The sequence below is a fragment of the Vulpes lagopus genome, chromosome 14, assembly GCF_018345385.1.
Source record: "Vulpes lagopus strain Blue_001 chromosome 14, ASM1834538v1, whole genome shotgun sequence".
Taxonomy (NCBI): Eukaryota; Metazoa; Chordata; class Mammalia; order Carnivora; family Canidae; genus Vulpes; species Vulpes lagopus.
In genome coordinates this window covers 13,268,694-13,337,231 of record NC_054837.1, presented here as the reverse complement: position 1 = coordinate 13,337,231, position 68,538 = coordinate 13,268,694, and the positions used below count along the sequence as shown (strand labels likewise).

The following is a 68,538-nucleotide window of genomic DNA, read 5'->3' as shown; positions in this document are numbered from 1 at the left end:
GTTACAAAACAAACGACCATATTTCCTGGATTCTAAGACATTACTGATTTTAAGCTGCACCACTGATTTGGCAAGATCTTCTCAGAAATAATTTTAAAAACCCCACCACTACTTTAAATGTACATATCAACTGAAAGATGTTTGACTTTTAAAACCTTAAATTGGGAAAATTTTGAGGAAATATGGTCATTTGAGTGGCTTCTCCAGTAGTGGAGGAGTTTAAGCCACCTGGAGATGGTGAAAAGAAGATACTAGAGGTCTGGTTGTATCCAGCACTCAGCACATTAGGTGCTCTCTAACAGCAGGTAGATTTGTTTTTATGCACAGGATGTGCTCCTGGAAAGTTGAGGGCTATCCTTTTTTTTTTTTAAACCAGAAGGTTCACATATCCTTCAGTCTAGTCAGGCAGGATTTCAAAAGGCATCTGATCAGACTGCTGTCTGGTATAGGAATCCCTGTGCCCTCTCTAGACCTCAGTTTGCAATGACCTGCATTGGAATTGATCCTCGAAGGATGCCCAGAAAGGAGCCATAAGATGAAGATAGAGTCAGGAGCATCCCTGAAAATAGCATGATGGTGTAGACACTATCTGAGGTAGTTTTCTCCTGACAGTGGAGGAAGAGCATGAGCCAGCTTCTAGCGACAGGGAAGTTGACCAAATGGCCAGTTTAAAGGACCAAATAGCACATTGGGGATGCTTCAGTTTGAGAGCTTCACCTACCCTGCAGAAAACCCCTCTTTCTTTAAGGTGGCCTGAGGGAGTCTCTGCAATCAAAAGATCTTAATGAGAACAGTCTCTAGTGGCCCAGCTCATGCTAGAATTCCACCAGGGATGGCGCCTCATTATTACCAGGTGAAGCTACCCTATTGTTGAAGTTTCTACTATTAAAACTTTCCTGATACTGTTTATCTATAACCTCGACACCCCCTTTTAAGGCTGCATAAATCTCAGCCACACCAGTCTCATACCAGGCACACACATGCTCATCCTTGTCAATCACCCATCCGTATCTGAAATGTCCTTTTTTCTCCCTTCTCCAAGTCACAGCAACCCTTTCAGAGCCCAATATAACAGTAAAAAAACACAACTTCAAATACCAGCAGCAATTGTAGTTACCATCTATATATCATTTACTATTTACAAATTTCTTCCTATTCTCATGTAATAACCCTAACATAATACCATTCTCTCCATTTTCCAGAAGTAGAATCCAAGACTTAGTAAAGTTAAGTGCCTCACTCAAGGCCATATAGCTGGAAGTGACAGAGCTGGGACTCAAACCCAGGCCTGCCTGACTCCACAGTCCATGCTCTTGACCCTTGTACTATACTCCTCTGCTTCTACAGGTTAAGTCCTCAGCCTCCACATAGCTTCCATGCTTGCCCTGATCTCATTAACTGTCCTCCAACCTGAAGACCTCTATCTTAATTTAGAATACCATTTCTCAAAGTTTTAAAACTGAGACTCACAGTAAGAAATACGCTTTATACTGAGATTTTATACATACACACACATAGAACTGAAATACATTTTATGAAATAATTTACTCTTTTATGCACTCTGAAATTTTCATATTCATTTTATATTATTCTATTTCTTTTTGTTTTCTTCTAACGCTGGTCCCAATCCCCTAAAATTGATTTCAGCAGTAACTCATTAATGAATCAAGACATGAAATGAGCAGCACCTCATTACAACCTGTTCATATTGTTTAGCACTCTCCCTCTCTATCTGGACTGGGTCTTGAACTTCCGTAACTCTCACCAAGCATCTCACAGGTATTCAACAGGTACCTGCCTGCTTTTTCCATGACATCATTACTTTCAAATGAATTGCATTCAGGGCTACAAACCACTGCTTCCTACACCAACTTTATCTGTGCCACTAATAGCTCAGTGAAGTAGATCCCTCACTAATTAATAAATTAATTACTAGTTGGCCCATGAGAAACTTGACCCAATGAGACAGGTTATGTGATTTGGGCAAAGTCACAAAGCTAATAAGTTAAGTTCTACCACTTAACTTCTACACTCTGCCACAGTGACTCGTGTGCTGCTTTGGACTCCCCTGGGAAGACTGTGAGGAAATCCGCCATTCTCCAGAAGCCACTGCAGGGCTCTTTCTCTGGTCCCCAAGCCCCTGGAGACAGTCTATCCCCATCTCCAGTGTTCTGACTGCCCCAGTAAGCAGCCTGCCCATACCCAGTAATGCTCAGTGAAGCCAGTATGCTGGATGGGCACAGCTCCCAAGCACAACCTCAGTTGAGGGATGGCAAGCCTGGGCAATGTGCTATTTGTCAGTTGCCCCCTCATGAGGGAGAGAGGCACAGAGGAGATAAAAGTAGGCAGCCAGGGGGTGACTGATCCCAGATTCTGTTGAGCTCTCAGGCTGAGCTAGGCTTAGCTGTGCTCTGCCAGGCCACAGGCCAAAGTAACAGTGACACTCTGTTGACACCATGCTCTGTGAGCTCCCAGTTCCCTAGCCTTCTCCCCAAACCTAGAAGTTGGAAGTTTCTAAGAGCTGAGAGGAACAAGACTTGTTCCCAGCAAGACTGGAGCTCTCTCCCCACTTGTCCTTCCAGCTGTCTGCCTTCTGCTCAAGCACATCTCAGCCGTCCTGGCTAGCAGCCAGCCAGGTATGGTGTCCATGCCCATGTCCCCTTCATCCAACGGTGAAAGGTAAATCTTGGTCCCAGGGAACCAGTTTAATCCCTTCCTCCAAGCCTCACTCTCCAAACCAGCCCAAACAGAAATCCTCTTCATTTGAAGAGAAAAACACAGCCCAAACAGAAAACCCAAGTTACAGACTCTAGGATTGATCTTCCTCATCTCAACCACTGGAGGTCAGCTGGGGTATGGGAAGAGTGAACAGAGTGGGGATCTTGAAGCCAGTCAACCTAGGTTTCCATTCCAGCTCCTCCACCTGGGAGACCATGGGCAAAGTATTTGCCCTCCTTGTCTCGATTTCTTCATCTTTAAGTGGAACCATAATAAACGCCTCACATTTTATAGGACTGCAACTGGGAATAAATGTGTATAAGGGCCCAGCCTGGCAAGTGACTGGCAAATGGTAGCTATTGGGGAACCAGTATTTGCAGCTTACCTAGTATTTTCATATCCCTTTTCTCATCTGACTGGCCCATACACATACACATGGAGCAGGGCAGGATCATGCCCATTTTTCCCATGAAGCAATTGATGCCCAGAGAGATTAAGTAATTTACTTAATGACACAGAGACTGTAATTCTTGGCTTCTGATTCCCGCTCTATCATTTTTTTATAGCTATCTGAAATTGGACAGGCTTGCTCCACTCTGAGCAGTTCCCTACCTGTAATATGGGGGCAATGCCACCTCTTTAGAAGGCAATGGTAAAGATAACATGAGGCAGTAAGAGCTGACACATTTCCAGCAGTGGCCATGGAATAGTTCTGCCAAGTACTATATATGCACACAATTCCCCAAGGAAGTAGCTTTTTATTATCACCACTTAATAGACAAGAAAACTAAAGCTCAGCATGGCTGAGTAATCTGCCCAAGGTTACACAGCCTGGAAGTGGGGGCTGCCACTTAAGCACTAAATTATCCAATAAATATAAAGTGTCTGACCACTTGGCCTCAATATAATCTAAAAGCCTCCGTGCCTATCACATCCTTTTCCCTCTTCTTTACCATCCAGTAGAGAACCACTACCCTCTGTGCTGAGAAGGGCAGGAATGAGCGACAAGAAAGTGTGGAAAATTGGGAAGTGGATTTGCAGAAAGAGCACAGCCAATGACAGATCCAGGGACAAGGGTGGGGGAGCTCTCCTCTCCCAGGGCTGGAAAAAGTGAGGATAAACAAAAGGCTGACCTACTTTGCACGCTGGGTAACAACCTCTGGAGTTCATTAACCTAAGAAGTGGTAATGACTGGAAGTATAAATAGTTTTTATGCCAGCTCCATAATAACTGATGATAGGTAACTGGAATGCAAGACAGGGTGGGTTGGGGGAGGGGTGCAAATGGCTGACAGTCAAGGCTGGGAGGCCTGTAAGATCACCCAGTGAGTCCACCTCCTCCCCAGACAGTCAGGGAAGCCTATAGCCCAGGGGGTAAGTGATCTGCCCGAGGCCATGCTGTGAGTCAGTGTGGAAAAGGAAAATGGTCTGGGTCTGCAGCAGCCTGGCACTCCCTCCAGCATCCTGGCAGCTACTGACTTAAGGGTAGGGCAATGTCCAGGGTGTCTGTCTGGGTGAGTCTGGCTTGCTTCACTCTTCCCAATTCCCAGTGCAAGCTAGTTCTGGGCCTGCCTCCCTTTCCCATAAGGAATTCCCTGGCTTTGCTCCTTCTAGCCCTGGGTCAGTGCACAACGGTAAACAGGTTCTCTCCACCCTTCACTGGCCTTCGTGCCCTGGGCCTCTGCCCAGCTCTCCACTCTGGTCAACTCCACCCCTCTTGATGTCAGACAGAAGAAATGGTTCCTTTAGGCATCAGCCTTGCTGGCTCCAAAAAGTAAGGAATCTCCACTTCCCAATCCAGCTAGGGAAAGGCACAGACCACAGCAGAAATCGGCAGGGCAGCTCTCCCTGACAACTGCAGAAAGGTATGGAGACTATCTCAATAGAGGACTTCCCTTTCCCAAGCTGCCACACTTAGCAGGCAATGAGTCCTAAGATCACAATCTCACTGTGGGTGCCGAGGGGCCCATCTTGACTCACATACGGCCCCCTCACCCATCCTTACCAAATTGCTGGATCTTACCAAAGTAGTTTTGACTCACTGTTTGACTCACTGATTCCTTCAAGGCTTCCTACTCCCTCCTTGTCCAACAGAAACCTAAGGCCCTGGCTCTCAGGCCCTCCTATTTCTTCTAAACATCCTTCTTCTTTCCCTAGCCCTAACTCTACACAGCCCTCCCTCTAAACTGCCCTCCTTCACTCATACCCCCACTCCAATTCAGTCCCACTCATCTTCCAAGGCCTCATTCAGAACTCCCTCTCATGTCTACAAAGCCTTTCCTAACTACGCCAGGGACAGAACACAATCAACCCCTCATTATATTCTATACACATTTCTCTAGAGCCTGTGTTCCAAGCCCTGAATCTACAAAGAGATGAATAAAATGCAGTCCTTGCCCTTGAAGAGGTCAATGTGGCAGAGGAGACAGATGGGTGAGTAGATAGCTGGCACACATGGAAGTGCTGTCACAGAAGCATATAGAAGGTGCTAAGAAACTACAAGAAGCCCCCAAGAGTGGTGGTAGGGGTTGGTGGGGGGAGTGTTCAGGGAAAGCTTTAAAGGGGAGCTGACTTGTGAGATGGTCTTTGAAGGGTGATGGGAAGTGGCCAGGGTGAGAAAGGGGAAAAGGGACACCAGGCAGAAAACCCAGTATGAGCAAGCACAAGCTAAAAGAAAAGGGCACGGCTTGTCTGGGGAATGTGAGCAGTCTAGTGGAGCAGGTATGGCTTCTCCACCCGACTGTCCGCTCTGCTGAGACAGCATTCCACGAGAAGGTGCGTTCCTGGAGGGCTCTGCCCGTCTTGTTCTCCACAGGGTGTCTTGGGCCTTGAACAGAGCTTGGTACCTAACTGATGCCCAATAAATGTGTGTTGACAGAATCATTAGTTTTGTGATCTCAGGAACTCTATGTTTCAGTTTTCTCCACAGTCAGTTGGGAATACTATCCTCTACCTTGAGATCAAGTAGGTAAAACACAGAAAGTGCTTGGTAAAGAACATTCCCTCTGGGATCCCTGGGTGGCGCAACGGTTTGGCGCCTGCCTTTGGCCCAGGGCGCGATCCTGGAGACCCGGGATCGAATCCCACATCAGGCTCCCGGTGCATGGAGCCTGCTTCTTCCTCAGCCTGTGTCTCTGCCTCTCTCTCTCTCTCTGTGACTATCATAAATAAATTTAAAAAAAAAAAAAATTAAAAAAAAAAAGAATGTTAAAAAAAAAAAAAAGAACATTCCCTCTCTGGCCTGATACCAGCTCTGGTCTTCCTTGAAGCCAAACACAGGGCTGAGCACAGATGTGCTTGATGACAGCCTTTTACAACATTATAATTCTAATATTAAATTAAGGTAACTGAATGTCTGTTAGAGCACTTACCAGGCACTTACTGTGCAACAGACATGGTGCTTAGCACTTAACTTTCATTATTTCATTTAATCCTGACAACAAGTCCAGGAAATAGGTCCTCTAATTATCAACCCTCTTACTGTCCCTGCCAACCTTCCACAGATGATGAAACCAGTTCTCAGCAAGTCAGTAACTATTTAAGGTCCAGGGTAAGGAGAAGACAGTGAATCCAGGTCCTGCTCTTCTCCTACTCTTCACTCAACTCTAAGCACAGAGTGCTGACCACTAGGGGCTGGGTGCACACAAGCCTTGATCCCAGGGAACTTTGTGAACTCAGAGCCATAAACTGTGATGCTTGGCAAGTCACTTTACCTCTCTGAGATTTGGTATCTGCCTCTGTAAAATGGAGATTATGATGATAACTATGTCTCACAGAATTAAATGGGGTGGTGTCAGTAACGCCTAGTCCACCATGCAGGTTTCTCTGTACCATGGCATTACCAAGTGACTATGTTAGAAGGATGAAGGGGGTCACTCAGAGGCAGGAATGGAAACCCAGGATGAAAGTCCACAAGGAGCACAGAAGGAGAGTGGTAATTATGAAGCAAATTCTGATTTCTTCCCCAAGTGACTGCCACTACCCAGGAGGGCTGAGGCCCCAGGTAGCACTATGGTTGCATGCTTTGAGTTGAATATTTCAGGAAACCTACCTCTATTCTCACTTCTGCTTTATCTTCACAGACCAAAGAGAAGGAAAATAGGCCCTCTAAGTCAGGGTCACCTGAGGACTCTGTTCCAAATGACTCAAAGAGGAACTGATGGGGGGATTCCCAGCCTGCCCTGGCAGGTCAGAAAGCTCCAGACCACAAGCTGAATGGGACTGGCTCCTGCCTTACCTCCAAGGCCCAAGGATGGTAAGCAGAGCACATGAAGGAATCTGGATCTTCTCCATTATGCCAAAGGCCTGAAGTGAACCTCAAAGGATAATTCACACTTGAATTGTAAGAGTCAACCTGTATCCATACTTTGCGGCACACGCTGTACTGGGTGTTTTACCAATATCACTGCTTTTAATCCTCAAAACACCCCCCCTCTCTCCTAGTGCCACCGCCTGGCCCATTTATCTCAGAGAGGTCACATAACTAGAAAGTGACAGAGCCAGGACTTGAAGCCAGGTCGGCTGATGTCTCAAACCCAGGCTCCCCAGGCCCAAATTTAGGTTCTCCCTTTTTGTGAAACCCAGACAGAAAGGGAAGGGAAAGAAATAGCATCCTCCAAGAGTGGCTGGCTGGGAAGGATTGCTCCTGGACACAGAGCCCAGGGTCCAGAGTGTACTCAGGAAGAACAAGAGTTCTCCACATTATGCTCCTGGGCCCCCTCCCTAGCCAGATACTCCTGCCTTGTCTTAGGGTACATGTGAGGGGCTGTGTGCAATCTGGGACAGATGTACCATTCATCACAACACCTCAAACAGCTTGACAAGACTACTAGGAGAAGCACAATTGGGGCTGGACTTAAGTCCTAAAGCTGGGGCCAAAGAAGCCACATAGTGGCCACAAGCTTTGGTAAGAATAAAATTGGGATAGAGGAGTCCAGGGACGCCTGGGTGGCTTAGTAGTTGAGCATCTGCCTTCGGCTCAGGGTGTGACCCCGGAATCCCCGGATCGAGTCCCAGATCGAGCTCTTTGCATGGAGCCTGCTTCTCCCTCTGCCTGTGTCTCTGTCTCTGTCTGTCATGAATAAATAAAATCTTTTTAAAAAAATGAAAAGAGGAGTTCTGGGGGTTCCAGGCCCAATTCCATCACTTGCCTAGCTTTGGTTTCCTTGGCTGTAAACAGGGAAAATAAAACTACAGATTCCCATTGCTCCTGTAGGGACTACTGCAAGGCAATGAAAATGAAAGCACTATGCAGACTAAAGAGCTAGACAAATCAAAGCATCCTTTGATTTTATTTCACTCCCAAAGACATGAGGGCCACTGGTCCTACACACAAAGAGAGGTCCTCCCACAAGAGGAACAGAGCACGCTGGAAGAATTGGCCTCTGTGGGCTGTGCCATGACGACCCCTTGCACTTGCGTGGTACCTCATAAAAAACTTCTCAAAGCACTTTTCATATACTCCAAGGTCAGTCTCAGAATGCTAGAAGCAGAAGGACTCTTCGACATCCTCCCATTAAAACTGCCTTGGTTTATATGTGAGGGAAACTGAAGCTTAGAAAGATTAAGCATTTTCTCAAGGTCACACAGCTAGTTAGGGATTCACTAAGGAGATCGGGACTCAGGTCTCCTGACCCCTGTTCCGGAGTCATGTTTATGCTATGCTCTTAATCCAGTTATCTCATTTGATCCTCACAATCCTTTTGTACACAAGCCACACCTTTAATTACTTATTGAATATCTGACTTCCCTGCTAGGCTATAAACCCTGGGAGGGCAGGACCAGGTCTGCATCTCTTGAGCCAAGCACACAGCCACACACACATAGTTAAGTGCTGGGTGTGAAATAGGAAGCATTAGCCTCATGGTCAGGAGAGGGGACGTACCTAAGTCACACCACAAGGGTTGGTGATGGAGCCAACACCAGCACATTGACTCCTACACCTCATTCAGAGCTCTTTCCCACTATTACCTACCCTAAATCCACATTTCCAGCCAGAATCTTTCATCTCTGAGAAATGGCTGGTGATACCCACAAGTGCTAAGGGATTCACCCTCTTGTATGTACTAGACTTACTTTCACTTGTCCCAGCTGAGGACTTACCTCCAGGAACAGAATAAAGACCCGGGGTGAGGTCAAGCCAGCCCAGGCTGTCATTTGCCTCCCCTTGGTCAGATTACCTATGCCCAATGCCCAACACCTACCCTTTCCAGCTGCATACCACCCTAAGGCTGGTTTTCCATGCCCTCAGGCCTTACTCCTTTCTTCTTGGAAAGGAGTCTGGCTCTCTTTGTAACCTTCCTTGCCATCCAATATGTTTACCGGGCAGAGAGCACAAAGCTCAGTACCACTCACCCCAACCCCTCCTAACCAGGCCAGCTAACCGGCTCTCCTACTGGAGAGAGAGAGACAAAGAACCCCTTGATGTGTCCTGGGCATGCCAACCATGCCAGGCACCTTGGGGAGCTCAGGGCTGTGACAAAGCACAGTCAGCGGCAGCCCACTGTCCACTTCAGAGAAAAGTCACAGCTGGCCTTCCCCCCTGTGGTCAGAGGACCCCAGTATGGGTTCTGTAAGAAGCCAGGGCCACTTCAGCTTGTCCCAAGTCTTCCCAATTCCCGATCAGTCCACACAGCCAGTGAGGCACCAAGCCTTACTGATTTATTGGCTTCTTCATCCTCATAGCTCCAAACCTCTTCAAGGCCTCTCCATAGCCCTTTTGGGCTGTCCTGAACTCTCTCAACTGGTCTCACTGCCTGCCGTCCAGCTCTTCTCTATGCTGTCTTCCACACCAGCACCAAAATGACATTGAGGAAACACAGGAGGCCTCCGTCTGACATTCAAGGCTAGGCAGAGTCTGCCCAGCCTACTTTCCCAGCCTCCCCTTGCTTCGCATCCTCCTCCTGCCTTCTGCTCTTGTCACGTCTGCTCTTGGCACATCACATTTCTTAGACAGCTAGCTTTTGGGGGGACTTTGCACATAGGTCCCTCCCATCCAATGAAATGTCCTTCCTTGCTCCTTCTGAGGCCTGGATCAAACAAATGTCACTTCTTCCTGGGCTCCTATAGATGGAGCTGGTTGCCTATTCCTATATATTCCAGAGCAACCACACACCTCAATTATAGCCTTTATTGCTCAACATTGTAATGATCTGCTTGTGGTTCTATTTTCCAACACGTCAATGAACCTCTTGAGGGCAACAAGATACAAATACCTTATTCAGTTCTGTATCCTTTGTCTCAATCACAGGGTCTGGCAAAGTGGTGCTCCATAAATGTTTGGTAAATGAACTCACTAACAAGATGGATAAGCTGGCAAAAGTAAGCCTTTGCTTTATCTCCCAGCCTCATGAATCTGCTGCCTACTTCCCTACTTGATGAGCAGTGAAGAACGAAGCTGTGACAGCCTCTGAGGAGCTGCACAGGGCATGCAATAGCGGAGGGTGGGGTGGGATGAAGAAGGAAAGAGAAAAGTGAGATAAATAAAGCCAAAATTGGCAGCTGCCCTGAAATCCTGGATAGGAGGCTTCTAAGCAGGTGAAGTATCAGGTACACTGGATTGCCACTGGGGCAGATGGGACAGTTTCATCCCTGTCAGGGAGGGTCATTGGGCCCAGGAGAACAGCAGATTTGCCAGGGACAGATGAAGCAGCTAAAGGAGGCCTCCTCTTGCTGAGGTGTACTGCTTGCAGGATAAAGTGATCTTCTAGGGCACTGTCAGCAGGTGGATGACGGCTGGGTTCTGCTCTGGTAGGCAGTGTATCCTGCCCTGGAGGCTCAATTGGCTTGTAGTCAGGAAGAAAATGGTCAGTGAATGACATGTAGGGTAGCAGTGGGCGGAGAATCAGATCTGGGATTCCTCCTTGATTTGGCTCCATTGTTAATTAACTGCAAGATTTCTAAAAGCCTTGGATTCCTCACCTGTACAGGTAGCATAATCCCTGCCTTAGCTACAAAGAAACAAAGGCACAGACTGATATCAAAATCAAAAGACCATTAGGTAGTATTTAGGGGTCAAGAGCAATGCAGTGTGGACTCTGGCTAGACTAGGTCTCATCTGGCCATTCTTCCAGGGCCTCCCCAAGGATCTTTCTACTGGGTCTTTCTCTGACTTGGCTGGCTACAGACTTTTGCTGTACTGAGACCTACCTTGCCCTCTACATCAGGGGAGATGGCCAAGTTCCTTTTAACTCCTGCTCTGGGTGTGGGGACCTTCGGGACTAGTGAGTATCTGTCATCTGCTTGCTGCCACCTGAGCAAGGTTTAGTCATTGGACTTAGCATTGAGAAACAGGTTCTAGTCCTAGTTCTGCCACTAACCAGCTGGCAAATCTTGGGCACTTTCCTCTCAGCTATTTGGTGTGCTCATTACAGAATGGGGATAACTACCCTGTTCAGGGGAGAGTGAGGGTACAACACTGGTTACACTTCACTTCTGCTCAGAGGGGAATGAACCTCACCTGACACTCATCATCATATCTAGAGATGCAAGTAGAAAATGAAAAGACATGGGACACTTGGGTGGTTCAGTGGTTAAGCGTCTGCCTTTGGCTCAGGGTGTGATCCTGGAATCCCGGGACTGAGTCCCACATGGGGCTCCCTGCGTAAAGCCTGCTTCTCCCTCTGCCTGTGTCTCTGCCTCTCTCTCTCTCTGTGTGTCTCTCATGAATAAATAAATAAAATCTTAAAAAAAAAGAAAATGAAATACAGGACCACTAGCCACTCTAATCTTAAAAAAGAGCAAGAACAGAGGTGCCCAGGGGTGCCTGGGTGGCTCAGTCAGTTAAGCATCTGCCTTTGGCTCACATCATGATTTCAGGGTCCCAGGATCAAACCCAACATCGGGCTCTCTGCTTCTTCCTCTCCCTCTTCCACTCCCCTCCCCTCTGCTTGTGCTCTCTTATTCTCTCTCTCTGTCAAATAAATAAATAAAATCTTAAAATTAAAAAACAAGAACAAAGGTGTCTGGCTGGCTCAGTCAGAAGAGCATGCAACTCTTGATCTCAGGGTAACGAGTTCAAGCCCCATGTTGGATGTAGAGATTACTTAAAAAAATAAAAATAAAAAGAAGCAAGAACATTCATTGAGCACCTACTGTGTGCCACTCTCTTTCCTTTTTATTTAAAAAAAATTTTTTTAAGATTTTATTTATTCATGAGAGATACACAGAGAGAGAGAGACAGGCAGAGAAACAGGCAGAGGGAGAAGCAGGCTCCATTCAGGGAGCCCGATGCCAGACTCGATCCCAGGACTCCAGGATCACGCCCTGAGCTGAAGGCAGACCCTCAACCGCTGAGCCACTCAGGCATACCCACTCTCTTTTCAAACATTAGCTCCTATAAACCTCACAAAAAAACCCTGTAAAATCGGTATTATCACAACCATTTCACAGTGAGAAACTAAGGCCTACTAAAGTGAAGCAACATGTCCAAAACCACACAGACAACCAGACTCCAGAGTTTGTGTGAAGAGGGAACATGGAGCATCTTCTTTCCCCCCACCTCAGTGTAAACAGACTGGGTGACTGGACCACAGCCAAGCCTCACTGGTCCTCTAGAGTCCTGTTTCAGACCCAGATGCTGGGAGGACAAAACATTAAGCAGGCCCCACTGCCTTATCTCTTTCCCACAGCTTAGGATTTCCTAGCAGGTGGACACACAGGCACCTTCCCAGGGCAGCAGCTGGTGCACTGGCCTCCTGCTTTACCAAGTCAAATCTTGTCTGAGGCCTAGAACACCCACAGGGCCACCAAACCAGATTTTCCTTTGAAGCTGGAGAAAGAGAAGGAGGAGAGAAAAATGGAGGGCCTATGGTCTAGAGTCACAGACCAGGAGGGCTCCACATGTGCAACTGCCTCCTTCCAAATGGACCACCCAGAGACCACTCCATTGCCAGTTCCATGCTCCCCTGGGAACCATAATAGCTCAAGAAAAGAGGATGCTCTGAGTTTACAAGCTGGAGAAGGTAGTGGGAAGTCAGGGAGACAGGCTCTGGCCTGCCAGGAGGGCCCTGGCCTTACCCCAACAAAAACTGGCACAGACCAAACTATAGGGATGCCAATTAAGCCAGTTCTACGATTTCCAAAGCCACAGGGCAGCCATAGTTGAGTAGGAATAGTGGAGGGCCCAGGGGACAGGAGAACTGAATCAGCAGAAGACAAAAACTACTGTTCCAGATGTTTCTCTCTGGACCCAGCTCAGATCCCTCTCTCCCCTAGCAGGAAGTCAACACCCACGAGATCCCAGAAAGCATAGCTCCTCATCTCATCTGGCTCACAGCACTGAGTGGACTGAAGCTGTGGGAAAAGAGGGAGGTCAGGGACCCACCTCTTTCAGGCCATCTCCCTTGGGCCAGGAGACCTGGTATCCAACTGGTATCCTACTTTTTCTTCCTGACCACCTCCTCTATGCTACAGAAGGGACTTCCCTGTATAGATCTGTTCTTCCTATCCCACAGTGATAGGAATGGTAACATCACTCTTCCCACCCTACCCCGCTGAGAACACTCCTTTTTCCTCCTCTGGTCCTTCCTAGGCTTCAACAACTAGCTCAGCCCACAGCCAAGCCAAAAGAACTAATGCTGCCAGCACCTCTGTCTGTGCCCATGCCAACATAGGGCTCTTCACTGGCTGGTTGCTTTTTTGTCTCCTCACCTACCAGCTACTGTTCATGAGCAAACAGGGACTATCACAGGCTCACCAATGTCACCCTGTAGAGCAGGCTCAAAAGACAGACAAGGTGAAGAAGTAGAAAGGGCCTAGGGCTGGGAATCAGGAGTTCTGAGTTCAATTTCTGGCTTTGATCCTAATCGATGGAAGAGGTGAGGATAACTACTTCGCTCAGGCCTCAGTTCACCTCTCTGTATGACTGCCATCTCTAGGGTCACTTTCAGCTTTCTGACTTGAAATGTCTATCAGTAAATGTCATTTAGCAAATAAATACTAACTCAGCATTTACTTCTCTAAGTTGAAAAAGGTGAATAAGCCTAGTCTCACCCTTAAAGCTGATCAGTCTAATAAACTAGTAATGACAGCATATTCTTACTCTTGCTAGCCTGTCCTTTTTAGCCTCCTGCACTGACTGCTGAGCTAAGTCAGGAAAGATGAGGGCAAGCAGGTTCCTGCTAAGAACCTTCTGTTCTACCTACCCAGCACCTGATTTTCTGCTGGGGCCATAGACTATATTAAGGGATGATGAAGGCAATGGAAATTGTCCTGATCTAGGAGTCAGAAACCCTGGGTTCAAGTTTTGGTTCTGCTAACTAATATGCCGTGTGACCTTAAGCAAGTGATTCTCCTCTCTGAGCCTCAGTTTCCTCATCTGTAAAAGTAAGGGCGGAGCTAGGTAAATCTCTTTAAGATCCCTTTCAGTTCCAACAGTCTATGATTTTTATGATCTACTCATGCCAGACTCCTAACAGTCACCTGAGCAAGATATCTTCTGATCTGCTTTCTTCCCCATTCCCTAAGCCCCTGGCAACTGCCAAAACTGACCATCCTGAGACAACCTTTGGTCCAGGGTGGCTGAAATGGACCTTTAATCTGGAGCCAGAGTCCCTGCCCTCTCCCCTGCAGTCATCAGTGCTAATGTTTCACTTCTCTGGGATAGCACATGGACTCCTAGCCCTTAACCACGAGATTAGCTTTAGGGCAGTCACCCTGAAACTTCCCATAACTTCCCCTCTTATGGCCTTGGGCAGGGACTTACTTTTGGCTACTTTGGAACCACAATATAAACTAAGCAGGGAACAGCCAAGTTTTCAGACACCAGAGATTTTAGGTTGATCACGAGGGTCAAGAAAGTGAGGTAGGGAGAGAGGAGGGAACCTGGGATCCCACCTCAGCCACAGTTCTATAAACACCAGTGATGGAGAGGGCATCTGCAAAGCCTCGGTTTGTGGTTGGAGTGTGGGGAAGACAGATGTCTGGCTGCCTAGTGGGGGAATACAGCCAAAGGGAGGTGCTCCCACGGGGCGTCTCTCTGTTCACAAATACCAGAGGTACGCCCTCATTTTTCTTGTCAATTCTCAGACCCTTAGAAGGAAAAGAAAGGAAACTAACATTTTCTAGGCCACTACTTGGGTCAGGCACTGTGCTAGGCACTTTAATATATCTGAATTGATTTAATCCCCATAGTAATCTCGGGAGTACATGTTACAGCTGCCCTTTATGGTAAGCAAACAAGCTTATAGATTCAGGATCTTGCCCAAGGTCACATAGCCAGCAAGTATGATTTTTTTTTCCCTAAATCTGGCCTTTTCCCACTATATTGCATTGCTCTGTACCTTAATATCTAGTTAACTGCCTATAAGAATGTAATAGGAATTCTTATATCCTAGAATTCACTAGCAAATCTGAGCTCTTCCTTCTAAGAAGCCACAAATGCAACTAGGAACTCCTTTCCCACTTCTCAAGACCCCATCACTCTCAGGGCCCTGATCCCTAGTGACTGCTCCTCAATTCAAAAAATATGGGCAGCCCAGGTGGCTCAGCAGTTTAGCGTGGCCTTCAGCCCAAGGTGTGATCCTGGAGACTAGGGATCGAGTCCCACATCAGGCTCCCTGCATGGAGCCTGCTTCTCCCTCTGCTTGTGTCTCTGCCTGTGTGTGTGTGTGTGTGTGTCTCTCATGAATAAATAAATAAAATCTTAAAAAAAAAATACCCTAAGACCCCTTTGGGCTCTCACAAGCTAATCCTGGGGAACTCTAACAAAGCATCAAATCAAGGTGAGGCATCAGAATAAGGGGTGCTCTGAGTCCTGCAGTGGACAAGGTTTAGCCTGCTGTGAATAAGTGGGGAGAGGCTGGAGGAGACAGATCCAGTGGGTAGGAGAGAACTCTCCTTGGGGGAGGGAGCTACATTTCTCCAAAGTAGAAGGAGGCCTGGTAAATATGAGGCATTGGGACTGAGGAAAATCCCAGGAGTGACCTTTATGGGGCTGCTTGTGTCAGGTGGGGTTCTTAATAGATGGTCAAGTCATTTTAATAAGTCATAAGAGAGGCTGAAGGAGGCTTGGACAGTCAGAGAAGGGGAGAAAGGGCCATCTGGAGTAGGGTCCTGACTGAGTCCTGTGGGCCCCCACAGGTAATTGTGGGAGGCTCTCTGTTGAAGGGAAGGCATATCACGAGGGAGGCTTGTCAGTTCTGTGCAGAACACTAGTCTCATGTGACAGGACAGCTGGGATAGGAGTAGGGTCTGGAGTCTATCCTTCTTAAGGGGACCGGCCAGCCCACTGATATGATCTCTGTGAGGACCAGGCTCAGAGGGCTCTGTGGGGCAGTGTGGCTGCCCAGCAACCCAGCTTGGAGAGAAGATACTGTCTGCTTCACTGCCTCAAATTTCTCTGCCTGACAGACAGCTGGGTTCTAGATGCTCTGGGGGTGGGGGATCAGGGTGCGCTACCAGCAGGGACCCTGCTGGCTCCAAGACTGCCCCCTTGAGTCGCTGTTTTAGGAGGAGCTTGGAGTTTCCACAGCATACAGAGAGACCGCGAACAGTCTGTCCAGGAGGTGAGGCACTGTCACTCTGTGGGTACTGAGAAGGGGGAGTGTCTGCCTACCTGTTGCCAGTGACAGAGAAATCTGCCTCTGAAGGGGGAGAGCACTCTGTGACCTTTTCATGAAGAGAAGGGACTATCTGCCCCAAGGTGGGACTCTGGGAGGGAGCCCATCAATGTCAGTCCAGCCCACCCAGAAGTCCGTGTGTTTGGGGTAAGGGTCAGTCTGTCCTGGAGTGCAATAAGGGCAGGACAGTCTGTTCCTTTGAAGCTCATCTGCCTAAGGTATCCCCCTGGTCTGAGGGTAGCAAGGTGGAGAGAAGGTGTCTGTGAGTCTTGGGGGATGGGGGTAGAGAGGATATCTGTCGAGGGAGGGGCAGCCATCTGTAAGCCTGCCAAGGGTGGCACAATCAGGCCTAAGGCCCCGGCGGCAGCAGCGAGGTTGGGCCAGGTGTCTGTCTTTCTGTCCCGCAGTTGGGAGGAGGGCACTGAGGGCGCTTCCTGGGGGCGGGTCAATGTGTCTGGAGGGCGGGGGCAAGGGAGAGGTAGGGCTGGCCTATCAGTCCTTAGGTCGGAAGCGGGCCCGTGAGTGGGGCGGGTCAGTCTGCCCGAGGAGGGGGTGGGGGTGGGGCAGAGAGGGGAGGGGTTGGTGGTCCCCAGTTGGCAGAAGAACCTGTCGGTCCGTCCAGAGGGCGGCTCCGTCCGCGTCCAGGCCCCCCCGCGCGAGCTCCGCGCCCGCCCTCGGCCCTCGGTCCCGAGCCCCGGCGCTACTCACGCGCCCTCGGCGCCCTGCGAGCCCACGATGAAGCCGAACTTGTCGATGCGGCGTTCGGCGAAGCCGTTGGCCTCCGAGTCCGAGCCGAGAGAGCTGAGCTCGTCGGCGGCTGCGGTGTCGGAGCCCGGAGTCAGGCTCTCGCGGGTCCCCGACAGACTCCCTTCGGCCGCCGGCGCGCGCGGCCCGTTCTCTCCGCGGCTCTTCGCCATCCCGGCCGCACCCGCCGCCTCAGCCCCAGCGGCCACCTCAGCCACCTCAGCCGCCTCAGCCTCCGGGCCGCCGCCGCCGCCCCGCCCACGCGCCGCGCCCATTGGCCGCCGCAAGGCCAGGGGCGGGGCCCTAGCCCTCCCAGGAGCTTCCCCCCACGCCCAATGGGCTCCGCGGACCCCAGGGCCCGCCCACCTCCCCTAGACTGGCGCCAACCGACCCGACGTGAGGGGCGGGGCATCCGTCACCAGGGGCCCTCCCCTCCGGGCTGTCAATCAAGAGAGCTCACCTGAAAGAGCTCCCAAGGCCTTTCCGGGTTGCCCCGCCCGCTTGTCACCTGTAACGCTGCTCAGTCAGAGGCCCAAGGAGTGCGCTGGGGATTCCGCATCTGCCTCCGGAACCCCTGGCTCCTCGTGAGACCCAAGGGATTTGAGTAGGAATGGTTTCCCCCATTCATTTGTGGGAAGCTCTGAGGAGGGATTCGGGATTCGGGCACTCGCCCAGGAACACTCAACGGATTAAAGACCCAGGCTGAGCTAGAAGTTCGCTGCCCGTGATCACTGCTTCTAGGGCTTTAAATTAGCTCTTGGGAAACCTAGTTAATAAGAATAATGACCAACGTTTATTGAGCTGCTCATTGCCCCAAGTTCTATCTACTTTCTCTTGTACTCTTTTTCCCAACAGCTTGAGGCATAATTAACCTACCATAAAAATCACCCATTTTAAGTGTATAATTCAATGTTTTTAAGCATATTTGTGGAGTTGTGCAACTATCACAACCTAATTTTAGAACATTTTCGTCACCCCTAAAACATTCCTATCCATCAGCAGTCACTCTCCAACCACACATCTACCTTCTGTTTCTATAGATTTGCCCTTTCTGGACATTTTTTATAAACGGAATCATACAATAAGTGGCCTTTGTGTCTGGCTTCTTTTACTAAGCATTTTTCGAGGTTCATTCATGTTGTAGCATGTATCAGTGCTTCCCTTCTATGCCTGTATAATATTTCATCAAATGCAAATTCCACATTTCATTTATCCACTTGTCAGTGATGGTCATTTGGTTGTTTCCCTTTTTTGAAAATATTTAGATACAAGCTTTTGTATGGACGAATGTTTTCATCTCTTGAGTAAATACGTAAGAGTGGGAATTGCTAAGTTATATGGTAACTGTTTAATCTTCTGAGAAACTGGCAAGCTGTTTTCCAAATTGGTCACACCTTCTCTTATCATCTTTGTGCAATGAGGTAGATACAATTTTGTCCCATTTTTACATTTTAAGAAACTGAGGTATAGGGAAGTGAAATCAGCTGCCTAAGGTCCCAGCAATAGCTGTGGCAGAGGCAGGATTTGAATTTAGCTCTTACCAAAAACAGCTTATGTCAGGAGACATGGACCAATTGTATCTATATTGACTTAGCTCCCATAAGCCTACTTCTCACTTCAGGGATTGTCAACTCTTGGAGCCATAAAGATAGCTCCTCACATAAGCCCAGTACTTTATAGTTTATAAGTTGCAACCACATTGTAATCTGATACTTCCTGTAGACCTGTGAGGGAGACAGACCCCAAAACAGGAAAGGACTAGAAGAGCCAGGCCTGAGCTGCAAGGCCTGAGACAGCCTGCTAAGGGGCCCAAGGCATGGCTCCAAGAGGGGGGCCTAAGACTTGAGTGATTTCGCCAGCTGTTTCCTTGATGCCACATTGCTCAGTCATTCTTGAAGACTTCACTGTGCTGTCTTCACATTCCATAGGTTTATGGTTTTCCATAAACAGAGCAATAGCAGACATGGGAGTGGGCACAGGCTATTTTGGTCTTAAATTCTCAGTCTAGGACATTCTTCCTCTCCAATAGCTCTAGACAGTGGTGGGCTCTTAGTCTTAGATCGTAGGAGGGGCAGAGTGGGCCTTGCATGGGGATGTGGGCCTATCCCAGGGAAGGGAAAGAAAAGCCAGACACAAGGGAAACAGATGTGAGGCCTCAAGCCTAGCAAAATATTCACAACCCTTTGACTTCATAATTCTGGCGTAGGGTCATATCTCAAATATGCTCAGCCCTGTAAGGGCACATGTATAGTGAGGTTTACCTCAGAGATATTTGAGGTGGAGATGAGGGATAGGTAAGAAGTACCTGGATGTCCATCTTTGGGAGAGTAAATGTTTCTCAGGGCCTTGAGTCCCCAGCTTTTAGTTTTCTTACACAAGACCACCCAGGATTCAAATCTCTGCTGTCACTGTACACCTTAAACAAATCACTTCTAAGCTCATTTCCTTATCTGCAAAATGGAAATACTGGAAAATATACCTCTCCTCAGGGAAGTTGTTCTGAGACTTCAGAGTGACAATATGTGCTAAGCATCTGGCACATGGAAGTACTCAATAGATAGAGCCAGGAGTGATGGTGTTTGTACTTTGCAAAGCACTCTGCAAGTCCATTATTGTCTTGACTATTTCCCACTACTGTCTCTGGCTGCAGCAGGGGAGTTTATCTAATTTAACCTATGGAAAAGGGGCTGTGCCCCTTAATAACTGGGTGTTCCTGTGCAAAACTGCTTAACTTCTCAGAACCTTAACTTCCTCTTCTGAAAAATAAGAATGTCAATAATTACTTGGTGAAGGGGGGTGCCTGAGCTGGCTTGGTCAGTAGAGCATGTAACTCTTGATCTGGGGGTTGAGTCAAGTCCCATACTGGATGTAAAGCTTACTAAAAAACAAACAACCCCCCCCAAAACAAACCGACAAAAACCCCCCAAGGAATAACAACAAAAACTTGAAGTATGTGAGCTGTCTCTGAAATCTCCAGCACAAAGTAGACACTTATTGTTACATTTCTTTACTTCAAATTTCAGAGCCCTTTATCTGATAGTGAACTAGAGAGATGAAAACCTGGATCAATAGTTTATATTGCAGTAGAGGAAGAAAACATGTGTGAAAAGGACAATAAAGCAGGGTAAGGGTGGGGGCAAGGATGACAGTGGGGACGGGGAGTAGATGGAAATAAGGAAGCTTCTCTGTGGGGATCTGGGAGAAAGGAAGCAGGGCAGCAACTGCAAAGCTTATGAAAGAGAAGCAGGCTCAGAGACTTGGGTGAAGTGAGAAGGCAGGAGTGAATGAATGAATGATAAAAAGAAATGCCCTGCAGAGTAATTAAGAATAGTAAGAGGCCTCTGGCAATGCTGTGAAACACCCAGGTAAGACTAGATGCTGTAGGTGTTGGGGATGAGATGCTTAGCCAAGGCTACAGGAATGTATGGACAAAGTGGAGACTCATCTTCCTGGGGTCATTCTTAAAAGTTTAGCTCCAGGTGCTCACACAGGCCCCAGGGAAGTATCCTCTCCTGGGCCCTGGAATGTGGAACTTGCATATGCTCAGAAAACCTGTCAGCATTGACCATGAGCAGATGTCCAGATGTCATAGCCTTGATTTGTAATAAGAACAGAGCTGAGGTTCAGAAGCTAGTGCCCAGCAGCCAATGAAGACTAGGCAAACTATTGGCTCTTTATCCCTACACTGAGAGGAACAGTAAGACTTTTGGTCCAAGTGGTAGGGAACACAACTTGAATGGGCTTAACCCAACACTGCATTTAGTGGGTTCTATAGCTTAAAAAAAAATCATAGGCAAATGAGCTTCAGCAGCAGTCTGATCCAGAGGTTGACCAGGAATAGCAGCCTTACTTTCCTCTTTTCTTTGTCCTCCTTCTTGTGATTGCTAATCTCAAGCTAGAGCCCCTCATGGCAGCAGCTCCAGGCTCACATCCTTCCTTCACACATCCATACAACAGATTCTTCTGGTAGTTTCTGCTCAATAGTGAGGGGGGTTGCATTCCTTCATGTATCCTCTGTTTATACTAGGACACATGCCTATCCCTAATCTAATCATCACAGCTCAGGGAGGGAACACTCACTGACTTTACCTAACTCAGTTTAATGCAACAATAGTACCTTCTCTGCAATATGATATGATAGGAATAGGACTGTATCTTGTCTTGCTTCAGATTGTACGACTCAGACTATCTAGAATTATTCACTTTTTATCAAAATATAGCAATGTAGTAAAGAGCAAATTCTCAAAATTAATTATCTTAACTTTGATGGTACATTTTACTTTTATTTAAAAAAACAAACTCCTAAAAATCTTATATATCAGTATGCATACCCTTAAACACACTGTGTAAGCCATATTATATTTTGCCTTTGATTTTTGATTTATAGGGATTAAATATTACATTTAAGAATTGCTATAATTACAGTACACCATATATTTCAAATGTATACCCTATCATAATATAGCCTTTGTATATATTCTCTAACACAAATTTTTTTTTTAAATTTTATTTGTTTATGAGAGACACAGGGAGAGAGAGGCAGAGACACAGGCAGAGAGAGAAGCAGGCTCCATGCAGGGAGCCCGACGAGGGACTAGATCCTAGGTCCCCAGGATCAGGCCCTGGGCTGAAGGCAGCACTAAACTGCTGAGCCACCTGAGCTGCCCCACAAATTTTAACTTTAAAAAGTGAAATGGGTCAGGGTGCCTGGGTGGCACAATTGGTTGAGTCCCAACTCTTGATTTCGGCTCCTTTCATGACCTCAGGGTCCTGAGATTGAGCCCTGCATCAAATCCATGATGAATCTACTTGATTCTCTCTCCCTCAGCCCCTCCCCTCACTTTCTAAAATAACTAAGTAAAAGTGAAATGGGTCTAATTATAGATGGCCTCCTTGGTCTACATGACAAGCACTCACTTGAAACAGTCAAATTGAAAGTAAAATTCCTTGATGTCTATGATTCCAAAGTCCCCTGTGTCTAGAATGACAGGCTGAGAGCATCAAAATCATGCCCAGTTTCCTAGCAGTTCCACAACAGGAACATTCCTCCCCATTTCATGTCTGGTCTGGAGAGGCAGTGAGGATGGTGGTGTCACCATGAATGGAAGAGCTCATTGGCCAGATGACCTCAGGTATCTACCTAATCTAAAAAACGGGGCAGACAATCCTCAGAGGATTGCAGTGAGATTCAGAAAAGCTGCGTCAGCAAGGTATTGCCTTCATGTTACAGGCCCTAAACCAGAAGTGTGGAGTGTTGGGCATGAGTGTTGGGCCCATGGCCATGAACAGTCATAAGGCCACCGTGGTCAAGGGATTTCTTTGACAGGAATAAGCCAGGACAAATGTTCATTCAGGAGCTTCACCAGACTGGGTTCGGGCCCCAGAGGGTGGCTCAAAGAGACCCATTCACTCATATTCCACCCAGCAGCATTCCTGGTCTCCAGTCACAGCCTTGGGCTGAGGAATCTGACATCTGTGGGGGAGAGTGACCAACACCACAGCCTATTCCCCATCCCCAGAGCCAACCCCAGGAAGAATGGAGAGCCTGAAGCATAAAACACCCCCAGGTCTCCTGACCCCCATTCCAGGTGATGATCAATGCAATTTTGAGTGTTAAGCAGCCAGCACTTCATTTTAGGCACCCAAACCATAGAGCCCACTTCAACCCTGGCTCCTGGGAAAACATCCAGTAAGCAGGTGGGAGGTAGAGGTCAAACAGGGTGAGGAATAATATCCCTCAATCAAGTTAAAAATGTGAGGGATCTAGCTGTTTGTAATGGAGCCATACAAGTGTCACTGTAGAAAGGCCACCTGAGCCCTAGGTCTGGAGTCAGAAGCTTTGAGTTTGTGAGTATATATGGGACTAGAGGGGTGGTGGTGGTGGTGGTAGCGGTAGAGAGCAGAGTGGGGTGGTAACTAGGATACTGGTTCTATGACCTTGGGAATGGCCTCCCCCCTTTGAGCCCTGGAGTTGACCTCGTGAGGCAGCTAGCTGGATCCAATGGAAGGACTGCAAAGAAAAGGCATAAGGTACTCTCGGGATAAACACGAGTGAGATCCTCTCAGAATAAAGTGAGATTTAGGTTTCAAACCAGGAAATAGTTTTCAACAGGCTCTCACCTTCCTCCCTCTAAACACCCACAGCAGCGCCTAACTCCCTGTGATAGCACAATTCCAAAAATAAGCCTACGTCTGGCTCTTACTAGGGAGCAAGCCTGTGACAAGCGTTTAGCACACATTCTCTTTTCAGCTTCTTACTGTGTGACTGTGGGCATGCAACCCACTGTCTCTGTTCTCAGTTGACTCAAGTAGAAAACAGAAATACTCAATATTACATAAGTTAAAATTGTTGAAGTACTTAAAACAATAAGAAGTAAGTTGGTTAAGTTTTATAAAATCTTTAAAAGGGTTCATGGCTGGAGCACCTGGCTGCCTCAAGTTGGTTATGTGTCTGCCTTTGGCTCAGGTCATGATCCCAGTCCTGGGATCAAGTCCTACATTGGGCTCCCTGCTGAGCAAGGGAGCCTGCTTCTCCATCTCCCTCTGCCTGCAGCTCCCCCTGCTTGTGCTCTTTGGCACTCTATAAAATAAATCTTTAAAAAAAAAAAGTTCATAGCTGTGGCACATTTAAGTATTTTTTAAATAAATATAATTTTAAAAAACTTCATGTCCCTGTGCTCTCCCAGGGTAAGCCACCAGCCTAAGGACACAGGGCCAATCAGGTGATGGGTGATTCCAGGCCTGTAGGAAACTGCCACCTGAGTCTCACCCACATGTGTTTCTCTGTCACTCACTAGCCTAGGAACTATTATCACACTTGTCCTTGCTCTTCTGTGGTCCTGGTATGCTAAAAGCATTTTGTAGCAGTCTATTAAATACATATAGTATGCTTTTGAAAAATCCAAGTATTTTAAGAGCTATAAAAATAAATCTTTCTAAAATTCATAAAAGACTTGGTAGTGATAAGAATTTAGTTCAAAGTCCAACATTCCTCGGAGCAGAAGAAGAGCCACAAGGTAGCGTGCCTGCTCCCACTGCCTTGGGTCTGGACAGGACACAGGTGGCCAAGGGACAAGTCTTCTGACACTGATTTCACAAGAAGGATACAAGAGGTTTATTAGACAACCATGGCAAGATACAAAATGATTAACAATGAGAACAACCATATTCTATCAGCCACGTGCCACTTAGTACTGTATGACAACTATCCCACAGGACATTTCTGAGTTCACATCTCCTAACATGCTACTCAAAGAAATGAATCCCCTCAAGTCAAGACTCAAACACAAAAGGATTCCAGAGACCACTGGGGAGAAGACTGGCTTAGAAAGCTCTCCCTTACCCATGTGAAGAAGAAAACTTGTCAGGACAATTTGAATTTCCAAATTTAGTTGAGAGAGAAACAAATGTGCAAGGCAGGGTCTCCTGGGGCTGGGGCAGAGAATAGGGCAGTGGGAGACAGGAGAGGCAAAAACGGCAGTGGCTGAGATCTAACAGCAGGTTTCTCTCCTCTACTTCTTCCGCCCGCCTCTCTCCTTGAGGGCCAAGTGGATAATGGCACCATTGGCCATGTTGTAGTAAGCCAGTGAGTTGGAATCCTTGATGAAAATACCCTGGAAAACAGATAGTATGCTTTAGCACAGGGCATCCTGGCCCTAAGTAGTGTACAGTCTCATAATTCCCAACATCCATTCACTCTGAACTCAGTGAATACAGCAGCCTGCAACAAGATGGGGCACTGGTGGGGGTGGGGATGGGGGTGGCAGAGGGTGACATTGAAGGTCTCTGGTTCCCCCTAGAATGCTCTGCTTTCCTTCCTTCCTACTAACCCATGCTTTTCCTCTTTGTCAACTCCCCAGATGTTGACCCAGACCAGCCCCATGGAATTCTGACTCTCAAATCATAAGACCTTTTAGAGATCAATCCAAGAGTCTCATTTTATAGAACAGGAAACTGAGGCTCAGGAATTTGTCAAAGTCCTGAGAGGGAGAATAAAGCAGCCCCATTGTGGCCAGGTGGGTACCAGGTTGAGCTGTATGATCAGTTCTGTGTCCCTGCACAAAGCCAGGCTACCCCATACCACACTGGCTGAGTTGGCTCCACCACTGGGCCTGAAGCCCACTATACATTCCCAAGTCTAGTTCCTGATGTCCACCCTAGCCACTGAGGCAAAAGATTTTGGGCCACACACAAGACTATACTGCGAGGGCTCCCCCTACCAGAGCCTCGCCCTGTCTGGCTAACCTGCCCTGGCACTCTCAGGCAGCATCACTTCTAGGACAGACTCATGTGGCCACCCCAACATCTCCCCATTCCTTTATTCCACAGAGGAGTTAGCTTCTGGGATGGCAGAGGTGTTGAGACTCAAGGGGCAGGACCACTGACTTATCTGACTTACCTCATACTGTAGCTTCTGTTTCCCTGCAGGCATACCCGTAGCTTCATGAATCTTCACCTTGATGACAGAGACCTGTGGGACCAAAAGATTGCTCACCCCTTTGCTAAGGTCAGCTGAAGAAAGCTGCCCCGTCTTCTTGAACCCCCTGTACCTGATGTCAGTTAGCCACAGATCTCATACCTGGTCTGTGAGTGGGAGCGTGAAGACCAGCACTTGTCCGTTCAGTTTCCATTCAGTCTTATCCTGCATGTTGGGCACTTGAACTTTGATAGACACTGGACCCTACAAAACAGGACATGGCCATTATGCCCTGGGAACCCTGAGCCCATCAGGAACTATGCTCTCCTATTCCTGGGCCAATCTAAACAATGTCACCTGTCCGTCTGGGCTCTTGGACTCTGGCCCAATTCACTACTAATGTAACTAGTGACATGGCACAACTGACTCCCCATTTTCAAGATTTGGTTTCTATTTATTTATTTTTTTTTTTAAGATTTTTATTTATTCATTCATGAGAGACACACACACAGAGAGAGAGGCAGAGACACAGAGGGAGAAGCAGGCTCCATGCGGGGAGCCCGACGCGGGACTCAATCCCAGGACTCCAGGATCACACCCTGGGCCAAGGGCAGGCACTAAACCACTGAGCCACCCAGGGATTCCCCTTGGTTTCTCTTTAAAATGACTTCTACCCTGACTCCTGGTGAGTCTGGAACTGAAAAAGTGCTAAGAAAATGCCGAGCAGTGGTGCCTGGTGGCTTAGTTGGTTGAACATCTGCCTTTGGCTCAGGTCATGATCCCAGGGTACTGGGATCAAACCCCAGGTCGGGCTCCTTGCTCAGCAGGAGTCTGCTTCTCCCTCTCCCCCAGGCTTGTGCATGCTCTAATATATAAAATCTTTATTTTTTCGAAGAGATTTTATTTATTTCAGACAAAGAGAGTGTGCGAGAGCAAGCGATTATGGGGAAAGGAGGGGCTGAGGGAGAAGGAGAAGCCGACTCCCTGCTAAGCAAGGAACCTGATGTGGAGCTTGATCCCAGGACCCTGAGATCATAACCCGAACTGAAGGCAGATACTTAGCCAGGTAGTGTGTAACTGCAGCAGGACTGGATCCCCCAACTAGACACCACGGCCACGGGTGTCACTCTGATATCACATACCTTGTTTCTGCGCAGGAACTCCTCCTCAGGCACGAGACTGTCCTCTGTCTTCAGTTTCTTGGAGGCTGGTTCATCCTCCATGGGAGGCGGGGGGTGGACAGGGGGCATTGGGGCTGGAGCTGGGACAGGTGCCACAGGTGGAGCAGGCACAAACGCTGCAAGGACAAGAACACTCTCATGAGTGGGAGGAAGGCCCTGGACTGAGGGCCAGTGAGAAGTGAGGGGAGATTGCAAAGGTATCCTGCTCTTCCCAGTTAGAGGTGTGAAGGGTCAACTCCTTGTTAAGTCTGGCAGCCAGCAGGTTCCCTGGCAGGGAGGCCCGGGAGACTGCCCATAACAGACAGCAAATTCCCTGCCAGCAGGGGCCAGTGGACAGCAAGCATGACCGGGCCTCTGCACCTGTCTGGGGCCTGACCATTCAGTACACAAACCCCACTATCTCCCCCAGGACCTGTGACTGCCCAGCTCCTAGCCCAGGGATCATTCATGTGGGGAAGCCATGGCTTTCCTCTGGGCTGGGCCCCAGCTAAAATAGCTGGCCACTACCATTAGCCACTGCTCTGCTCACAGAGTTTGGTCTATAGTGCTGACCCAATAGTCTGGCAAGTGATACAAGAGACACTGACCTGTTGGCACAATCATGGGAGGTGGGCGGGGTGCCATGATAGGAGGGGCCGAGGGAGGCATGGGCACCACGTTGATCCTGGGTGCATGGATGATAGGTGGCATGGGTGCAATCACTGAGCCTGGGGGTAGTCGGACCACTGATGCCATCGGGGGTCGGGGCATGACAGGTACTGCAGACACAACTGTGGTACGAACAGGAGGTGGCATCTGTGGGGGAGAAGAGATCCATTAGGTCACAGGAAGCCAAAACGGGACCTTTAGGCCATATAAGGCCACTGATTAGCCACCTGTAGCCTTTGAGGATGAGGGCTGGACAGCTCTGACAGAGTCCAGCCTCACAACCAGACTCTGACAGGAACTATGCCGAGAGGCTCAGGAAGACACTCTTTCCACTTGCGAGTCAACCAGCTGCTTGTGGCAGACACTGAAAGAGCCACTAAAGAGGCTGATGGGGATCCCTGGGTGGCTCAGTGGTTTAGTGCCTGCCTTTGGCCCAGGGCGTGATCCCAGAGTCCTGGGATCGAGTCCCACATCGGGCTCCCTGTATGGAGCCTGCTTCTCCTTCTGCCTGTGTCTCTGCCTCTCTGTGTGTCTCTCATAAGTAAATAAATAAAATCTTAAAAAAAAAAAAAAAAAAAAAAAAAGCTGACCTCAACTTCGTTTTCTGGAGTCGGGCCATCAGTACGTGAAGACCTGTTAAGCCCTGTAGCCCTTCTCTGCCCCAAGCCTGCTTCTCACAATTTGCCTCTTGCCTCCCTCCCTATTCCAATCCTCCCACAGATGGAAGATCAGACTAGAGGTTCCCACTGAAAATTAAAGAGTCCTTTGTCTCTCAACTTGACACAAGCAGTACTTGGGCTCTACCATAAAGAAGTTGTCCTTCACAGCCAATAGTGTCTGGCCCCAAGAACCAAACTCTACAAGATCAGTCCCAAAATAGATATTGGCTTACTGCAGGTGGCCGGGGCACAGAGGTAATGGGTGGGGCAGAGCTAGGAATGTTGGTGGCTGAAGATGGAGGTGGTGGCTGCTGGGGAAGTTCATTGGGTTTGCTGGGGCCAATCTTCTCTTTGGTATCATCCTCTGGCACTAGGCCCTTGGCCTTGTGGATGGCTTCTATCTGCTCCTGGAGGGTAATATTGGCCTGGGCAGCCTGCTGGGTCCGGGCCATGCTGCCTGAGTGGCCATCCCAGGTCACCTGCAAGGAAAAGCAAGGCCACAGATTGTCAAGGGTCCTAGAATACAGCCCAAGTCTAGGTGTATGAGGGTGGGGAAGGCACTAGGATCCATCAGAACCGTACCTTTTCCTCTGGCTTCTGGATCTCCTCCTCACCGATCTTCTTACCGATGGCTGTTTCCTCTACGCCAAAGATGTCAGTACGCCGCTCAGCCAACTGTTTCAAGCTGCTCTCGATATCCAGACCTAGATACAATCACAGAATAGAGGCAGGGGACAAAAAGGAAACTAAAACCAGGTGCCTTTCTAATAGAACTCTCCTGGTGCAGGGTATAGGGTAGCCCCATGGGGACAGGCTGAGTCTGGGTCCCAACAAGGCATGCCTCTCCTCTAAGCCTGGGGAAAGCTGCCTGGTCAGCACTAAGCCTGTACATTAGAGCTTGTCCAACCACTTGACTTACGAAAAGCAACTGAGAGACCAAGTCACACAAATGGCAAGTAGCAGTCAGGACTAAATGCTCAGTCTCCTGCCTCTGGGACAAAAGTATTCTTCCTATTGTGACTCATTTCAAAGGCACTCAGGGTGCTCCAGCCACCCAAGCCCTCATTCTAAGACAGCCCCCAAAAGGTCAACTTTCCTAGCTCTGAAACCTCTGGGATGCCATCCATGTCAGGTGCCTGCCTTTAGAGGAGAAGTCTTATAAAGAGTCTTTTTTTTTTTTTTTTTTTTTATAAAGAGTCTTTATAGAAAATGGGGAGTTCATTTGTAGCATCACAGGATCCACTATCCTCAAAGTTTTTTGTTGATCTTAGTTGTTGCCATTTACTTAAAGCAAGTTTACCATGGTCTAGAGACTCCTATGGGTCAAACTGAGTCAGGACTGAGTCAGAGAAGTATGGACGGGGTGGGAGAACCGCCACCTCACCTGGTGCATAAACTTCATCATCACTCTGCTTCTCACGGATGGAGCGGTCTCGCTGCTCTAGCCAGCGGGGATCAAGGAGTCCAATGCGCATATGTTCCTGCATTTTGCTGGCAGGGATCTTCTCCCCCGTGATAGGAGACACAAGATATTCATCTGGAGCAGGAGCTGGAGGCAGGGGCTTGGAAGCTAAAAGGAAACAGAGATGCCTGAATGAGAACACTGGAAAGTAGTCACGGTCAAGACTGTTGTTTCATTTACACATCACTCATCTGAGACACATCCATTTAGTACCATGCTATACCTGGTACTATGCAGGTATAGTACCTGCACAGTACCTGGGCACCAGAGATGACTGGGCACCAGAGATGACTCAGCTCTGTTCCCCACTGCTAGGCCTGCGAAGGAGGGGTTATCAATGCCTTCGAGACAAGCCACCTCACCTTCTCCTAGAAACAGATAGCTCTGGGGAACGTTTGAAGGCAGGAATGCAGGCCCTACCTTTGGGGTCATAGTCCTTCCGAACAATGACCTGGTCTGGAGTTGGGGGCAGAGGAGGCGGCATCGGTGTCTCTGGGGGTGGGGGCACTTTCTGCCCTTCTTCTTCATCATCTGAACCCTGAAAAGCAAAGCAATGGTAGGATTCAGAGAATGGCTGACAGACCACCTCCTTGAAGCTAAGCCCTGATGGCTCTCAGGGTGGCAAGGAGCTTAGGTCTTTGCCAGCCAGCATCTATGTGCTAAGCCTCTGGGGGCAGCCGAGGCCAGCCGGCAGCTGGCCAAGCTGTTTCCTCACAACATGAATGGGAGTGCTAGGGGCTGTGGTGCTAACACTCCACCCAGGCATTTCCAGCAGCTGGCACCAGGCAGTCCCAGGAGACCAAGGGCACTTAAACATGCTGGGGAGGGAGGGTGCGGGGGGCAAGTCAGTGCTCAATGGTAGCTGCTCATGGAGCAATGCTGGGAGGGAGAGAAAAAGTTAATTCCCACAGACACAGGGGCCTTTCTTCTCACACACAATTTCTTTCCAAGAGGAGGAGAGCAGCTTGGCTCCGGAGACTCTATGCCTGCCTGGGGCGGGAGGGGGGGTAGGGGTGGTAGAGGAGGCCGAAAAGCACAGTCTACACTGATAAAAGCTCTGGGAACCGCTAATCATCTGGGCCTAGGCTCAAATGCATCAAAGCATGTGGCAAAAAGTGTTCCCTGAGAGCTGGCATGGGGGCAGGGGAGAATAGGGCCTCTGGGCCAAGGGGGGAAGGTCACAGAACAGAGCCAGAACAGCTTTTAGATCCTTGCCTGTGAATGAATCTTTGTTGCCAGAGCTAGAAAGAGGCTCTATGCTGCCTGGGTTTGGGCAGCTGCTCAGCTGGGATCCCTTTTTGGGACCCATGCCTCCTTTCAAGGTTCATAAAGGAGCTGGATCTGACTTGTGGAAAGCACCATCTCCTTAAGCTCCAGAGGGAAAGGCCGGCTTGCAGGACCTCCCAGGAGCATATACCTCATCCATATCTTGCACTTGAGTATCCTGGTCCAACTGGGAAGGAGGCTCCTCTGCCTTCTCCTGTTTCTCATCCTCTTCATCAGACTCGACCTCCATTTCAACCTCTTCACTCTCCCCAAACTTCTCATAGCGCTCCTGAATGAGGATTCGGGCCCCCAGCTCCTCCGGGGTGGTTGGGGGAGGGAAATTCCCTGGTAGAGGGTGATTCAGAGTCAAAGGCAACCTCCACACACAATCCTTAGCAAAGACCCATCAGTCTGCCCTCCCCACACTGTAAGCTCTCCAAGGGCCCGATTTCTCTTCCAGCTCCAGACGTCCACCCAACATCTGGCACGATGTTTGCTCTATTGGGTTTAAGTGGGGGCAATGTGGCAAATCTGAAGGTTTCTGATAGCAGAGATGAAACAGACAGATAAAACTCTCTGGGGGACTGTGCTGCTCCCTGGGAAAAGATGTATACCTGAGATGTTCCAGGATGGCTCCTGGCTACTCATCTGGAGTCACAGATCTACCTTGCTCATTGGGTTGGAAGTCCACGGTTTCCACCACCACAAAATCATGCCAGTCGATCTGTGCATAAGCCACCCGTTCCTTCTCCTTCTCCTCCTCTTCCTTCTTCCTCTCTCGCTCCTGGAACTTGGCCCACTCCACCCGGTAACATACCTGAAGAGACAGAAATGGCATGATGCTAAGCTGATCAGGGTCTGCTGCTGATGGGGCTGTCACTTCCAGGCCCTTCACCAAATCCAGCATCTCCTTTGAAACAGGAGGCTGTTCTGTCTACAGGGAGAACTTCCTGGAGGAAACGCTGGTATTTGCATTTGGTTTCAGTCAGGCCCATAGATTGGAAAAAATAAAAATTCTAAATGTCACAGAAACCTTGTGTCTGGGCCCCAAGGGCAGCCATTTGTTATAACCTCAGTTTTCTGCTTGAGTTGGCAAGGAGGTCTATGCTCACAGAGCAGCAAACTCTGTCCCAGGAAGTGTGTGTGACAACAAGTACCCACAAGAGAAGCAGCAATCTGAGAACCTGAGAAACAAAGGCTTCATGCAGCCACCCAGAACAGGCAGCACCAATATGCCTTCTCTCTCCTTGACTCTGAAAACTTGGGGCAGCAAAAGGCATTTGTCACCAGCAAGCCTATTCAGGAGTTGGCTTCTAATCATCTAATCTAATAATCAACTGACTTCTAGTGAGGACAGAAAAGAAGAAGATCCAGTAACGCTAAGAGAAAGTAGAAAGAGAGCAGAGTCCAGGGTTCTTCAGCCTTTGTGGCCATAAGGCCTTTCTTCCCCCCACTCCTGTGCCTGAACTGAATAAGGTCCACCTCAGAGCCTTGTTCCAAGTATGAAACAACCCACACAAAGTCATTCACACCACCACTAACTAGCTATAATTCAGTTTACCTGGTCCAAAACTTCTCGAGGGTTCTCCGCCTCTTTCTTGAGCTTTGTAAATAAGCCTTTAGGGGGAATCAAGATCTGCAATATGAAGAGTTAAAGCAGGTGTCAGTGCCACACAATATAGGACAAACAAGTGGCCTTCCGGGACCTGTAGAAAGGCACAGGAATAGTGAGAGGATGGGGTTCCAGGTCCCAATTCCAGCTCCACTTTGCTGTGTGACTTTGGGCAAGTTACTTAACCTCTGTAACTTGGCTGCCTTCTACAAATAGTGACACCACCACTTAAAGCTGGCAGAGTCAACTTTAAAAACTGTTGCAAGGATCGGCAGGAAAATAGGCAAAAGCACTGCCCATCACTCAGCATATAGTGTACATGTGCTGGCTGGTCTCAGGGCACAGGGCTGCTCCTACCCTTTTGCACATGCTCCCCTGACAACCCGGACTCCAGACTGCCGCCTACAGACTTCATCTCCTACATTCCGTCCCCTGCTTTCTATTCTCTGTAGTATTTATTACCATCGGACATCCACTGACGTTGCACTTGCTTGTCCCCCTCACCGGAACAGAAACTACACAAAAACAGAGATTTCTATCTTCAGTTTACTACTTTATGTCTAGCATTTGAAATAAAGTCTGACAACGAACATATATTTGATGAGACAACAAATGGCTTTGTTCAAAACAGCACAAATTCCCAATAGTATTTATTGTCACTAGTAAAGTGGTTCAGCCCCACTCTATCCTCCCTATACCTCTACCTCATGAATAAATCTATTCCTAGGGTCTCCAATGACTAGAGACAGACACCAGTGACCTCAGGTTAAAATGCTAATGTCAATACCCAAATCTTGAAAGGGAAGAACAGGAAAATAACAGAATAAAAAGGAATCTCGAGACCTTCAACCCTGGAAGTAGTACACAAAGGAAAAATAACACAGGGCTTAATTAAAATTGCTCCTGGATAACTAATTACACAAAACCTTTGGCTTTCATGATTGTTATTTTAGCTATTCCACCACCATTTTTGGATTTGATCATTTTCCAAACACACGCACCTTTATAATCCTTTCTAGTTACATACTTAAAGTGAACTAAGAGTAAATCATTACAAATCTTTTCAAGTCAGATCTTTAACGTACTGCTCTAAAAAACAAAAACAGATGTATAAACCACACCAGTAAAGAGGGAAGACAACCTCAGATACATGTGGAGCAAGAAAAACAAGCCACTGGCAAATCTGTATCAGTGTACTCTGCAAGAAATTAATTTGTTTTTAAATATTAATATTGACTTGTCCCAATCTTGATTCTAACAATGTAGCATGATAATTAAGATCTTTTTTTTTTTTTTAATTTTTTTTTTATTTATGATAGTCACAGAGAGAGAGAGAGGCAGAGACACAGGCAGAGGGAGAAGCAGGCTCCATGCACCGGGAGCCTGACGTGGGATTCGATCCCGGGTCTCCAGGATCGCGCCCCGGGCCAAAGGCAGGCGCCAAACCGCTGCGCCACCCAGGGATCCCTTTTTTTTTTTAAATTTTTTTTTAATTTATGATAGTCACAGAGAGAGAGAGAGAGGCAGAGACACAGGCAGAGGGAGAAGATCTTCTTAATCCAGACCCTAACACCCAGATCTCAGGTTCTGGAGTAAAAATGCCAGAGTTCAAGTCCCAGTTTAGCAAGCCCTAGCTGTGTGATCCTGTCCAAGTTAACTGTGTGCCTACTTCCTGTGTAAAATAAGTACGAGTGGCTACCTTGTAAATTACTAGAGATTAAATGACAGAATGCTACATATACAAGTATTCCAACAATACTAGCTTATCCTTACTTATGTTAAATTGTTTTCCAGTACTTTTTTTTTTTTTTAATTCAGTTTGCCAACATATAGAACACCCAGTGCTCAACACATCATGTGCTCTCCTTAATCCCCATCACCTAGTTACCCCAACCCCTAACCCCAGTGCTTATTTACATTATAGTTCTAATTTAAGGTACTCCTCAGGGTGAAAAACAATAGAAGTATTTGAGTGCAGCTACTTACTAGCTGACAGACCATGAATAAATGACTTCAACTCTCTGAGCCTATTTCTGCTTTTGAAAAAGGGTAGAGGGGGATGCCTGTGTAGCTCAGTGGTTGAGCATCTGCCTTCAGCTCAAGGCACGATCCTGGAGTCCCAGGATTGAGTCCCACATCAGGATCCCTGCAGGGAGCCTACTTTTCCCTCTGCCTATGTCTCTTTGCCTCTCTCTATCTCTCCCTAATACATAAAATCTTTTAAAAAAAATTGCCTTATAAAGAAATAAAGGGGAAGGAGGGAATATCTCCTAGGTTCTTATGAAGAGCAAACTGGGCAAAAGGAGGTAATTATTAAGGGCTTGCTTCTTCTCACATCTGTGCTAAGCAACTGAATATTTCAATATACTTTAAAAGCAGCTAGCATCACTTGGCCTTGTCACACAGCAGGCACCAGCCTAATGGCAGTTATCAATCACACATTTTACTTCTATTTAAAACCAGCAGTCTATGTCACATTTAAGAGGCAGAACTGAATTAGAAATCAAGATCCTACACTGAAGTATAATTTTTAACACCTGCCTGAGGGTCCACAGAGTCATGTCCTTATAGACACGAGTAGATCCAGTGCTTATTCATGGTGCCTTCTTTCCCTAGGCCCAGCACCCCCACCCCTGCCCTGGTGAGGCACCTTGGTGTACTGCTCCACCAGCTTTGTGAAGTAGTTGAAGAGGCTGTGCTGCGGGCGGAGGAAGTCAAACTGGTAGTTGCGCTGCTCTTTCTGCATCAGTTGGGTCAGAAACTGGCGGCCATTCCTGGCCACAAACTGAGCTGTCAGCTTTACCACATCCAGGTCGAAGGCTGAGATGGATGGGGGGTCTGCGATGAACTCAAACTCAGGAGGGGGCTCTTTGGGCACGATGGTCTCTTGGATCACCTGGGCTTGGACCTAAGATGCAGAGAGAATGTGAGGCTTGAGAGGTGATGGGAAGACACCCCAGACAGGATGGCAGAGACCTCTACACTCCTGTTAATCATGTAAACACCTCTGGCCCATGGTGTGAGAATCCTAACTCATAAGAGTGCCAGTTTCTTGGCAAACTGTAGACTCAGATTCCCAAATGGCTTCGAGCAAGAACCTTGCCCTTCTGTATTTTTGCTGTTGCCCTGAAATCAAGGGTCAAAACTGAGGGGCAGAAGATCTGACGGGACAATGCCTTATTAAACCCCACCCGAGGAGGACGGAGGACACAGTAAGCCCTACATGTGTGCAGAGGACCCCCTGGACAGAGAACTTCCATGTTTGTTACCTCATCTGGCCTCCACATGAACCATGTGGTGGATAGAACAGGTACTGTGAGTCCCTTTTATAGATGAGGAAACTGAGGTAGTCTGAGGCCTTAGCAGTAGTAAATGGTAATGCATGGTCATGGAATCTATTCCAACCTTTATTTCCCACTGTAAAACAGGAGGTAGCTTTTTCCACCATGGTCCAGGAATAGAGCAAAGAGAAGGGACCAGACTAGGTCTATAAAGGAGGCAAAATGTGCCAGCTCTTCTTGTTCTCATTGACAACCCTAACTGTCCTAAGTGATGGACCTAAAGAGGATTAGGGTATTACAGCAGGCCACAAGGAAGGGCCCTGGGAAGATGGGATGGATGAGAGGGATGGCTCAAGAAGGGGCCCACAAGCCACATCACAGCACTCTCCTCACTCCATGGTCAAGGCAAAAAGTACAGGCTATGAACTTGAACTCTGTGGACTATTGACTCTATGGCCCAGGTAAATCCTACTTCCCCAAGTGTCAGGTTCCTCATCTGTAAAATGGTCACTTTGCTGTTCTCCTCAAGCAGCTGCTGTGCGGTGCCAACAAGACTCCTAAAGTACTGAGCATAGAGCCAGATAAGCAATGCTTAGGAAATGTCAAAGGCGGCAATACTATGCTGCCTGAGCCTCAGTGTCTGCCTCTGTGGATAAAAACCTCATGTTTCTCCTGGCTAGCAGTGAAGTTTGGATAACAGAGTTCATTATCCTTCCCTCCCTGGCCTGGCTTCCCTTTCAGCCCCGGGGATATGAAGGAAGGGGATGGCTCTAACCTTCTGGGGCAGCTGCTGCTGGGTGGCCTGCTGTTGCTGCTGCATGACCTTGGGGATGGCGGCTGAGGGCTCCTGAGCCTTCCCCTCCTTGAACTCGCTGACCTTGTGGCGGTAGTAGGCATGGTAAGGGTCATTGGGGTTCAAGAAGTTAAACTTGGGGTTGTTGATCTCATTCTGTCGTATCCTAGCTTCAAATTCAGGTCCGTTTCTACAAGGAGGAAAAGAGAAGAATTAACACTACAATCCTTACAACTACCCAGATGCAGAACACTGCCGATTCAAGCCCCCTCCATGCCACTACTCATCACTCAAACTAGCCCATCCCTGAATGAAGCAGAGGTCCTCCATGAAGCTCCTGGCATCAGTGGTCAAAGTCATCTGCCTCCTCCAAGCCCGAGCCAGGCTTGGGCCCATAAGGTCTCTCAGACTTGTCGCTCCTATAGTTCTTCTGCTAGTCTTGCCATCCAAAACTATCTAAACTTACTGTTTTTTTTTAATAAACTTATTTTAAAATGTACTTTGAAAGAAAAACATGTATTACTACTGCAACTAAAAATCAGTGTGACTTTACTAACAAAAGCGTAAAATTAAACACAATGAAAACAAACTAATATAATTAAAGTCTAGTTCCAAATTTGCTGAGACTGAGGCAGGTTCTTTTAGTTAAAAAGAGAGATGAGGGGCAGCCTGGATGGCTCAGCGGTTTAGCACCACCTTCGGCCCAGGGCGTGATCCTGGAGATCCTGGACCAAGTCCCATGTCAGGCTCCCTGCATGGAGCCTGCTTCTCCCTCTGCCTGTGTCTCTGCCTCTCTGTGTCTCTCATGAATAAATTCTTTAAAAAAAAATAAAAAGAGAGATGATGGAGTGCTGGAGTGGTGTTAAAGACATACTAGTACCAAACTGACACTTTGTCACACAAAGTGTAACCACAAGGACTGAAAAAAACATCGAAATGTAAACAATTTGGTGTAATGTTTTCCCAAGTACTACCTAAAATCACCTCATTTAATACCAGGTGGGGCTCCCGCAAGAAACACTGCTCTCCAAGGACCTGGATCTGTGCTGATGCATAAGGCACATCCAGATGACAAGGGGAGTGGTAAGAACAGAAGGGAGGCCTCTCATCTCTCCCCATACCGAGACCGTTTCCCACATACGCCCCAGGTCCCCAGTTTGCATGCCTTAAAAAAATCTCAGGTTAACAATTTTTTTAAAAAAAATAAAAGGTGCCTCCCATGATTTTAGGGAATCCTGGCCTTGCTAGTTGGAGAGAGTGAGAGGGTACAGGCAATGCTGTGCCCCAGATTAGCCACCATAACAAACTATGTCATGGCAGTGGTCATCAATAACCCAGGCTAGCTCCTTTGCAAGTTCTGGTCACACACTGTAGCATGAATAACACCACGAAGTCTCAATTAGGCAGTGCATGAGTCCAACTGGAACCTAATGCTGGGGAAGAAGCATCTTCCACCTTCTCAACTAATACAAACCAATTACAAGGAAAAAGAGGAGTACACACTTAGATACTGCTAAAATAGGCCATCATACCCAGCAAACATCCAGGGCAGACAAAGGGCTGCTAGAAAAGGAGGGGGCTCTGCTTGTCTCCTCTATCACTGCCTCCTAAGTCATAACCTCACCACATCTGGGAATAATCTGAAAGAAAACAAGGCAGGAATGCTCATTCCAATCTATTCTGTTCCTTTAAATTAACTTAATGTTAATTTTAGAATTATGTTCTCTAACACAAGGAACAGATTTCAGCAGAAAAAGACATGATTCTGAGTCAACCCAGCTGGTGGGACTTTTTAAGGGTAATTTCCACTTCAGTTTCTTGACAGGAAAATGCAGGGAAAGGAAGACCAAGTCTAGAGAGAAAAAAACTTCTTTCGGAAAAACATACTCAGTGATTTTAACTGTATGCTCCATCAATTGATATGTGAGACCCAACAGAAGTGAAAAGATGGTCTTGTATGCTTCCTTTATCACAGAGTGAGATGATGCTGGTCTGTTCCTTGATTGCAATGTAAATGAAAGCAAGTCCACAGTTTTTAGAAATGCCTACAAGGCAATCACCTTAGCCAAAAATAAATCTAGAAATATGGATGCATACATTTTTATTTTAAAGAAAACTTGGATACTCATTTCTGTGGCAGCAGAGATTGGCACAAAATTATTGGAAAGCTACTTGGCAAAATGCTTAAGAAAATCTTTAAAAACACTCTTTCAGCCAGTAATGTGCCACACAGAATTTTCTTCTAAGAAAACAATCTAGAAAGAAAAGAAAATGCTCAGATTTCCCCACAGCTTTGTTTGCCAAATTGAAAAGTTGGAAACAACCATGAAGGAAAATAGGAGACAGCCAAGTCAAGAAAGGCCCATCACCTCCACATGGTGCATCAAGGATGGCACAGCATCACAGAACCATGGAGCAACATGGGAAAATGCTCATAACACACCACAAAATGGAAAAGCAAGATGTGAAAGTATCTACTAGTATTACAAGGATCTAAAAAAGGATGTCAAGGACCAGAAGGAAACAGGAAAGTGAAAACAGCTGGTAGAAACTACTCTGGTAGATTGTGATGATTCTTCCTCTAACACCCTTTTCCTATTATTCTGTTTTTAAATTATCAAGGCGAAAAGAGAAGCATGAGCGTTGCTATGAGACATTAAACATTTATCATAAACACAACACTCACAGCCCTAAATCTGACACTGTTCAACCAAGCACAGAGCAGACTTAATGCAATACTCAGGTTAATCAAAGCCTTTGAAATGTGAGGATATAAATCTGCATGGACCCCAACATGCAAATGGCCTCAAGCAGAGTAACCTCTAGGTTTCACTTTATTAGGAGGTTGGAAAAGAAGGAGCCCTCTAAATCTTAAAAAAAGAAAAGGGGGGGGGGGCAACCCGGGTGGCTCAGCGATTTAGTACCGCCTTCAGCCCAGGACTTGATCCTGGGGTCCAGGGATCAAGTCCCACATCGGGCTTCCCGCATGGAGCCTGCTTCTCCCTCTGCATGTGTGTCCCTCATGAATAAATAAATAAAATCTTAAAAAAAAAAAAAAAAAAAAAAAAAGGAAGGAGCCCTCTATTAAACAATGTACTATGATGGGGATGCTGTCTCAGGGTCAAGGCATGGCCCTTGGGTCAGGGTCAGAGCATTTGCCCTGAGGGCAGTAGTCTGTTCTAGACCAGCTATTGCTTACATGCAGTGACCTGTCCAGTTCATTGACAGAAGCCAGAAATCTAGATTTATTGCACAATCTCATTTTTAAATGGTGGTAACTTATTCAAGTTAAAAAAAAAAAAAAATACTGTGATGGGGTGCCTGGGTGGCTCAGTTGGTTGAGTGTCAAGATTTTTGGTTTTGGCCCAGGTCATCATCTCATGGGTTGTGGGATGGAGCCCTGTGTCAGGTTCCCCACTCAGCGGGGAGTCTGCTTGAGGTTCTATCCCTCTGACCCTCCCTTCTCCCTACCTCCTCTCCCAGCTGGAAATAAATCTTTAAAAAATGTATACATTGTGAGGACAAACAAAAGCTCAATAGGCTGCATGTGGCCTGCTAGCTGTCAAAAGAATACTTTCAATACTTTAAACCAGGGGATATGCTGACCTTTGGAGTCAAGTGGCCATCAAGAGAATTTCACCTGAGGAAGTGGGAGCGTATAAAATATGATGGGGAAGGATGAGAGGAACCCTGCACTGATTTCCATGTCATCCACGAAGACAGCTGACACCTGTATGATGTACCTGAATTGCACTCAGCCTCATTCCTTCTCTCCTGCCTCACAACAACTCTGAAGCATTATTTTATTCCATTTTGCAGATGGGTCAGTTAAAGGTCTAAGGAGTGCAGTTCTTGCATGGTGAAAATGATCAACTCCCTTTTCATGTCTTCCTCCAGTCAGCAGCTCAGACACACACACACACACATTATCCATGACAGCTTTCCAGGCACTTCCTCAGGCCTACTTTGGAAGCACTGGCTCCTGGTGACCTGGGGATGGCGTGACTCACATTCTGCCATGGCCATATTGTCCTGGAGACGTCAATCTTGCCCACTGCCTACCTCACGACCCTGCTGTGGGGTTAGATAAGCTACCGGACCCAGGTGACAATGCAGAAGCAGCTATGTTACCTGGCCACAAAGCTGGCAGTCTTGTCAACGATATTCCTGACCTCCGGAGGAGGATAAATAATTCCCACCACTGGCTTGGAGGGGGTAGAATCCTCCTTTGAAGAAGCTTCTTCTTCTGTGGGCTGTGAAAAACAAAAGGAAAATGATGTCTCGACACTCCTGATCTCGGGGACTGGATCCCTACTGTCAACCTCCTCTAAAATTTATTGCCAATATAGACTCTCTCGTACGGACTTTTCTTGAGTTAGGACCCATTGCTCCAGAAAAGCAGTTCTCTTAATTGTACAGCGCTTGCATGGAACTCTCGCAGGGAACCACTGAAGAGAGCAGCCTCCTTGGCTTCCTGCTGCTAGCTGGTCTCAGTGACACTGAGAATCTGCATTTGTACCAAGAGTCCAGATAATGACTGCTGAATAAAGATAGGCGACTCTTTGCTGGCAGCTCCTTATGTCGTTTTCCTCTGCATCTATTCCAGTCTTTACCACTCAATGCTCAAATGTTTTGTGAAACCCTACTGGAATATACAACATCAACTATCCTGTAAATTCCAATATTCTTTCTTCACCAGTTTCTTTCCCTTAGTAAACAAAGGGTCAGTCTCTCATCTTAAAAAATAGCAGTTCCCTGCCCTAATATCCCTAATATTCTTTTCTGTGGCTGTCCTCTCCTCCTCTTCCTCTGATAGCTAAATTTCCTGAGTTCTCTGTCTTGCCATTCCTACCTATTTCCTCAGCTCCTGTTTGGTTCCCATCCATTTCAAGTGCTCTTGCCAAAGTCAAATATGACTGCCTACAGCCAACTACAGCAGTCATCTATCTGGTCATGTGACCACGACCATTCCTTCACAAACCTCTCCACTCAAATCCCAGGCCCCATTCTCATGTGTCTTGCCTTCTTGCTCACCATTCCTTCCGAGTTTCCTTCCTGGCTCCTGTTTCACCTCCTGCCCTATGTTAGAGTTCCCCAAAATTCTATTCTCCACAGTATTCACACTGTCCTCAGGCACTCCAACCATGGGTCCTTCACTTCCCCTAACACTTCTAGGCTGAACAATCACACACAAATTGATGTACCCGATCACTCTTGTGTGCCACAGAACTCCAGATCCAGCTGACTTCCAGGCACTTTCTTTTCTAACCACTTTTCTCATAACTGGCCAACAATATACTGTCATCCAGGACAGAAACATGGGCCTCCTTTCCCTTCCTCAGCCTCCACATTCAATGATAACATTTATCAAGCACGCAGTAGGTTCCATATACTTTTCTAAGAACTTTAAATAAATTAACTCTATAGCCTTTATAGCCCTTTCATGCATCTTTTGCCACCACTCTCCCAATCCTATGTTTCAATCACACTTTTTACTCTTTACCAGAGACATCATCTGATTCCTACCCTGATGTCTTTGCAATTATCTGGTATTACTTTGTTTACTTTTCCCCAAGTGACTTGGGAAATGCCAGGAATACAGATATATTTAAAATACTTGTGGTAAGGGTATAGACCTCTTCTATCATGTACTCTGCTGTATTCTGAACCCAAAGCAGGGTCACCATATAGTATGTATTCAATAAATGTTTGCTTAATGAATAAAGGATGCCATTAACCTTTCCAATCACCTGTCTGGCAAACTACTAATTCATCCTTCTAAAAGCCATTTACCTGTCACTCACGTAGGCTTCACCTACTTTAATTTCCCCTTCACTCCATCAAAGAAATGTTGCTTTGTTTCTTTTGTACCTGATAATAAAAGTGCCTATCACACAGTACTGCAATTATTTACACACCCTTTTCCCTCTCAGCTAATAAGTGCTGACTGTATCATTTACGGTGATCGAAAAAAATAAACATTTGTAGAATATTCATCTTATATCTGCCTCCCCACTAGAACCATGAGCTCCCTACACTAGTTGTGCTTCATTCATTCTGGGTAAGCCGGAGCATGGTACGGTGTTTGGCTTAGAGTAAGCACCAAGCAGATGCTGTGAACTGTCTAAACTGTACCGTACAGGATGCGAAATTAAGGACTGCTGGGCAAAAGCCGGCGGGAAAGGCGAGGGTGAGGAGGGCCAAGGGTGGGCCCAATAACCACAGAAAACCTGCGAATGGGCAGAATCAGTGTTTCTCAAACTTTAATCAATCACCTTGAGATATTATTAAAAATGTATTAATATTTAGGTCTAGCATTTCTAATGAACTCCCGGGCAACGTTGATGCTGTTGGTCCGTGGACCACACTTTAAGAACGACTGTTCCAAGGGCGCTTTCGTTACCGAAGGCCGCGCAAAGCGGGAAGCGCGCTGCCTCCCGGGACTTGTAGTCCTCCAAGCCCTCGTAAGCGGCCGCTTCTTCCTCTGCCTTAAGTGAGGAGTGCCCGCGCCGGAGGGGAGGGCCCAAGCCGAGGATAGGGCTGCCGGTCGAGGTGTGGGGGTCGCGGTACCTGTTTGGGCTCGGTGGCCGCGGGCGGCGGCGGGGGCACCGCCTGCACGGGTCCGGCCGGCATGACTGCGACGCTCAGGGCTGCCAGTCCGCCTCGCTGAAGGTGAGCGGTGCTGCGTCAAAGCAGCTCCCCGCACGGACGATACAACAAGCTCGCAAGATGGCGGCGTCCGAGAGACTCGACGCCAAGGAGGAGGAGCTGACGCACTTCCGGGACCGCCCCTTATTCATGATGCAACTTCCTGCTCCCGCCCTGGAGTGATCGGCGCGAGACGCCGTTGCCATGGCAGCGGTCGAGGCACCCAGTTAGGATTTGTGGGGGTTCCCTGGAGCCGTAGGCGCGTTGAGGGGCAGTTCCATGAGCCGACCAGACCACAGGGGCTAAGGCTGCGACGCAGGATCCTGGGGAGACGTTCTACATCACCCACCAGACGCTCTCCGCACGCACCCCACGGCCCTGGCCCCCCTCTCCTTTACTTTAAAGGTGGGTTCCTCTCCGACCCCGCCTTCAAGGGCCTTCCGCTCCCTCCCATTGGCCTGTCATTTTGGAGAACCCCTTCCCCTCCAACCTGCCTCCTCAAGGCCCCGCCTCCTTCCTCAGCCGGTTTCGCTTCATGCCTTCTTCCTTCAGACTCCCTTCCCAAGTCTCGAAATCAAATTCCCACTGGTTTCTCTTCCCGTGGGACTGCCTTTCAAGGTTCCATCCTCTGCCTTCCATAGTCCCGCCCTCAAGCCCCGTGGACCGTCTCGAATCAAGACTTCTTTAAGCTCCGTCCCTCACTCCCAAAGGTGCGTTCCTCCTGACCACTTCCTTAGTTTTACCGAGCTCACCTCGAATCTCGCCCTTTCCATTTCCTTTCCTGAGATCCGGTCCTCCTTGTCCCCTCTCCTCTCCATCCCAGCTCCGGACCGCGGGTCGACTTTTAGCCTTTGCTTGGATAGTTTAACAATTTCTTTACTTGCGAAATGGAAATGGGATAGGAAAAGATGCCCTACCGAATGTCTTACCCCATCTCTCTTTCTCACAATCACACACTCCGTAGCTGGTTTATGTCGTTATTTTTTTAAAGATTTTATTTTATTTTATTTATTCATGAGAGACATAGAGAGAGAGAGAGAGAGAGGCAGAGACACAGGCAGAGGGAGAAGCAGGCTCCATGCAGGGAGTCCGATGTAGGACTCGATCCCTGGTCTCCAGGATCACACCCTGGGCTGAAGGCGGCGCTAAACCGCTGTGCCACCCGGGCTGCCTTGTCGTTGTTATTATTAATGTAGAATGATAATGATAGGTAGGACTTATTGTGGGGTTTTTTCTTTGTTTGTTTAAATATTTTATTTTTTTATTCATGAGAGACACAGAGAGAGAGAGAGAGAGGCAGAGACACAGGCAGAGGGAGAAGCAGGCTCCATGCAGGGAGCCTGATGTGGGAATGGATCCCTGGACTCTAGGATCAAGCCCTGGGCCAAAGGCAGGCGCTAAACCGCTGAACCACACAGGGATCCTTTTTTTTTTTTTTAATTTTTATTTATTTATGATAGTCACATAGAGAGAGAGAGAGAGGCAGAGACACAGGCAGAGGGAGAAGCAGGCTCCATGCACCGGGAGCCCGACGTGGGATTTGATCCTGGGTCTCCAGGATCGCGCCCTCGGCCAAAGGCAGGCACCAAACCGCTGCGCCACCGAGGGATCCTCCCCCCCCGCTTTTTTTTTTAAAGATTTTATTTATAACTAGGTTTTATTGAACGTAAGTTTATCATGGACAGCTATTGCACCAAACACTACACGCGGTACATCACTAATTTCTTACAGCAGCTTATTTACAGATGAGGAGAGTGAAGTTCAGAGTTAGTGGTGTGGGAATCCAAACCCAGGCCATTCTTACTCCTCTCTCAGTGCAGCAGCTTATTCCTTTGTCTTCACCAAGTCCCTTCATTGTCCCTAGGGATCCAGGCAGTTAGCAGTCCTGAGTCAGAGGCTGACAACTGGGATATAGATAATTTCAGAGTTTTCAAAATGTTTTCATGGTTGTGACCTTGAATCTCAGGAGGGTCATTGACCAGGAGGTAGGCATAATCTTTACCAGCGGGGTAGAGTCCTATGACTCAATGAAGGAAGGGGCTTGCATGTTGAATGGGAGTAGAGAAAAGGCTCCTTCCCTTCTCTGCAAGTCAAAAGTCTACCTTGAGCATGAGGTAACTGAGGAGAGGGCAAAGTCCACCCAGTTAGTGCCATCACCTGTATGATCTCAGAAATAGTCAATGCGGGGCTGGCAGCTTCAAGCTGAGGGGTTCCACTCAAGACCCAAGAATTACAGAGAAAACGCATGTCAAATGCTCCTTCACTTGTCACACACCTAAGTGATTCTCAAACCATGTTTCTAACTTAGAAATCCCCAATATTCAGAAGAAATGACATAAGATAACTGGCTACTTTTCAATGTTGTTTTCCTCTTACATATTATTGATGCTTTGGCATTTGTGGCTTGCTTATCAGAACCAGAATCTAACAGGAGTTGGTATCTCAGATGGCCCCAGATAGCAGCTATAGTTATTTGACCTGACTCTGACCCTGAACCCCAGAGCCTACAAGCTAGCCTGACAGCCAGACATCCAGCTTATTTGAGGGTGAGCAAGTCAGTGTTTCTTGATGTCTTCACAGACAAGTTCCTGAGTTTTAGGTGCTTTGCCTCCTGAATATGCCTCCTCCCAGGGCAAGATCGCTTGCTTGCTTACTTGCTTTCCTCCCTCCCATTCCAGGAAGGAAACCCAGAATCTTTCAGTCTGTTTGTTTCTGCTTCATTCCTTGGAGATATAAAATCTCACAGGTGGTGGCCATATCTCATGAGAGTCAGTCACTGTGGCAACATATGTGTGCGGGCATGTGGGCCTGTGTGTCTTTGTGAGTGTTGTAGGGTGGATACTCATTGCCCTGTGGATGGAACTGACAGAGCTAACACACGAAAATTTGCCACCCTGTACAGATCCTCAGACCTCAGAGGTAGGCGGTGGCTCTTAGGGACAGGGCTCTGTGTGTCCTTCTCTGTCCCTATTCTTGACACAGTGCCCAAAATGTCAAAGTACACAGTCACCATTTGCTTAATGAACACACAGGGTCTGACCCTCTATACCTGCACTGTCCAGTAGGGTAGCCACTAATCCGTGTGGTGGTGCATTTGAAAATGGTAGCTGGTACAAACTGAGGTGTGCTGTAAGTGTCAAATAGATACTGGATTTTGAGACTGAATGTAGAAAAGACTGCAAAATAATCTCCTTAATGCTGTTACATTGATTTCATGTTGAAGCGATAGTATTTGGGGTTTATTAGGTCAAATAAAGTATTTAATTAAAATTAATTTATTTACTTCTTTTTACTTGTTTTGTGGCTAGTAGAAAATTTAAAATCCCATATGTGGGTAGCATTATATTTCTTTTAAGTGCTGCCCTACAAGCAGCGTGGCCTGAAGACAGAGCAGAGATGTTGGATTCAAGAATCCTAGCTCCCTGAGTGACCTTGGGTTAATGTCGTTATTTTTTTAAAGATTTAAAGATTTAAAGATTTAAAACTAATCCCTTAGTTTCCAGAACCTCAGGTTCCTTGTCTGAATTTGTATGTATTTTTTATTTATTCATGAGAGACACAGAGAGAGAGAGGCCATAGCCAGGGGGAGAAGCAGGCTCCCTGCTGGGAGCCCGATGCAGAACTCGATCCCAGGACTCCAGGATCACAACCTGAGCCAAAGGCAGATGCTCAACCACTGAGCCACCCAGGCATCCCATCCTCATCTGTATAAAATGTATAAAAGAGGCAGATTCAGGAGGTAGCACACAGTAGGTCCTGTGGTCAGGGCCTAGCACTGTTAAAGCACAACCTCTGTGCTCAGGCTCAAGACAGATGACCCCACATAAGCATTCCTCCAGCCCAGGACACCCTCCCCTTCTGGGACAGCCTCCTCCCTGCCCTCCTCCCTGCCAGGAAGCCTTCCTGAATGCCCATTCACTCATTCTTGCCTTCATCCATTCTCAGGTTGAAGAGCTACTTAGGGCCAGCTCTGCACTAGAGACTGGAAGCCAGGCACCTGGATGAGCCTCTGACCTGAACCCCAGAGCCTACAAGATAGCCTGACAGTCAGACATCCAGCTTCATAGGCAGGCACCTGTGCAGAGGTGAGTTGCCTTTTAAATGATCACTCTGGCCATATACAGAACAGACTAGGTGGTGCTGGGTAGAATGAGGGTGACCCCTCAAGGAGGCTGTGGCAGTGGTCTGGAGAGAAGATGGAGCGTCCAACAAACACAGTGGTGGGTTCTCAGTGTGGTCTGGACACGGGATTGGCAGCCCTGAGTGCTTGGATAGGGGGTAAAGGAAGTACCCCGCTGCACATAGTAGGGGTGCCATTTTCTGAGATGAGTGAGGTTGGGCTGGAAGTGGGTTGGAGTAAGAGAGATTCCTGGACTTGCTGGGGATCAGAGAGACCAGCCATGGCCTAAATACTGCCCACGCAGCTCCTGCAGTGGAGGAGTAGAAGTGCTTTCTGCTGCTGAGAAACCCACAAAGGACAAGGGACCCTGCCGCAGGATGGAGAGAGACCAGGGCTGCCCAGCCCTGAACAGAGAGAAGAGGGTGAAACTGGCAAGTCATGTGATGAGCCACTGGAGAGCCCAAGATAATGTCATGCTTCTCCACCTTCTGAGTCAAGGACCAGGGACCATTCATCCAAATCACTGGCTTCAGATATCCGCAGACTCCAGAGGTGGATGAGAAGCATTATGTTTGGGCTGCAGGGTGAAAGGGGAACATACAGAAGGCAGGCAATGGCTCCAGACAAAGATGCTCTTTGCTGTTGTTGCTGCTAATAATAGTAATCACAAGACTAATGGTTATGATTGCTTGAATACTTTTACTGGTGTCTTGCCCTAGATCAAACACTTTATTCATGGATACCTTTAATGGCCTCATAACCACCCGGCCTGGCTGGGGATGGTGTGCCCACGTTACAGCTGAGATAGCTAGGGCTCATAGGGGTACAGTGACTTACTTGCCTGAGGCCATACAGCCAGGAAAGGGCAGGACTGGGATTCTGTACTCACATATGATGGGCCCCCTGTCACCAGAATGATCAGGTTGGGTATGGATAAAAATATTTAGATTTTCCTCTCTTACACCTTAGAACTTATTTTTCCCCCAAATCAACATATTTTTCTTTGTGGATTCTTTTCATTTCTCTATTCAGTTACTCAGTCATTCACTTGCCAGTGAGCCTCTACAATGGGCCAGGCCTTAGGCTGGCCATATGGGGGATTCCAGTGGCTAAGGTAAACTGGGGCCCGGCCTAGAGTGTGAAGGCCATTCCAGCAGAGAGGGATCAGGGTCCAGATGGGGGAACCCTAGAGAGATTATCCAACCCAGCCTGGAGGGTGCTCAGGGAAGGCTTCCTAGAGAAGGTGATTTCCAGAAAGCCTGAAGGATGAGAGGAATTAGGCAGCTGATGGGAATTGGATGAGGAAAGCATGATTCATACAGAGTAGACAGATGGGCCCAGGTTCAGAAATGAGTGCCTGCCCCTGAGCCGCTCCTTGGAGCTGACAGGAGTTGGAATGCAGAGTGTAGGATGGTGGTATGGGGACTAGAAAAGGCTGGGGGGAGACTGCAGCCAGAGGTGGCCTTTCTCCTAAGGGAGCTCTGAGGGGTGTTGGCCAGTGTGACATGGTCAGATCAAGTTTGGCCCAGATCTCTAAGGTTGAAGCGCGTCATTTAGAGGGGGCAGACCTGTGGCCCTGTCAGAAGTGATTGCAATGGTCCAGGAAGGAGATGATGGTAGCTCAATATGATCCAGCACTTCCTGTCACACTGTAGGCACGACTCTCAGTCGTCAATAGCCTGTTCAGTGGTTTGCTGAGGGAGAGGACTGTGGGTACTTCTTGTTCATAGATGTATACCCAGCCTTTAGTAGGGGTGTGGCACACCCAGGCCCTTGGAGGAACTGGTAGAGCCATGGGATTGGCAATGTAGACGTGGGACAGGGTGAAGGAAAGAGATTCTGGTGAGGTCTCTCCACAACCAGGTAACAAAGGGCCTGCAAAAGACTCTTCCTCAGGGTCTAGGTTGGACTTTTAGCCTAGATCTAACCAACTGGGCAGATCCGGATGCTGAAATTTCCTCCAGCAGCAACCATGTGGCTCTGGCTAACAGGGATCCTCTCTGCTCACCCCAGGAATCACGAGGATGGCACACCTGCTGGGCAGCCCGTCCTGCATGGACAATCTGCGCAAGGACCTCACTGACCTTCAGGGAGCCATTGTGGACGTGTTCTCTCGTGCTGGGCCTGTGCGCTTCCCCTCCTGGAAGTTCCCTGACCGCGTGGCCTGTGACCTGGACATGGTGGCCCTATTAGAGCACTATGACCATGTGCCAGGTGACCCCGAGTTCACGCAGCTGTCCCATGCTGTTCTGCTGGAGCTGGTCATCGACAGGTGAGGGCCTTGACCAAACCTGGTGATCTCAGGGTGCTTGCATCTACCCCTAAACCAGTAGACCAGCCTTGGGATCCCCGCCCCCAGCAGGGATCACATTGATAACAATAGTCACCTTTAACTGAGTACCTGTCAGGAGGCTGGCCAGCTCAGGGCCCTCAGTGATCTCAGCTTCTGTCATGTGCTGTGCTTTCTGATGCTCTCCACCCTCAAGGAATTGCTAGTGCCCCTATAGGTCCCTGCAGCCCTGCACCTCCAAGGGCTGCCTCTGCAGCTTCCATGAGCTGCCTCCTTAGGGTTTCCATGCATCGGGGATATCACAGCTGCTGCTCAGAGTTTCCATCCCAGGCCCTTTTTCCTAGTGTTTCGGGGGCTATGCTGTTCCTACTGCAGGTCACCAGGTCAGACTTGGGATATGATTTTCCAGACTCTGGCTCTATTGGGAAGATTGCCCTGCAGCCCCTCCACTTCTTCGCTGTCATTAAACTTAACATGGCCGTCAGCCTTCCACTTTCTGGGGACCACAACCCAGGTTCCCCGTGTTCCAGAACCATACACATACTGAAGTCATGGAAGCCTAACAGGCAAGGACACCAGCAGCTTGGGGGGTAACCTGCCTGGGGACACCTGTCCTCTATAAGGTGAAGGCTCTGAACCATGTGAAAGTATTATTTGTAACCTGTGAGAGGCTAATACATAAGCATAGAACACATCATCCTTATTCCGTGCCTTTACGTGTGCTGCGCCCTCTGCTAAGAGTGCCCTGCCCACCCCTTCCTGGTCTCTGGCCAAGCCCTGCTCATCCGTCAAGGCCCAGTCTCCCCATGTGCCTGTGAAGCTATTGCTGACATGTCTCCTCCACCCTCTCTGTCCAGGCCATGCTGTGTCTTTCCAGGTGCTTTCCCACCCCTGAGTGCCACCCCAGGCAGGCACAGTCCTCCCATTCATAGTGGAAGACACCTTGGCACAGATTGGGGCAGGGCCTGAAAGCAGGTGGTACCTTGTCCCCCAGACCTTTTTTGCCCAAGACTCCAGTAGGTTTAGGATGACCTCTCTGCCCCGGGAACAAGACAAGGTTGCTTAACCTGCCCAGATGTTTTGTAAATACAATACCTCTTCCTTTAAGATAGCATGGTTCCCATTCAAATACAAACTTATCCTTCTAATGCCTCTCTTCCTTAAAAGCAGCTCGACTCTAATTTTGAAAATCAAAGTTGGGATAGACACCTCTAGTGTCTAGATGACACTTACATTTCCGATGTCACAGAAGCAGCTTGCCGTGCAGAAGACGACCCTGACTAGGATCAGGAAACTGCTGGGTGCCCCTGCCCTGCATGCTCACCCTGAAGCTGTGGGCAGGCTCACAGATGCTCGCAGGGTCTCAGCTCTGTCCTCTGTAAGGTGAAGGTTCTGAGCCACATGATGTACTACAGCCACCCACCTAGCACTTGCCAAGCATGTACCATACAACTGAAGCGAGACCCGGTCTACCAGAGCATCCCAGTGTGGTGGGGAATAGCTGGGCAGAAGTGCTGTCAGCTGGGAGGCCCAGGCGAGGCCCCCAAGTTCAGCCTTTGGGGAGGGCTTCCTAGAGGAAGTGGCTCCTGGATTGGGTTTGAAGCGGGTCGGGCAGAGCATATTCCAAGGCCCTCTAGGTCCCCAGAGCCAGAGGCTACTAGTCATGTGGTGTGCAGGCACACTGGCACCAGGTTCTGTCCTAGCTGACCCTGCCATCTCTGCCTACAGGCTCCTGCTGCTGCTTCAGAGCTGTGCAAGCTACTTGGAGAACCTTGGTTTGGAGCAGACGGTGCCCCCTGCCCGGGCTGTGGGGCCCTGCATGTCTGTGGGGCTCACAGTGCGGCGCTTTTGGAACAGCCTGCTGAAGCTGGGCATGATCTATCAGCAGGCATCCCCTCAGGTGAGCTGGCTACCCTCACACCTGTCCACCCTGCCCCAGTCCCAGCTTCCTTGCACACCACGTGTGTAACTTCCGTGGGCTTCATGCTGCTTGAAGGAGACAGTGTTAACTCTGGAGCCTCTCAGTCGAGGGCCATGCAGTATGTAGTCAGCAATGCAGGCCTAGGGAGTCATGTCTGGACTACCTGGCTGTGCTGTTTATGTTGTGGGACTTTTGGAAAAGTCCCTACCTATCTTGAACCTTACTTCATCTGTATGGTGAGAATAACAACAGTCTCTCCATTTTGCGGGGCATTGTTGGGTAATGTTAACATTAGCCCCATTTGTTATGGCTTATCCTGTAATCTTCACAAATCTCCGTGAGAAGGACCACCATCACCATAACATGGAGGAAAGGAAAATTGAGAGCAACTATGGTGACATTAAGATCAAGCTAGTCCACTAGGCGAGAACCCTATGACGTGCAGCTGTGGCTTCACTGTTACACTTCTGGTATCATGCATGTTATTACATGGAGCCTGGGGCTGGGACAGGGAGCAGCAGAGAGTTGGCCTGTGCTTGGTAAGTTGAGGCAGCATAGAAAAAAGGTTCTCTCTCTCTCTCTCATTCACATTGGTATCAGATAATATCTAAGGATCTTCACATCAGGAGAGGCTGCACAGAATATCTCCAGGATACTGATCACCTCCCAGGCCTGTCTCCCTCATCTGCTTTCCCTTTCTTTTCCTGACCACAGAAAAGGGTAAACCAAGGTGAGAACCTCACCTCTAAGCCCACAGCCAAGGGCGAACCAGCCAGGAGCCCTGAATTTGTGACTGCCAAGTTCATCAAGCCCCCCTCCCCGATGCCAGACCTGCCCCAGACCTGCCAAGAGCTGGACAGCCTCCCCATCAGCGTCCCCCTACAGTGTCCAACCAGGACTGCCAAGAACAGTAGGAGCGTTCACTCCCAGACTGTGGAGACAGCGCTGGTGCCCTGCGATGCATGCATCAGCGTCCAGGGCAGCCTGCGGGAGGTAGGCAAGGTGATCATCAGCCTGTGTCAGAGCCAGAACTTGCCCTCGTCCTTAGGCCAGTTCCAGCAGTTGGTACAGGACAGCATGGGCCTCAGGCCACTGCCGGCCACCACCATGGGCCACTGGGCAGTAGAGCAGAGCAAAGACTTGACACGCCTCACTAAGCACATAGGTGCCCTCACTCAGCTTGTTGGGCCACTTAGGGCCCAGCTGGAGGAGGCTGAGGGGCAGAAGGATGGACTGAAGAAGCAGGTGGGCCAGCTGGAACGGGCACTGCAGCAGGAGCAGGAGGAGCGGCGGCGACAGGCGAATGAGGCTGCACAGCACCTGGTGGAGTGGGAGCAGAACAAGCAGCAACTGCTCAAAGGTCTGTGTCCCTAGTTCAAAGGCCAATTCCTCCCAGAAGCTGTCCTGGAGACCCCTAGTCTCAGGGCTGGCTACAGCTTTAGCGCGGGCCCTCCCAGGAGCAGATCCCATAACAGGGCTGCAGGTACAAGTAGTTGGTGTCAAGAAACCCAGGCCAGGGAGTGGCTAAGAGATACAGAGGGAAGGCTGCTCATCAGGCTGGTTATACCGCAGGCATCTGGAGCTTAACCCCATGGAGGAACACTGGAGCTGGTGCTGTAGAACACATGGCTCAGAGTTGTTCTGTCAGAGGGCAAGGGAGCCGGAGAATTCATCTGCTCACTCCTGTGTGTCATCGAAGGGGACTCCCTGGGAAGCTACAGCCCTGGTACCTCCAGCTGGCAGAGCAGCTGCCTGGGCTTCCATGAAAGCCATCGGGCAAAGACACAGCTATGGCACCGGAAGTGGGCCAGCACCTGCTATTGTTGTGAGGCCTGAGGGATTTGGGCAAGTCACTGGCCTTTTCTGAGCCTGTTCCCTCTGTGGAGGACGCTGAGGCCCAGAGAGGTGTAGAGACATGGCAGCTGGCCAATAGGAAGCAGGGTGAACGGGGACCCAGGCCTTCTGGCACCTGCCCAGAGCTTCTGCAAACCCAGGCAACCCTTCCACACAGCAACAGCTGCCACTACCCTGCAGGGTGCACTGGGAGTGAAGGCGCTGGCCAGGCCCAAGGGAACCTCTGACGGACCTCTCTCTCTTGCCATAGAAACAAGTGACCTCAAGATGAAGGTGGCTACCCTGGAGGGGGAGCTGGAGCAGCAACAGGAGTCCATGCAGGCCATGGGTGAGGAGCCCCATCATGTGGCCCTGTGCCACATGCCCTGTGCTCAGTGGTGCAGCTGGATAAGCACCCTCTGTCTCTGTCCCCTGGGCTTCTGGGGCAGAGAGAAAGGGACCACAAGGATGGGCCTGACTGGTCGCACTGTTGGGTGGGGTGCCATCTCCCACCCAGAGAGCAACTTCTGTTTGCACAACCCACTTCAGGAAGGGTTCAGAGCCCCATTTTGTGGCTAAGGACACTGAGGCCCAGAGACAGGCTGTGACCCCTCCCCCCCACCTAGGTCAGAGGCAGTGCAAGGACTTACATCCAGGATTCCCCTGCTCTGCCCCTTCCCGTGCCCAATCAATTCTGCAGAGACAAAGGCCCGGCAGCTTCAAGAGGAGGCTGCGCGCAGGGCAGAGGCCGAGAGGCAAGTGCAGCAGCTGGAGGAGCAGGTGCAACTGCTGGCCGGGCGGCTGGATGGGGCCAGCCAGCAGATCCACTGGGCCAGCACAGAGCTGGACAAGGAGAAGGCTCGTATTGACAGCATGGTCCGCCACCAGGAGGTGAGGCGCCCCCAGCACCTGGAACATCTGCAACAGAGGCTGCTGCAGGAAGAGAGCTCCACTGGTGGGGGGTAGAGGCTTATCTGTGGAGTACCTGCTCTCCAACACACACCCACTGGGGAAACAGTGACCCAAGGACAGATACAGCCAAAGGAGGCCTTGTCTTGTTCTGGAGGAGCTCCCCAGCCACTGCAGCTTTGCTGCCAGATGGCTAAGAGGTGCAGGGAAAGTATAGCAGGGGGCCACAGAGGGACAGTCACCCAGGACAGCTTCTGGGAGGAAATGGCCTTTGAACTGGATGCTAAGGGCTAGTGACTAGTCTATCAGGAAGGATAGGGAGGGCAAAGGGTGAGGCAAGGCATCGGGTAAGAGTAGGCTGAGGGAGCAGGTGACCTGCCATCTAGAGAAAGGGATGGGTCCGGAAACTGTCCTGACTGGTCTTCCTCTCAGAAGCTCGGTGGGGAAGCTAAGACCCCAGATAGAAGGCCCCAGCGTCAGGCATGGCCCAGGATGGGAAAGCCTTTCAATCCCAAGCAGGTGCTCTTCTCAGTGCCCTGCGAACAGTCACAGTCACCAGATAGCAGATGTGTGCTGTGAACGAGGTGCTGGGCTTTGGCCTCTGTAGCCCTCTTTTTTTTATTCCTTACCACAACGGTAAGAGGTAGATACTCTTGTCATCCCTATTTTATGGATGAGGAGACTGAGGCATGGTGAGATTAAGGAAATGCCCAAAGCACCACAGCTAGCCAGAGATGGAGCAAGGACTCAGAGCATACCAGCACTGGTTCTTCCAGTTTTGCATTCAGTGGGTGTCAGGAAATGGGGGTCCCAAGTGATGTGGGCTGATGGGACACAGGAGACCTAAGGAGTAGCAGCAGTGTATTGGCCAGAATTCCTCTCCGAGTGGAGACTGTGACTGGAAAGAAGAAGGGACTAGACTGATAGTCAACTGCTTTCAAGGGGGCAGGGGTTGGGGGGCCTGGCCCTGACTGGGCTGGGGGAGTACAGTGGGCTATGCACCTGTCTCCCCTCTGCCCCTTCTGCTGCACACGTGTGCACAGCCTCCCCTGCACGTGAGGCACAGGGGGAGGGTGGAAGATACTGTAGCCTTCTTTGTCCTGTGGCTGGGCCTTGCCCCGTGGGCCTCACAGCCTCCCTGCTCGCCCACTCTGGCTTAGTCCCTGCAGTCCAAACAGCGAGCCCTGCTGCAGCAGCTGGACAGCCTGGACCAGGAGCGTGAGGAGCTGAGGGGCAGCCTGGATGAGGCCGAGGCCCAGCGGGCCAACATGGAGGAGCAGCTGCTGAGTGTACAGAGTGAGAGGGAACAGGGACAGAGCCAGGTCTTGGCCCAGCAGGTAGGAGCTAGCAGGGTAAGGGTGTGGGCTGGCTCTTCCCTTTCACCAGAGGGGCCTCTGGCCAGCTAAGTGCCTATAGACCTGTGCTGTGTCTGGATGGGAGGGGGGTGCCCCAGGGGAGCCAGGAGCCATTCCTTGGGCAAAACTTGAGCCTCTCCCTGCCTTAGGAGCTGCTGCAGAGCCTGCAACGGGAGAAGCAAGGCCTAGAGCAGGCCACAACGGATCTGCAGCTGACCATATCGGAGCTGGAGCGCGAGCTTGTGGAGCTGAGGGAGCGGGAGCGGCTGCTGGTGGCCTTCCCAGACCTGCACAGACCCATCGAAGCCCAGATCCCAAGTAGGGGCCCGGAGGTGGTGGCCAGGGCATGGAAAGGCAGCTGAGGGCTCACCTGGGCAAGACACTGGAGTCTGCAGCTCCTCAGCCTGCAGCATGATCCCTACCAGGTCCCCAGAACGCACAGGTGCTTCATGTGTTATCTACTCTGTGTAGATGGGAACATGGAAGCCCAGAAGGGAGGTGACTGCTCCTAGTCGCATGGCTGAGTCCATGTGCAGGTCTAACTGCGTCTGTAGCCTGTGCTCTTTACCATATCACATACCAGTCCTTGCTCAGCGTCCTTGTGTCCTCCATCCTGGTGTCTCCCCAAACCATACCATGGAGCTATCTCCAGGGGCACAGCCTCAGGTGTCCAATGTCATGCATCCCATGGCATAGGAGAGCTAGGTACCTGTCTCAGCAGAGGATGGGATGCCAGGCAACCTAGGTTCTCATTCCAGGCCCTCCAGCCCTCATCCTGGGAGGGTGAATCCACTTGAGAGCTCTTGGAGGATCCACCGAAATTTAGCTGGTCACAATAGGTCATCAGTCCTGAGTCCTATGTGCCAGGCCCTTCCGTTGTCTTCTGATCCATGCCACAAGATGGGTAACAGCCCTTTTACAAACTACAAAACCAAGAAGCAAAGCAGACAGCAACTTGCTCTGGTTCATGGAGTCAGAAAGAAAGCATATTATCTTCCAAGTGGTGGGAAAGAATGTCTTTGCTGAATTCCTGTGACTCATACCCCGGAGCTGGCTACATGACTTAGACAACTCACTGTCTCTCTGGCCCTCTGAAAACAGGAAGCTTTGGAAAGAGATTCACTCTCATCTAGTTACAAAGTCTCCAGGGAGTTTGAGGTCCCACTCAGTTCTTAAATTCTACAATGCTATGGTCACCTCCCAGCAGGTAGAGAGTGGGAAACAGGGATCAGGCCTCAGGAGAAGGAAGATGAGGGGGGAGGCCTAGTGCACTGATCCAGCTCAGCTGGTGTGTGTACCCTAGGAGGTCCCATTCCACTGGGCACAAGAGGCAGCCCTGGCGGGGTGAGATAAAAGACAGTATGTCCCTGCAGGCTCCGGCAACGTTACAGACGACATGGAGAGGCAGGTCCAGGCCAACGACATCCGCATCCGAGTCCTGCAGGAGGAGAATGGGAGGCTCCGGTCTATGCTGTCCAAAATTCGGGAGGTAGCTCAGCAGGGGAGCCTCAAGGTGTGCAGCCTGACTCCCCAACCTGAGAGGGCCAGCCCTTGGAACTTGGAGGAGGCCCCTGACCCAGCAGGTCTTCCAATACCTCCCTGGGAACCTATTGAAAGCCTGCCTCATCACATGTGATTTCCATGTTTCAAGCAGGCAGGAGTGTTACAGTACTTGCCAGTTCTAAACTCCCCGCTCCAGCTCTTGTTACTTTTATTTCAACTACAACCTGGAGCCTGGTCAGAAAGCAAAACTTCCCACACTTACTGCAGCTGAGGTGGCCCTGGAAGGCTTCCCAATCCCTGCCCCTCAGAGGAAGGGGCTGCGGGTACTGGTTTGGGCCCTCTCTCCCCCCTCCACGGCAAGGACACCCTTGCTGAACAGTGCAGAGAGTTTTCCTGGGCCTTTCTGAATTTGGCTTTCTTTCTTTTTTTTTTTTTTTGAATTTGGCTTTCTTTGCAGCTGATTCCGCAGGACCAGCTCTGGGCCCCTCCAAGCAAGGGAATCCAGAGAGCAGTGCCTGCAGCTCAGGCCCAGAAAGCATCCCCAGGGTGAGTAAGGCTTTGATAGAGGTGGGGCAGACAGGGGTGGGCTGGTCCCCCTTACTCACAGGGGTCTTGCCATCTGGTCCTCCCTCAGGCCCCTGGGCAGGCGGCACCTGCCTAGCAGCAGGACACCCAGTGCGGGCCGGACCCTACCATGCCAGCTCCAGGCATCCCCACTTCAGCAGTCCTGCAGTCGGCCCAGCAAGTCCTCCCTGGAGGACATGACCCACTCAACCAACTGTGCTCAGAACCCCATCCGGGCCTTGGCCAGGCTGAGGAGGAGACTGTCACCAGGCCAGGGACAGGCCAGCCCTGCATACCAGCCCCAGGAACGGCCCACATAGCCTGCTGTGCAGTGGGGCTGGGGGGCAGGTGGCTGGCAACCCATTCCATGTAATAAAGCCCCGGCCATCTCCCCACAGCAACCTTGGCCTTACATCACTGGCTGAGCCAGAGGCAGAGTCCTCCCTTCCCCATTTTGGGCAGGGACCACTGAGTCCCCAGCCACGGAGGTCATCTGCAGCAGAGGCCTGGCACACTGTGGGCCTTCAATAAATCAGCACTACCTGCCTTCGTCCTAACAGAGCAGTGGGAGGAGGGCACACCAGAGAGAAAAGGAAGCTATAGCGCCTGGGCCAGGTGAAAGGCAATCATTCAGCCCCCTGGGCAAAAGGATGGCATGGACTCAGCGACCCCTACCAATGAAGAGCAGGGTCAGGATAGGGGGTATGTCAGGGAAGGAGAACAGCTACCAAGGTAGGCCCAGTGAGGAAGCAGTCAGAAAAGGGGGTCCTGGCTCTGGGCTCACAGGCATGCAGAGGGCAAGGAAGCCTTCCCCAATGCTGAGCTGGGCCTGGGGCCTCCTGCCCCAGTTCTGAACCTGGGATGGGGACCTTAAGGACCCAAGAAGTCAGCTCTCATTTCACTGAGGAACTATTCACATTCAGGAAATGTGAGTCAGAGGCTTTCTCTAAATCCAGGAGGTTGGATCCCTAGAAGGCAGGGCAAGGCCTCACATAACCAGACCATGGGACACTCAGCAAGCTCTGGCTTTCCCAGGCCTGTCTCCTGGGGCCCCAGCACTGATGCCACCCACTTACACCAGGCCCGCCATCCAGTTTTCTTCACGAAGCCTCCAGCCTGTCCTGAGTTGCTGAGTCCCTCGTCCGTGAAGGATAGGCTCTAAGGCCTTGCTGAGGACTCCTCAGGGTGGGCACTCCCAGCTTGATATGACATTTTCCCCTGGTGAGGCCAGCAGGTAGGGTGCCTTCACTCAGAGAAGGGTTGAGAGGGACTGCATATGTAGGTGAACTGGCAGGGCCACTGTCTGCCCAACTCTGGCTTCTGTCAAGCCTGGCATTCCTGAGGGAAGCTGGGAGGCCCTGGCCCTGGCCCTGCCCCTCACAGGTGAGAACCAGCCCTTGGGGTGGGGTTCCGGAGGCAGGAGGCATGGGCCCAAGTCCAGAGGGAGCACCCATCACAGCACAGCTCCCGTCTGCTCACAGTTCTGAAGGTCAGAAGTTCAGGCCTTGTGGCTGGGTCCTCCGTTTAGGATCATCCAAGTATCTGCCATGTTACCTTCCTGACAGCTCTGGGAAAGAACCCACTCCCAGGCTCATTCTGATTGTTGGCAGAGCTGCTGTCAGCAGAGGCCACTCCTAGCTCTTAGAGCCTTCCTTGCCCGCGGCCCCCTCCATTTTCAAGTCAGCAACAGAGAATTTCTCACGCACTGAATGCCCTTCCTCTTCTTCCACCAGGCCAGAGAAAACTCTCTGCTTCTAATGAGCTCTCATGGTTAGGTTAGGCCCTCTTGGATACCTCTTGGATACTTTCCCTATCCTAAGGTCAACCGTGCCATGTAAGATAACCTAAGCATGGGAGTAAAATCCATTAGACTCACAGTTGCAGGTTTATAACAAGGCGTGTTCATTAGGGCTGGTGGGATCTTGGGGCCCATCTTAGAATTCATCTCCCACAGGCAGTAGAGCCCAAGGCGACTTTTCTGTCTTGAGACATCCACACACATCTGATAGCTTATGCTAAAATATATCCATGTTTACTTCAATATTAAACCTCCCCTACCCAAATCTTAAAAAAAAAACCCGGCTGCCCCTGAAAGATGCACCACATTGATCCTGCAGCTTCAAGTATCCTGGTCAGCAACCTGTAGCCCGGCCAAGAAGCACAGGACTGGATGGCTTCAGAGGCCTCTGGTCCCAGCCAGGCCTGGGAAGGGAGCCCAGCTGGACAGGCAGTAGCACTTGCAGCTCCTAGTGTCCAAGGGTTGAGGGCATTATCAGGGGAGGGGCCTCTCGGTTGAACATCACAGCTTTGACCAACATGTGTCCTGAAAGAGGGTCAGGCTGGGGTGTCCCCAAGGCCAGAAAGCTCCTCCCACAATCCAACCCCCAATAAATAAGCATAAAGCCTGGCCAGCCACTGCAGCCTCAGTCCCCAGGGGTCCCCCAACAGGCAAGTCAGAGGTGCCAGGGCCCTGGGAATGGCTGCACGCCCCACACCCTGGGCAAGGGCCTGGGGACCTGGGATCTGCCTGTGAGGAGGACAGAGAGCCCCCCATGATGGAAGAGAAAGGCCCCAACGTGGCTTCTCTTTCTTGACTGGCAGGTCCAGACCCTGCATCATTGGACTGGGGGCTGTGGTCTCTTCTTCCCAGTATATGATGGGATGCCTTGCCCTCTGCAGGGGAGGCCCCTATCCTTCCTCCCACCAGCAGGGCTTCCTGTCCATCCCGCTGTTCTGATCCAGGAGCTCAGGCCTGGGGCCAGGGTGCAGGTGGGAGGGTCCTGTGCCCACATGCAGAGACCCAACTGGGGCAGCTAATCATCTGAGTAGCGGTTCCCTGTAGGATAGGAGGGAAAAACAGGAAGGGAGGTGTCAGGTGGGGAGCAAGTATAGCTAGCCAAGGGCCTCCACCCCAGGTGCTCACCCAGGACGTTGAATTTGCACAGCGGGCAGGTCTGCTGAAGCATCAGCCAGGGGTCCACGCAGTCTCGGTGAAACTCATGCTTACAGGGCAGCACCCGGAGCCACTGCAGGTTATGCAGGAAGGGTTCAGGCCACAGAGTCAAGGGCTGGGGGGATCTCCAAGTGGGGATCCCTGGCCCCCACCTGAGCAGTGGAGCTGAAACTTCTGTGGCCGATTGCACTCCCCCACCCCCTTCTGCTTTCTAGTTACAGTAGGAGCTGGCAGGATAAGGACCCAGTAAGCACGGTTCTGGGGTCTCGGGAATAGAGAGAGAGAGACATCATAGGTCAGCTCATGGCTGGCCACGGCCCAGGACACTAACCTGCTTATTGCAGAAGTAGTCCAAACACACAGCGCAGGTCTCAGCACCAGGTTCTGGGGGGCCCTGTGCTGCCCTGCCCAGACGGCAGCGCCGGGTCTTGAGGGATGCCAGCCTCCGCACCACGCGGTGCTTGAGCAGATCCACCTGGCAGGGGAGGGCAGGCACAATGAGGCCAGCTGGAGGGCTGGGGGCACCCGGGTTCCTGGGGGAGTGGGGGGTGGGGGCTGGCTCTCACCTGGCCTCCAGGTTCCCGCTGGCTCTGCCTTGATGCCTGCCGCTGGGCCTGGAGCACGAGGCCTGTGCAGAGGAGCATGGCCACCAGCAGGATGGCATTCCACAGCTGCTGCAGAGGCTTCTGGGGAGAGGAGCAGGGTGTCAGGAGTGCCAGGGCCACTCTACACTCTTCCCCCTAGGAAATCGTCCGAGGACCGGTCAGGTAAGGTCCATTGACAGCATGTTCCCTGCAGGCTCCTGGCTTCCTCTTCTGAAGCCTCCATGCCTCCCATTTGTGCTCCCAGGTTCTGCCCCTGCTGTCTATACAGCTCCTTGTCCAGCTGCTGAGGGGACCCACATCTGTCCCCAGTGCAGGCCTCTCCTGGGCAACAAACTCAGCGTTTTTTGCATCCTTGGAAGCTTCTTTCTGGCAGCCTCACAGACTCCCCAGCCCAAGACCCTATCACCTTCCCATCCCTATCCCTACCCCGTACTTCTCCTGGCCTACTTTTTGTCTTGGGTGCGATCACCTACCCACTCATCTGGGCTGAGCATTCCCATGGTTCCCTCTTAGGTGTCTCAAGCACTCCTCCCATCCACCCCACATCTCTGCTCTTTGGGTGCCCTACTCCAGCCTCACCAGCCCGTTTCTCACAGCTATAAGAATGTCCCTGGCAAACCTGATCACATAGGACCCCTGCTTGACACCCTTCCCTGCGATGCCCTCACCCTCAGGAGAGAACCCGAAATCCTCTAGCAGCCATCTGGCAAGGCCCTAGATCTCCCACCCCTTTGGTCCTTTCAGTGTCCCAGGCTCTTTTTCACGTTCCCAGGTCTTCTTCACCCCTTCCCTCGGCCTTTGGATGCCCCTTGCTCCAGAGTTCTCCCTGACCACAGGGCTAGGCAGATGCTCCCCTCTTGCCTCCCCTGCCCAGCCCAGCCCTCCTCACACTCCACCGTGTGCTTCCTTGTCACTGCCCTTGGTGGTCCTCAGGCTCCCACCAGTGGGAAGGAGCCACATCTGACCTGCGTCAGCATTTGAGGACTAAGAGGGGCCTCAGTTCCTGGGGTGGGGATGGGGAGCACGCCCTGACCTGGACTTAACTCCCCCCATGGCGGTGTGGCGGCTGTATAACTGTATACCTTTGACAACAAAACAGCTAGCTCAGGAAACGTGCCAGAATAAGCAAAACTCCACCGGCTCACGCACACAGGCACTGGCTCCCAGGGTCTCTGAGGTGTTAGGACTAATAAATGCATCCATTTAAAAGCTTTCTGCATTCTGAGTAGCTTTCTGCCATCATGTTTGTCCCCTGCCAACAATGAACCTCACCTACTATCAGGTTGGGGGAGGGGGGCCGAGAAATGATTTGCTGTTAAAAGAGAATATCACTCTGGACAAGGCTGGGTGCTGCTAATGTGACAAGATGCTGCTCTGCTCAGAGTGCAGGAGGCACGGGAGAGGCCATTATCAAGGTATTCATGAGCCCCAGCTTCCCATTCCTCACCCTCTCCCCTCTGGTCTCTGTGCCCTCATCTTCCCTGGACAGTGGTAGGACGGTGGCACCTGCTCCAGGAAGCTCTCCCCAAGCCCCCAGGCTAGGTTCGGATGCTTCCACTGTATCCCAGAGGGCCCATGCCCACCACCAGCTCAGTGCTTGCCCCAGCAGAGCGACAGCCCTGGCCTGTCTCCTCCCCAGATGGGGCCCCTGGAGCCCAGGGCTGGAGCTGCCTTGCCATTGTGCCCTGTGCCCTGCTGAACCAGGCTGACACGTGGCAGGACTCACTGAGTCCTCTGCAGTGTAAGCTCTCCAGGGCAGAACTGGAGCTCCATGCTTCGGAGCAGCCTGTGAGGCAAAGGGCATGGCCAACTTGGGGCTCTGCTGCAGGCTGCACACCCAGCCTCCTCAGGCTGAGCACATCTTAGGGACTCCCAGATGAGGAAGGAGGGCAGGGTCTGTCCATCAGAGCAGTTGGGGGAAGGGGGGGAGTAGTTCATCTGACCTTTCTGATACATAGGTGTGCAGCTCAGCCCAGGCTAGAAGGATGGGCCCTAGAGTTGTGGCTGAGCACTGTCCCCAGCCACCCTTGAGACACCTTGGCTATCACGGCTACCCAACATTTGTACGGGCCCCTCCTGGCCGGCAGCTCGGCTATTCAGCTTTGCCCTCTGTACCAGCCAGACTGATGTGCAGGCTGCACACATTCCCACTTCCAGGCCTCTCGCCTAGCCCACTCTTCCCCTAGCTCCAGTCTTTCTGTGGGCTCTTCTTTCATCTGACAGCCCCTCACCAACTGCCTGCCCCACCCAGAGGTCTGTGTGGGCTGCCCTCCAGGGGGAGACCCAGTGGGGCTTTTTCTTTCCAGAAAGCCCTTTCACTCCCCCAGTCCCAGTGCATGCTCCCTTCACACAGCTGCGGTTCAGTTCCTGCTGCTTGACAAGGAATTAGCACATGTCTGGGCTGAGTTGCCAAGGCCTTTTCATGTGAGAGTTCCTCTCTGCTCATCTCTGAGCCCTTCAGTACAGTGCCTGGGTCTCACAGGATTTTTGGACCCTCCACAGCCCTTCTCGTCGAGCCCCATGTGTTCTAGGATCTCAAAAGTTATCTGGTGACTGCTAATTTATTCACTTGTAACAGTCAACATATTCAGAGTAGCAGGAGCTGCCCACCTGCCCCATGCCCACGATGCGCTTTCTATACACACAACCCCCTGACAATCCTGTGGCCTGTGCTGTTCCTATTCACAGGATGGGGAACATGAGACCAGAGAGGTTAAACACTCAACCTGAGATCACTCAGCTAACATGGCAAATCTGCCTGACTTGAAGCTGCCTTGCATGGTCCAATTCCACTGACATCTGCTGGAAGCTGCCTGCCAGTAGACCAGGTCATACCTGCACTGACAGAGCAGAGACTCGAGAGAAAAATCCAGGGCCTAGTAAGACACAGCCCCAGGAGACAAAGTCACATTCCCTGACACTTGTACACTTTGGGCTGTCCTAAGGATGCGATGAAGGGCCTGACAAAGCACTGCTGCGATTTAGAAGAGGGAGAGAGGAACAGTGAGCTGAGGTTGTGAGGGAAGCTTCCCAAAGAAGGCAAGCAGACCGGGACATAAGGAGACAGAAAAAGAGTGTCCACGCCTGCAACCAAGCATGGAAAAGGCCTAATGGCAGGAGGCCAGGGCGTGTGTGAAGGCCAGTAAATGGCATAGGCTGGCAAGGTATAAGGAAGAGACTAGGAAAAAAAAGTGAGTAAACAGAAGAGCTGTCAAAGCTAGCCTAGGGAGTTTAAACTTTATTCTGCAGGCAATGGGGAGCCAAGGAGGGCTTCTGAGCAGGAGAATAATATGGCAATAGTTACTGATACTGATTATGCATGACCCCATTAAGCACTACACTGAGTACCCACCACGTCAATGAATGTTCATTATAGCCCTGGGAGGTGGAAGAAGTAGGCCTGGCCACCAAGGCAAGGAGAGGTCTGAGATAAGACATGTGTGCAGCCCACCTGAGACTCCTCTCCCCAGGCACCCACCTGCTCCTGGGCCTGACTGCCTCCCAGGCACACCAAGTCCTGCCATCCTCCATAGCCATCCTTGGAGAGGCCACAGGTGGTCCACAGGGTCAGCTTCCACTCGATGTTGGCTGACAGCGACTCTCCGCTGGTGATCTCAGCTGTGGCCTGAGTCCTCCTGGGAGGGAAAGCCACAGAGGGGCCAGAGGGAAGGGCTCTTGGGAGGAGAGACCCAGCACCACCTACCCCAGCCTTGTAGAAAAAAGATACCCCCAAGTATCATCCCACAGCCCTTCAGCTTTGGTCCCCAGGCATTTTCCAGTTATTGGTTTTTCCAGTTTTCGTGTCGGCCGGGGGGGGGGGGGTTGGGGGGGCTGCAAGTCTCAGAAAGAACCTGTCAATCAGGAATCCAGCTTCCTGCTCTCTGGAGCCAATTCCCCTGTTCTCCTAGAGCTACCTCTTTGCTCCAGTCCCCTCACCCATTTTTCAGACCAGGAGACTACAGTCTTAAGGTTAACTGGAAAAGCCCTGGTCCTAAGACCCCTGAGACCATGGCAGATTCAGGCACCCCTCCCAGGACCACCCAGGCTCCCAGACCCAGTCCTTTGGAGCCCAAACCCCAACTCACTGCAGCAGTGCCTCTAACAGCTTGGTGACGTTGGAAGAGTAATGGAGGACAATCACTGGCCTGAGCAGAAGCTGTGATATGTCTAGCTGTAGACGGACAAGGAGGTCAGCTGGCCTTGGTCCCTTCTTCCCTGGCCTGCACACCCCCATCGCCTGAACCAGTTTACCTCTCGGACCACGTTGTGATTCAGGATGAGGAGGAGCAGGGCAGAAGCTCCCAGGAAGAGTGCCCTCCGCATCTGCAGGGGGACAGGGAAGCTAGCTGGCAGCCTGCCCACACACCTGTCTCACTACCCACGACCACAGTTCTTAGCTCCTGACTCTGCAATGAGTGTTTCCTCTGGATAGACTGGCTGTACACTCCTTGAGGTCAAGGGCAGAAATTCCTATTCCTCCTGCTTTTCCCCCAGATGTTCTGTGGGATCCAAACAATTATGTGCCTCCCCTGGTCCTAGCAGGACAGGCCTGCCCACAGCTCTCAGCAGGAACTCCCCGTCAGATACTCTCAGAGCCTGGTGGAGCTTCTTGACTCTGTATGGCCTCCTCCCACCTCTCTGCTTCCACTCCACACGGACTCAATTCTCCAAACTGGGGTCTCTCGCCTCACCCAGGCCCCAGGGTTTCTCTGGACGCTCCCTGAGGGCCCACCTGGTGGTCTGGCTCTAGCAGATGCCTTGAAACCCCTTCCTCCAGCCCCCTTCCCGCATACACCCCCTGCACCTGCTGGACCAGGGCCTTGGGATAGGCCTGCCGACCGCTGCCCTGACTCTCCTGGTGGAACTGGGCAGCCTGCTCCTTGCCCACGTATGCCACTGCAATCCAGCCTTCTACGGGTACCTCCTGCTCAGCATCCACGATGTCCATCTGCGGGGCAAGGGACCACGGGCAGAGGGAGGAAGGGGAGGAAAGGAGGTTGGACACACAGGGGATGCAAGGCCAGGGCTTGGGAGCGAGTTTGAAGGGGAAGGCGTCTGGATCTCAAGTTTTGGAAGCCGGGGTTTGAGGCCCGGGCAGCCTGGGGAGGGGGCGCTGGGCTGCTGGGGCTCGGTCCAGGAAGAAGGCCGGATCTGGGTGCGGGGTGTACGCGGGGCCGGCGGGCCAGAAGGCTCAGCTGCGCTCACCAGCAGCAGGCGGCCGCCCAGCGGGGGTGCCGGGCCGGCCTCGGGGCCGATCCTGACGCCCTCCAGGACCAGAGCGTCCTGCCGCGACAGCCTCACGTCCACCCGCACGGCGCGCGCCCCGCCCCGCCCCGCCCCGGCCTCGGGCTCGCTGCCGTCCGCCGCGGCCCCGGGGCCCGCCAGGCCCAGCCAGAGCGGCAGCAAGGGAAGCAGCAGCAGCAGCGGCGACGGCGGCGGCGGCGGCGGCGGCGGCGGCGGCGGCGGCGGGGGCGACCTCGGCGCGGGGCGAGCGGCGGGGCCCATGGCCGGAGCCGGCGAGCAGACGAGACAGGGGAACCGGGGTTCCCGGGCGCGCGGGGGGGTTGCGGAGGAGCGAGGCCGCGGCCGGACGGGGCGGGGCGCCGGGAGGGGCGGGGCCGGGGCCGGACGGGGCGGGGCGCCGGGAGGGGAGTCCTCGGTGGCTCCCGCGCCCGACCGGGCCGCGCGCGCCCCCTGGTGGCCGCGGAGAGCTCCGGCGCCGGCGGCCTGGGAGGCTGGAGTGGGGGGAGCCCGGCGGGCGCGGGTCACACAGCTTCCGGCGTGGTCAGACGGGCGGGGATCAGAGCAGGGAGGCCGAGGGGGATAGCTGGAGACCTGGGAGGCAGAGGCACGATCCGGACCCCAGAAGGGCAGGAGCAAGGGACGTGTGGTGGCCTGGAGGCTGGCCGGCCCTTGCTGTGCGCCAGCCTTCCGGTCACACGGTGTGACCTTGGTCAAGTCACACCCTCATCTTCCCTGCGCTTACATCTCGCACCAGACCAAGCTCCAAGAGACAGAGAACCAGACAGATTGGTGTGGGACGCAGATGGGGGGGATTGAGGCAAGGGTCCCAGAGGCGCAGGAAGAGGGGCTGGGGGCGTTTTGCCTAAACAAAGCAGGCCAGACACAGCTCCTCAGTGGGGCCAAGAGGCTACGTCACTTTTCTGGGTAGTGAAATGGGCACGATATTAAGGCAGCATTGCCGGGGCAGCCCGGCGGCTCGGCGGTTTAGCGCCGGCTTCAGCCCAGGGTGTGATCCTGGAGACCGTGGATCCAGTCCCACATCAGGCTCCCTGCATGGAGCCTGCTTCTCCCTCTGCCTGTGTCTCTGCCTCTCTCTGTGTGTCTCTCATAAATAAATAAATAAAATCTTAATAAAAATAAAGCAGCACTGCCTCATCTCCAACAAATAATCTCTGAAGCTTACAGGAATGTGAGAAGTCCACACACTGTCTGAAAACTCATCATTTTCTCCAAGGGTTGTGGCAGCTAGAAATTGTCTCCTCTGAAACCTCAGTCTTTTTTTTTTTTTTTTTAAGATGTTATTTATTTATTCATGAGGGAGAGAGAGAGGCAGAGACACAGACAGAGGGAGAAACAGGTTCCATGCAGGGAGCCTGGTGTGGGACTCGATCCCAGGACTCCAGGATCACGTCCTGGGCTGAAGGCAGGCACCAAACTGCTGAGCCACTCAGGGATCCCCTGAGACCTCAGTCTTTTAAAAATTATATCCTGATAAAAAGGCAAAGGCCAGGTAAGCCACAACACTCTTCCCCCAATATTTTGTAAAGATTTTAATTAATTAATTAATTTATTTATTTATTAGAGAGAGAGAGAGAGACAGATGCAGAGACACGCAGAGGGAGAAGCAGGCTTCCAATGGGGAGCCGGATGCGGAACTCGATCCCAGGACCCCAGGATCACGACCTGAGCCAAAGGCAGCTGCTCAACTACTGAGACACCCAGGCGTCCCTCCCTCAATATTTTTTATGAAAAATTTCAAACATACTAAAAAAGCGAAATCATTTTTTAATATTTATTTATTTGAGAGACAGAGAGTGAGGAAGAGCAGGGTGAAGGGTAGAGGCAGAAGCAGACTCCCTGCTGAGCAGGGACTCCCAATGTGGGGCTTGATCCCAGGACTCCGGGATCATGACCTGAGCAGAAGGCAGATGCTTAACCAACTGAGCCACCCAGGTGCCCCAATTAAAAGTGTTCTATAGTAAACACCCATATAACCACTAACGTTGAATTGTTGGGATGCTCCTGAAGAATTAGATGGAGAGAATAGTCTGATGTAAGTCCAAAGACAGACAAATGGAGCATCAAACAGTGAAGGCAGAAACTGGCCTATACATAGAAATGTGGCTTTGTCAGGGGGAGCGCTGCAGTTGGGGAGAGGGGGCAGTGTGACTGGCAAATCTTGCCAAGAAAATGAGTTACCCATAAGGAAAAGAAATGAAATTGGACCTCTACTGCTCATTGTACTGGAAAAATCA

General features: G+C 50.4%; 4 protein-coding genes and 1 long non-coding RNA gene across 9 annotated transcripts in view; 2 read left to right on the top strand and 3 right to left on the bottom strand.

Annotated features, from left to right (window-relative positions):
• The window catches only part of LOC121475708, a 9,409-nt gene extending 1,655 nt beyond the window's left edge, over positions 1-7,754 (top strand). Inside the window, exons 1-3 of the long non-coding RNA XR_005983798.1 lie at positions 1-4,582; positions 5,060-5,150; positions 6,800-7,754. The exon at positions 1-4,582 is cut by the window's left edge and continues 1,655 nt beyond it. This is a non-coding gene — a long non-coding RNA (uncharacterized LOC121475708). The remainder of the gene's footprint in view (positions 4,583-5,059; positions 5,151-6,799) is intronic.
• TBC1D10A (TBC1 domain family member 10A) overlaps positions 1-17,274 on the bottom strand; it is a 31,389-nt gene extending 14,115 nt beyond the window's left edge. The window contains exon 1 of the mRNA XM_041729238.1: positions 16,985-17,274. Coding sequence (XP_041585172.1) covers positions 16,985-17,193 — 209 coding nt within the window. The 5' untranslated portion in view covers positions 17,194-17,274. The remainder of the gene's footprint in view (positions 1-16,984) is intronic.
• Positions 17,275-24,110: 6,836 nt separating this feature from the next.
• Positions 24,111-43,100, bottom strand: SF3A1 (splicing factor 3a subunit 1). Its single transcript, XM_041728901.1, has 16 exons — positions 42,909-43,100; positions 40,470-40,591; positions 36,321-36,528; positions 34,915-35,172; positions 32,214-32,288; positions 31,319-31,469; positions 30,804-30,997; positions 29,807-29,924; positions 29,309-29,494; positions 28,507-28,628; positions 28,158-28,403; positions 27,205-27,412; positions 26,579-26,733; positions 25,599-25,700; positions 25,419-25,490; positions 24,111-24,633 (listed from the first exon to the last, which is right to left on the bottom strand). Exons 1-16 carry the CDS (start codon positions 42,969-42,971, stop codon positions 24,532-24,534), a joined length of 2,382 nt encoding a protein of 793 aa, XP_041584835.1. The 5' UTR covers positions 42,972-43,100; the 3' UTR covers positions 24,111-24,531.
• On the top strand, positions 42,967-57,882 carry CCDC157 (coiled-coil domain containing 157). Of its 3 annotated transcripts, none has more exons than XM_041728902.1 (12): positions 42,967-43,391; positions 46,932-47,071; positions 49,120-49,378; positions 51,125-51,296; positions 52,032-52,677; positions 53,422-53,499; positions 53,851-54,041; positions 55,220-55,396; positions 55,564-55,732; positions 56,788-56,927; positions 57,375-57,463; positions 57,552-57,882. In XM_041728902.1, exons 3-12 carry the CDS (start codon positions 49,131-49,133, stop codon positions 57,799-57,801), a joined length of 2,160 nt encoding a protein of 719 aa, XP_041584836.1. In that variant the 5' UTR covers positions 42,967-43,391; positions 46,932-47,071; positions 49,120-49,130; the 3' UTR covers positions 57,802-57,882. The 3 variants fall into 3 exon arrangements, with proteins under 3 accessions (XP_041584836.1, XP_041584838.1, XP_041584837.1); XM_041728903.1 differs by lacking the exon at positions 42,967-43,391 and adding an exon at positions 43,540-43,696; XM_041728904.1 differs by lacking the exons at positions 51,125-51,296; positions 52,032-52,677; positions 53,422-53,499; ... (4 more) ...; positions 57,375-57,463; positions 57,552-57,882 and having other exon boundaries at positions 49,120-49,382.
• A 1,609-nt stretch (positions 57,883-59,491) lies between these two features.
• Positions 59,492-66,629, bottom strand: RNF215 (ring finger protein 215). 3 transcript variants are annotated; one of them, XM_041728905.1, is made up of 9 exons: positions 66,245-66,629; positions 65,844-65,987; positions 65,291-65,362; positions 65,125-65,210; positions 64,518-64,674; positions 61,001-61,174; positions 60,766-60,909; positions 60,405-60,507; positions 59,492-60,317 (listed from the first exon to the last, which is right to left on the bottom strand). In XM_041728905.1, exons 1-9 carry the CDS (start codon positions 66,542-66,544, stop codon positions 60,295-60,297), a joined length of 1,203 nt encoding a protein of 400 aa, XP_041584839.1. In that variant the 5' UTR covers positions 66,545-66,629; the 3' UTR covers positions 59,492-60,294. The 3 variants fall into 3 exon arrangements, with proteins under 3 accessions (XP_041584839.1, XP_041584841.1, XP_041584840.1); XM_041728907.1 differs by having other exon boundaries at positions 61,001-61,117; positions 66,245-66,628; XM_041728906.1 differs by having other exon boundaries at positions 61,001-61,120; positions 66,245-66,626.
• Positions 66,630-68,538: the final 1,909 nt, after the last annotated feature.

Bases quoted from the DNA above. Each gene is read 5' to 3' on its own strand.
- SF3A1 (XM_041728901.1), bottom strand. From the start codon at position 42,971: ATGCCGGCCGGACCCGTGCAGGCGGTGCCCCCGCCGCCGCCCGCGGCC. The intron at 31,470-32,213 runs GTAAACTGAATT...CTGTCTCTTCAG, and splicing joins CTCGAGAAGTTTTGGACCAG to GTATGTTACCGGGTGGAGTG. The intron at 28,404-28,506 runs GTACGGTTCTGA...TTTTCCTTGCAG, and splicing joins TCCAGAAGCCAGAGGAAAAG to GTGACCTGGGATGGCCACTC.
- CCDC157 (XM_041728902.1), top strand. From the start codon at position 49,131: ATGGCACACCTGCTGGGCAGCCCGTCCTGCATGGACAATCTGCGCAAG. The intron at 53,500-53,850 runs GTGAGGAGCCCC...TCAATTCTGCAG, and splicing joins GGAGTCCATGCAGGCCATGG to AGACAAAGGCCCGGCAGCTT. The intron at 57,464-57,551 runs GTGAGTAAGGCT...GTCCTCCCTCAG, and splicing joins GCCCAGAAAGCATCCCCAGG to GCCCCTGGGCAGGCGGCACC.
- RNF215 (XM_041728905.1), bottom strand. From the start codon at position 66,544: ATGGGCCCCGCCGCTCGCCCCGCGCCGAGGTCGCCCCCGCCGCCGCCG. The intron at 65,363-65,843 runs GTGCAGGGGGTG...GTCCCCCTGCAG, and splicing joins CCAAGGCCCTGGTCCAGCAG to ATGCGGAGGGCACTCTTCCT. The intron at 64,675-65,124 runs GTGAGTTGGGGT...TTTCCCTCCCAG, and splicing joins CTGTTAGAGGCACTGCTGCA to GAGGACTCAGGCCACAGCTG.